At 37.5% G+C, this 72,089-nt stretch overlaps 2 protein-coding genes and 2 non-coding genes across 6 annotated transcripts; 3 read left to right on the top strand and 1 right to left on the bottom strand.

Annotated features, from left to right (window-relative positions):
- The first annotated feature begins 25,448 nt into the window (after window positions 1-25,448).
- LOC141724159 (uncharacterized) lies at window positions 25,449-28,028 on the top strand. 2 transcript variants are annotated; one of them, XM_074526169.1, is made up of 4 exons: window positions 25,449-25,631; window positions 25,884-26,178; window positions 26,805-26,914; window positions 27,016-28,028. In XM_074526169.1, exons 2-4 carry the CDS (start codon window positions 25,896-25,898, stop codon window positions 27,742-27,744), a joined length of 1,122 nt encoding a protein of 373 aa, XP_074382270.1. In that variant the 5' UTR covers window positions 25,449-25,631; window positions 25,884-25,895; the 3' UTR covers window positions 27,745-28,028. The 2 variants fall into 2 exon arrangements, with proteins under 2 accessions (XP_074382270.1, XP_074382269.1); XM_074526168.1 differs by having other exon boundaries at window positions 25,450-25,631; window positions 25,824-26,178; window positions 27,016-28,022.
- Window positions 28,029-31,867: 3,839 nt separating this feature from the next.
- LOC141724158 (uncharacterized) lies at window positions 31,868-34,610 on the top strand. 2 transcript variants are annotated; one of them, XM_074526167.1, is made up of 4 exons: window positions 31,868-32,014; window positions 32,608-32,911; window positions 33,446-33,528; window positions 33,631-34,610. In XM_074526167.1, exons 2-4 carry the CDS (start codon window positions 32,638-32,640, stop codon window positions 34,231-34,233), a joined length of 960 nt encoding a protein of 319 aa, XP_074382268.1. In that variant the 5' UTR covers window positions 31,868-32,014; window positions 32,608-32,637; the 3' UTR covers window positions 34,234-34,610. The 2 variants fall into 2 exon arrangements, with proteins under 2 accessions (XP_074382268.1, XP_074382267.1); XM_074526166.1 differs by having other exon boundaries at window positions 31,869-32,014; window positions 33,440-33,528.
- Window positions 34,611-42,124: 7,514 nt separating this feature from the next.
- On the bottom strand, window positions 42,125-42,231 carry LOC141662634 (small nucleolar RNA R71). Its single transcript, XR_012550740.1, has one exon. It is a non-coding gene; the product is annotated as a small nucleolar RNA R71 (small nucleolar RNA).
- A 12,095-nt stretch (window positions 42,232-54,326) lies between these two features.
- Window positions 54,327-54,433, top strand: LOC141662527 (small nucleolar RNA R71). Its single transcript, XR_012550638.1, has one exon. It is a non-coding gene; the product is annotated as a small nucleolar RNA R71 (small nucleolar RNA).
- The last annotated feature ends 17,656 nt before the right edge of the window (window positions 54,434-72,089 follow it).

Below are 72,089 nucleotides of genomic sequence, written 5' to 3'. Positions count from 1 at the left end.
ATGCGCAACACACCCCCCGCCCCGCGTGCGCTGCACGCGCCTGCAGCATCCGATAGCAGGTTTTCAAATTTTTTTTTTTACTTCCTGCCGTGACTGTTTGCTTCCTGCTGCTGTTACAATTTAGGAGAGGTAACCCCCTTTCCTTTACTCCCTTATTAATAACTCTTTATTAATAATACTATTATTTTAATTTTATTATTAATAAATTAATTAACATTTAATTAATAAATTAATAAAAAATCAAAATAATATGATTTCTCAAATCAGGGAGTAGCAGAAAAATACCAAATCAACCATGGGTCCTTGTGCAAATTTTAATCATAATTATTCACATGCATAATTATTTTATGAATTTTAATTAAAACAATTTTTAAAAATTCATAACAAATAATCTACACATCACAAAATTATGAAAAAAAATATCTAGATGATCTAGAACACTTGTAGAACCCAGATCAGTAGTCAAAATCTCATGCAAAAATTATTTCGAATTAATTCATAATTAAATCCAAATAAACTTGCAAAAATCATAATAAATCCATACATGCATTAAAAAATCTGAAATTTTTTATATGAATCTCTATATGCAGAACCTAGCTCTGATGCCAATGAAGGAATTTACGGATGAGCGGAAGCGTGAAATAACAATTATTCCGTAAAAACTATATACCGCACATATAGAAAAAAACATATAAAAGGGAAAAACTGAGGAATCGAAATCATACCTCGTGAATCGAAGCTTTATAATGATTGGAGTGCTAGCAGTTGCTCCTCAGTGTGTGAAGCACTCTACCGGTATCAACCAAGAACGATCATCTTCGATGAACCTTTTTATAAAACTAAGCTTTTCATCTTCTTCTTCTCTCTCTCTCTCCCAAAACTCCATTTTTATAAAAGCTTAGTTTTATAAAAAGGTTCATTGAAGAGGATCGTTCTTGGTGGATACCGGTAGAGTGCTTCACACACTGAGAAGCAACTGCTAGCACTCCAATTTTATAAAGCTTCGATTCACGAGGTATGGTTTCGATTCCTCAGTTTTTCCCTTTTATATGTTTTTTCTATATGTGCGGTATATGGTTTTTACGGAATAATAGTTATTTCACGCTTCCGCTCATCCGTAAATTCGTTCATTGGCATCAGAGCTAGGTTCTGCATATAGAGATTCATATAAAAAATTTCAGATTTTTTAATGCATGTATGGATTTATTATGATTTTTGCAAGTTTATTTGGATTTAATTATAAATTAATTTAAAATAATTTTTGCATGAGATTTTGACTACTGATCTGGGTTCTACAAGTGTTGTAGATCATCTAGATATTTTTTTTCATAATTTTGTGATGTGTAGATTATTTGTTATGAATTTTTTAAAATTGTTTTAATTAAAATTCATAAAATAATTATGCATATGAATAATAATGATTAAAATTTGCACAAGGACCAATGGCTGATCTGGTATTTTTCTGCTACTCCCTGATTTGAGAAATCATATTATTTTGATTTTTATTAATTTATTAATTAAATGTTAATTAATTTATTAATAATAAAATTAAAATAATAAATTAATAAGGGGTTATTAAGTGACGCCTCTTGACAATACTCCACCCGATCTGGGAATCGTCTGATTATCGATTATTGATTTGTAATATTTAATTTAAAAGGAAGAATCTCTTTATAATATGATTATGATTGTAACGTAATATAATCCCTCTAAAATTAAATAATATCAAGTAGTAATTGGCCAATGACACAACGGGCTTGTGTCGGTCATAGCCTTCCAACATGATAGAAAGTGGTTCTTATATTTTAAATCATTGTCGTTTCGTGCTACAGCCGAGGGCTTTGATTTCGAAATAAGAAATACTTGTATATTACATAGAGATGTGTACATTGAATTAGAATCTAAAGGTCGGTACGTGCCACAGCCGTGGGCCGTTGGAGACTGATTCAATTGTACGGAATGTTGGGTTAGACTTGACTTAGAATATTGAGTTTGTCGTGCCACAGCCGTGACTCAAGTATTCAAGAGGCTAAAGTTTGATTAGGGAATAACATAAGATGTTATTAACAAGAGTTGTCTGCCTATTGAACATTACATGACGGTTCGTGCCACAGCCGAGGTTGTGTGATGGAATGTAGGATCCCTATTCCCACTAGCATTATGAATGCTTAATTTTTCACGTAGGGGGTTGAATAAATTAGATGAACTAGTGGGAGCCACTTATGAATAAAGACCCGATTCATATAGTGTTTTGAAATGAAATTGAATATTTGCTAAGTGTTGTTATGTGTTTATCATTCACAGATTTACTATATTATGTCTTCTGCACTATCACTCAGGAGCATACTAGATGCTCACAAGTTGACTGGTCCTAATTTTGTTGATTGGCTTCAAAACTTGAGAATTGTTCTCAGGGTTGAGAAGCTGGAATATGTGCTTGACTCACCTAAGCCTACTGAACCTGCTAACGATGCACATAATGATGAACATGTTGTGTATCGTAAGTGGATAGATGATGCAAATGTTGCTCAATGCATCATGCTAGCTTCCATGAACATTGAGCTACAGAAGTAGCATGAGCATATGGATGCTCACACTATCCTTATGCATCTACAAGAGTTGTATGATGTGGCGGGGAGGACAGCTCGATATGAGATATCGAAGGAGCTGTTCGGTTGTAGGATGTCTGAGGGATCATCCGTGAATGACCATGTACTTAAGATGATCAATTTGATTGAACGTCTTGGACAACTTGGTTTTGCCATGGATGGGGAGCTGAGCCAAGACTTGGTCTTGCAATCACTTCCGGATTCGTTTTCGTAGTTTGTTGTGAACTTTCACATGAATAAGCTGGATGTCATCCTGGCTGAACTCCACAACATGTTGAAGACTGCGGAATCGAATTTTCTCCTAAGAAGAGTTCTATTCTTCCAATTGGTGAAGGTTCCAATCCTAAGAAAAGGAAGAGGAACTCTTCCAAGAAGAAGAAAGTAGGTGAAGAAAAGCCTATTCCACTAAAAGCTGAAGACCCCAAGAGCAAAGTTATTTGCTTTCACTGTAACAAGGTGGGGCACTGGAAGAGGAACTGCAAGGTTTACCTTGCAGAATTGAAGAAGAGGAAGGGTAGTAAGACTACCGATTCTGATTCAGGCATGTTCATGATCGAAGTTAATATGTCACTAGGTCAAATTTCTACTTGGGTATTAGATACCGCCTGTGGTTCTCATATTTGCAATTCGTTGCAAGGACTAAAGGGAAGTAGGAATCTTGAAAAAGATGAGGTGATTCTACGTATGGGAAATGGAGCAAGGGTTGCGGCCATATCTGTAGGATCATTTAGTTTACATATGCCTACGGGCAAGACTATTATTTTGAATAATTGTTATTACGTTCCCTCTATTGTAAGGAATATTGTTTCTATCCCTATGTTGGATTTGGATGGTTTTTCATTTATTATTAAGAATAATGAATGTTCTATTCTTAGAGATAATGTTCTTTATGGACGTGGATTTTTAAATAATGGTTTGTATGTATGTGACGTAGAGCATGATTTACTTCAGATTGAACAAACTAATAAAAGAAAAGGGATGATGAAGATCTCACTTCATTGTGGCACTGCAGTCTCTATTTAGTGGGCATGGAGAGAGGGCTGCAGATTTGCTAGGATTGGTACACACAGATGTATGTGGACCAATGTCTACGCAAGCCATAGGTGGATTTTCATACTTCATTACTTTCATAGATGATAGATCTAGATTCGGATATGTGTTTGATGAAACACAAGTCTGATGCCTTTGAAAAGTTCAAAGAGTATAAGTATGAAGTGGAGAAACAAACCAAACACAGTATTATAACTCTTCGATCAGATCGAGGTGATGAATACTTGAATAGAGAGTTTCTGGATTATCTCTAAGAAAAGGGTATAGTCTCTCAGTGGACTCCTCCAAATTGGTATCTGAAAGGAGAAATCGAACTTTGTTAGACATGGTTCGGTCCATGATGAGCTATGCAAATCTTCCAGTATTCCTATGGGGTTACGCATTGGAAACCTCAATATATTTACTGAATAAGGTGCCTTCCAAATCTATTCCTCAAACTCCATATGAGATATGGAAAGAAAGGAAACCGAGTCTTAAACACGTTAAGATTTGGGGATGTCCAGCTTATGTCAAGAAAGTTGACCCAGATAAGTTAGAATCTCGATCCGTAAAATGTAGTTTTGTGGGATATCCTAAAGAGACTTTAGGGTATTACTTTTACACCGATCATCGGGTGTTTGTCTCCAGACATGCTACCTTCTTGGAAAAGGAGTTTATCCTTGAAGGAAACAGTGGGAGCAAAATTGAACTTGATGAAGTTCAAGAAGCACAAACTACTACGAATCAAGTGGAAACACATGTTCAGACTGAACAACCTTCTGTGGAACAGCCCATTCGTAGGTCAGGGAGAGTGTCTCGCCAACCTGAGAGGTATTATGGCCTTGTCATTGAGAATGACAATGAGTTGTCAATCATTGATGATGACAACCCTGTGACCTATAATGAGGCTATGAGTAGTGTTGACTCAGAGAAATGGCAAAGTGCCATGAAATCTAAAATAGAATCTATGTATACGGTATACAAAAGATAGATTAGAGCAGATGGCCAGGTGGAGACCTTTAAAGCCAGGCTTGTGGCAAAAGGATTCAAACAAAGGCAATGGATTGACTTTGATGAAACCTTTTACCTGTAGCCCTGTTAAAATCAGTTCGGATTTTGCTTGTGATTGCTGCTTACTACGACTATGAGATCTGGCAGATGGCCAGATGGTTTTCTTTCCAAGGGAAATGAAAAACCTAGTGTGTAAGCTGCTGTGAACCATATGTGGTTTAAAGCAAGCTTCTCGTAGATGGAATATCCGTTTTGATGAGACAATCAAAGAGTTTGGTTTTATCAAAAACGTAGATGAACCATGTGTCTACAAAAGGGTTAGTGGGAGCGCGGTAACATTTCTTGTATTGTATTGAAAGAGAGTTGACACACATAACAACATAGCATACCCACTCACAAAGCCACTTTCTGAAAGTCACTTTGATCGTCATAAAGACAAGATGGGTATTAGATACCAGAGTGATTGGCTTTAGTACAAGTGAGAGATTGAAAGAGATATGTCCTAAGTCCAATCACGTATGAGGATTTAGGAATAACTTTTATGTAATCTGTTTTGATTTCATTGATATTAATAAAAGACTTGTTTTGTTTTTTATCACGGGCTCTATCTATTTAAGTGTTTAAATAAGATATACCATAGTTTAGAGTAAAGCTTTTTATGGATTATGATGAGATCATAATAGTGAGACCTAAAAGATGATAACTCTAAACTTAAATAGTTCCTGGTCATAGGATTACTAACTGGTAATTAATAATCCGCAAAGATTGGTACATACTATGCTTGCTCCCTTCAGGAGGATGTCTGTTCTCATAGGCATTTGTGTGGTGACACTATAGCTAGTATGTAGGTTCTTATTATAGAATAAGTTCACTGAACATGACTCGCACAGCTGAACAACTGATGGAGTTCACTCACGTGTCAGCAGTTGTTCACATAGTGATAGTTGTACAAGTATCCTTAGACTTGAGGTCATCATAGTCATCTTGTGTACACTGAACTATGCTTTGGTTTAGTTCTTAGTCTCCAGGGACAATTATTAGGGCTCTACTGGGTATAGGAATTTGTACACGAAGATAGTGTATGATCAATAAAGGATCTACCCCTTCCAGTGAAGGAAGAGAATGTTCTTAGCTGATCCACTTATGCTAGTTCAGGAATCTCTGGCCAGAGTGAATGAAATTAGAAAGGAGTTTCTAATTTACATAGAACTGAGCATAGTGAATGGAAAAGCAAATGATTAAATTAGATAGGCTTGACACAAGATCCATGCCTTGTATTTAATCAGGACATTGGTGGGTAGAAGGAGTTAATTGTACGGTAACTATTCACTGACAGGTTCTTGGTATTCTAAGCAGTGAATTCATATTATCCGGATAGTCGCGATATGTTGAGAAGCATCACTCACGATGTAGAATAAATATAATTAATCAGTTAATTATATTTAGTGAATTTTAATATTCATATAAATAATTAATAAAATGTTTATTATTATTTATTTCTACTACTGGCATAATATTGAACCTATAGGGTCACACCATAAAAGAATATTTCCTTTGATGAATAATGAGAGAGAGAATTATTTTTCTAAATAGTTAAGAAAAAGGAATAATGATTAAAATAGTTTTAATTATTATTAAAGCATTTTATGAAGATAAAATGTGGGGGTTAAAATATATAAAGATATATTATAAAACCCTAGGAGAGTCCTATTAATCGAATGAGATGGATGGCTCATTTGACAAGACACACAATTTTGGTTTTGTGAAAACCCTAGCCTCCATCTTCTTCTTCTCTCTCTCTCTCTCCCAAAACTCCATTTTTATAAAAGCTTAGTTTTATAAAAAGGTTCATCGAAGAGGATCGTTCTTGGTGGATACCGGTAGAGTGCTTCACACACTGAGGAGCAACTGCTAGCACTCCAATTTTATAAAGCTTCGATTCACGAGGTATGGTTTCGATTCCTCAGTTTTTCCCTTTTAAATGTTTTTTCTATATGTGCGGTATATGATTTTTACGGAATAATTGTTATTTCACGCTTCCGCTCATCCGTAAATTCCTTCATGTTTTTTATTACGGGCTCTATCTATTTAAGTGTTTAAATAAGATATACCATAGTTTAGAGTAAAGCTTTTTATGGATTATGATGAGATCATAATAGTGAGACCTAAAAGATGATAACTCTAAACTTAAATAGTTCCTGGTCATAGGATTACTTACTGGTAATTAATAATCCGCAAAGATTGGTACATACTATGCTTGCTCCCTCCAGGAGGATGTCTGTTCTCATAGGCATTTGTGTGGTGACACTATAGCTAGTATGTAGGTGCTTATTATAGAATAAGTTCACTGAACATGACTCGCACAGCTGAACAACTGATGGAGTTCACTCACGTGTCAGCAGTTGTTCACATAGTGATAGTTGTACAAGTATCCTTAGACTTGAGGTCATCATAGTCATCTTGTGTACACTGAACTATGCTTTGGTTTAGTTCTTAGTCTCCAGGGACAATTATTAGGGCTCTACTGGGTATAGGAATTTGTACACGAAGATAGTGTATGATCAATAAAGGATCTACCCCTTCCAGTGAAGGAAGAGAATGTTCTAAGCTGATCCACTTATGCTAGTTCAGGAATCTCTGGCCAGAGTGAATGAAATTAGAAAGGAGTTTCTAATTTACATAGAACTGAGCATAGTGAATGGAAAAGCAAATGATTAAATTAGATAGGCTTGACACAAGATCCATGCCTTGTATTTAATCAGGACATTGGTGGGTAGAAGGAGTTAATTGTACGGTAACTATTCACTGACAGGTTCTTGGTATTCTAAGCAGTGAATTCATATTATCCGGATAGTCGCAATATGTTGAGAAGCATCACTCACGATGTAGAATAAATATAATTAATCAGTTAATTATATTTAGTGAATTTTAATATTCATATAAATAATTAATAAAAAGTTTATTATTATTTATTTCTACTACCGGCATAATATTGAACCTACAGGGTCACACCATAAAAGAATATTTCCTTTGATGAATAATGAGAGAGAGAATTATTTTTCTAAATAGTTAAGAAAAAGGAATAATGATTAAAATAGTTTTAATTATTATTAAAGCATTTTATGAAGATAAAATATGGGGGTTAAAATATATAAAGATATATTATAAAACCCTAGGAGAGTCTTATAAATAGAATGAGATGGATGGCTCATTTGACAAGACACACAATTTTGGTTTTGTGAAAACCCTAGCCTCCATCTTCTTCTTCTCTCTCTCTCTCCCAAAACTCCATTTTTATAAAAGCTTAGTTTTATAAAAAGGTTCATCGAAGAGGATCGTTCTTGGTGGATACCGGTAGAGTCCTTCACACACTGAGGAGCAACTGTTAGCACTGCAATCATTATAAAGCTTCGATTCACGAGGTATGATTTCGATTCCTCAGTTTTTCCCTTTTATATGTTTTTTCTATATGTGCGGTATATGGTTTTTACGGAATAATTGTTATTTCACGCTTCCGCTCATCCGTAAATTCCTTCAGCTATGCATTGCTATGGATTCATGCAGCCCAGGAATATCTTTTGGGCTCCAGGAAAATATATCACTGTACCTTCGGAGAAATAAGACCAGCTCTTCTCTAAAAATAGTTCCAAGTCTGGATCCTATCTTTACCTTCTTAGAAGGATTGCTCTCATTGATCAGAATTATTTCTGTTTCTATTGCAGCCTCTACCTTTGCTTGATCCTGGTTTGATACTAATTGATGGATCCGGGCTTCTGCATTCTTTTTCATGTAGATTTGACCCTGAGTTGTTACCTTTTTTGTAGATTTGACCCTGAGCTGTTGCCTTTTTTTGGTTGTTTTCCCTTACTTTATTTATTTTAGGGATGGTTTCTTGCATAGTAGTATCCACCTGACTTAGACCTGGTTTTACTTCAATCTCTACCATGACTTGGTTGCTTTCTAGCTCTTTCGAGTCTGGCTTGGTTGCTTTTGGATCCAGGTTGGATTCTATAACTTGGACTTCTCTTCTCACGACATCCCTTGAGTGGGTGAGATGTTTTTTGGTGCTCTGCTTTTTTTGAAGGACTGTGGCCTTTCTTTTGTTATCTTGATGTGTCTCTGCCATGACCAGGGCCTAGCTGTAACATCTTTCAGCGACTTCATAGTCTCCTTTAACTTCTCTTATCCTTGTTGGAGTTGGGAATTTGATTTTTAGGTGTGATATAGAGGTGATTGCTTGTATCCTAGTTAGAGCTGAGTAACCAATTATTCCATTGTAGGATGAGGGAGTGTTGATCACATAGAATTTTATCACATGGGTGACTTGGTTTGGAGCTGATCCAAATATGACTGGCAGGTATAAGGTTCCCTGGATCGGTACCAAGTTATTCCCGAATCCATAGAAGGGATCCTCCTGGCATTCATTTGAGCGCACACTCCCTAGTTTCATCTGATCCACAGTTTGCTTGAATAGGATGTTAAGTGAGGAGCCATTATCTATCAGCATCCTCCTCACTTCATTATCAAAAATATCAATTATTACTACCAAAGCTTCATTGTGATTGGGATTGACTCCTTCGTAATCCTTACTGCTGAAAGAAATTATCATCTCTAGGAAGAATTGGATAGAAAATACCTCATCTCCTGAGTCTGGGGTACATTCACTATATTCTTCCCTTTTCTTGATCTTTCTTCTTTCTGATTGGTATCCTGAGATACATACTGGTTTAGTTTACTTTCTTGACTTGTTCTTCGATGAAGTATTTGAGAGATAGACAATTCTCTATTTTGTGGCCATGCATTTCATTGTAATCACATTGTCTATTTTAAGGCTGGCTCTCCAGGGGAGTCTGCATAGGCTTCGGCGGGTAGTAGAATGGCTTATCTTTGATCTCTTTCAGTATTTTCTCCCTGGTCCTGTTCAGGTGAATCCAATATGGCTTCTGCCTAGGCTCCCTGGTTTGCCTAGTTGGTCCTGGGTCACTTTTAGATTCTATCTTAGGACCTAGTTTCTGAAATATTGGAGTGTTATGCACCATATTGGTCTGTTGGCTTTGTTGGCTTTTCTTGAACTTTTTGTCCTGATGGTAACCCCCTTTCGGTTGGTCATCAGAGTTCTTGCTCCTGGATCCCCCATTCCGGGTCATCTTCATAGTCTGGAGCACGTCCATTTCTTTTATAATCTTGGTGCCATGGAATAGGGAGCGGCTAGGCTTTTTGGTTCCTTGTTGATCAACTCTACAATATGCCTTTCAATTTGTTCGAGGTCCAGGTTCCTCCGGAATATGCTTAGTGCCTCCCGCTCATCTAAGTTTGAGATCTTGTTGATTGTTTCCTGGAAATGCCTCATATAGGCAGAGAGAGTTTCGTTGTCATATTGGCGTATAGTTTTGAGATGGCACATGTGCAGCTCATTTGTCTTGTTTGCTCGGAACCTCCTGCGAAAGGCCCCGCGGAAATCTCTCCAGCTGTGGATGCTTCGGGAAGGGATCCTACTAAACCACCTCTGAGCCGCCGCCCTTTGAGAGTCGAGGCGAAGAATCTGGAATTTGTTAAGTCGTTGTAGTAGTATATCTGTGCAATTTGCTTGAAATAATTCAAGTGTTCTTCTGGATCCCCCAATCCGTCAAATGAATCAAAGTTGTAATGCTTGAGGTTTTTTTGACGGAGGATGACCTCTAATGAATGGCTAAAGGGTGTTAGAGTCTCCCCAATCTCCATTACAGAGTCTTTCTCCATATTTCTATGAAGTTCGTAGATCATATCTTTCAGGTCCTTCTGCCCCTCCTCATCATCATCAGAAATGACCTCGGGGGTGGGGTCCCTCCGGGTTCTCTTTCCCTTAGCCTTTGCTAGTAGCCTCTCCTCTCTAGCTGCATTATTTTTTGAATCTTTAGCTCGAGCTTTGCTTCTTCTTCTCTCCTTATTTGTTCCCTCATCTCCTCCAACCTCTTCTTCCTAGTTGCTTCTATCTTTTTCTTACTTTGCTTCTTTTGATTTTTCTTCCCCTTTGCTCCGATTCGGTCAAAGACGGATCTCCTAGATTTCTGAGAGTCCCCAAACTCTTCTTGGTCATACTCCTGTTCATATTCTAGCTGAGCCCGGGCTTGTTCCTCTCTTTATAGCCTAATTACTTCGGCCTATTCATTGCTTGTTAGGTTGGTCATATGCTCCTCGGCCATTGGAACATTGGTATACTTATACTGATTCAGCTCGATGAGGTTTCTGGTATCCCGGGGTGTTACTACCCTTTCCATGACTGGGGTATGTTGTGTCAATGGTTTCTCCTGGAAGGTCTCTCGATCGCCCCTAGGGTCTTGTGCCTGAGAATGGTCCTGGTCCTGGGTACTTGTGGAAGGTCTCTCAACCGTACTCTTTCCTACTCTTGCCATTATCTCAAGTGTACAAACAACAATTGACCAAGATTTGAAGCTACAAATATAGATCTAAGGTTGCATTTTGTAGATAGCAAAAAAAAATTCAGAACAATACCATACAAACTTTATGGGTTTTGCTAACAATATTGTTGAACAAGTATAGCGGGGTCTACAGCATGAAGACAATATGCAAGCTAAAGCAGATCGGGGTTTGAATATAACTAAAACTATCTATAGTACACACAAACGTGGATTAAAAACAAGCGAAACTGATCTCATACAAATGTGGCCTAAAATAATGAGCACACACAAACGTGGCTTAAATAAACAACATTCATAGTTATGAGAGAGGATGGTTACTTGGTTTCTTACAGGTTAAAGAAATTGACTCTTTCAAGAGTTTGCCAATGAAGGTGAATCCAGGGGCACCGAGACCCAAGGATGGAGGGCCCCTCATTCTAGAGCCAAAAAATAACTCCGGTGAGCAGGGCGGCTCTTTTTGACTCCGTGCATGGACCTTCTTGCGGTGGATGAGGTGTAGCTGATCTGGGGTATCTGCAAAACAACACCGGAGGGGGGTTTGAGCCCCGCGGCGCCTCCGGTGTGAGAGTAAGAATTCTCTTAGGGAAGAGGGTAAAGATAGATAGGAAAGGAAGGTGGTTGTGTGTGTATATATCTGTGTAAGAGAAAGTGTGTGTAAAATGTGTCTAACCTCTAAATCATTTCTCTTTGGGGTATTTATAGCCCAAAGGTAGGGTTTATGGGTTTGTACCTTTAGATCAGGGTTGTTCGTTGTTAGTGGCGGAGGATGCCTGGCTTGGGTGGATTGCATACACGTGTCTAGGTAAGGACCACCTTTAGGATGCACCAAAGGTATGCTGACACATGTCATGCTTATCTCAGATGTTACTTGTTGATAGCTGTCATCGTCACGTGCCCACGTGCCCTTCCTTGGCGGGTTGTGGGGTATGTCTGTGCTTGGGGGGATCCCCTCGGGTCTGCTCTTGTTGGGTCGGATCCTGGCTGAGAGGTGATATTGGTTCTGGGTTGGATCCTAGCTGGGTGGTGATCCTGGTCCTAGATTAGCCCTCAGCCTGGGTCTCTCCACTTAACTACTTTGGGTGAGGGGGTCTTGGTCCTTCAACTGAGTCAGTCTCATCCTGGATCTGGGTTGGGCTCTAGCCGGGTTGCTTATACCATATCAAAGTGAGACTACAGTATTATCAATTTGTAAGCAAGTATTTGATATTTTATAATATTTTATGAATAATCATTTAAATTAATTTCCTTAAAATTAATTATATAAATAATATCGTAATTATGTTTAAAGTGAAAGATAAAATATCTTAATAATTACAACACTCACATATTATGTGTATGATTAACAATGCATGATTATATTGTGTAGTGATATAAACATGTACATATGAATGAATAAACTCGAGTTCAGTTTCCACTGCCAAATTTTGTTTTGATAAATATTAAAAAATAGGGATAAGTTAGTCATTACAAAAATGTGTCACAAATTTTATACCCGTGTTCGAGATACATTGATTTCTAAACTTAACTAACGAATAATCTAATAAATATGTTTGAAGTGAAAAATAAAGTGTCTTACTATTTACTACACTCATATATTATATGTTTTTATTAAAAACATATATGCCAATATGGTGTATTGGTATGGATATCTATATTTGAACGTATAGTCTCGAGTTTGAATTCATTCAACAATAAATATTTTAAACAAATATCAAATATAGGGGCAAATTAGACATTTCAATTCATAAATAAAATGTCTCACTAATTTTATGCCCATGTTGGTGTATTATATAGATAAAGGAAGGAAGGAAGGAAGGATGAATCAAAAAAAACTTTCTATACCTTTGTTTATATTACATGTTCTGATTTAACTCATTCAAGCTGGGTTCTTAAATCTTACAAAATGGGGTAAAAAAGAATGGCTAATAGTACGAGATATACTAATTTTAGCTTAAATTTTCAAATGTTTCAAGAACATGTGTCAAGAACAGGGGTGTAAATTGTAATCGAGTCAAGCTGAGTCGACATTGCTCGGCACAGCTCGAGCTAAATTAAAAATATTCAGGGTCGAGCTCAAGCTCGAGAGCGACCGAGCCTTTAACTTTAAGTTCGAAGTTCGGTTTTTAAAAAGTTCAATAGGCCCGAGTTCTTCTCGAAAACTTGAATTAATTTCACTAGATATTAAAAAAACTCAAAATATTACCGGTTCGGCTGAAGTTCTAATAAAAATATATTTTTAATGAAAAATATTAAAAATAATAAACGCTCGATAACGCTGGCGAACTTTACAAACCGAGTAATAGCTCAGCTCGATTAAAAATATGAAAAATCGAGCTCGAGTTTGGCTTGATTATTTCTGAGTTGAATTCGAATTTTTTACTGGCCGATCTCGAGTAGCTCATGAACAATATGTCTCGTTTACACCCCTAGTCAAAATGTAGTCTCCCAAAGGGTCACAACCTACTATTTTCTATTGTATTATAAACTGTTTAATTTTTTCAGTTGCATGTTTTTCTTCTTTTTTTTCATGGTAGCCATATGATCAATGTTTCGCTGATAATTTCCACTGCCTCAAAAGCCGGGGTGACCCGATTTGGTGCTTGCAACCCCAGCTAATCTTTTTGTGACACATACTTCTCAAATTTCAGGGGTTTTATGAAGTTTTTTTGTAAGGATCAATTGCGAACATGTAAATGATGAATGTGGTCAACAAGACTAGCCAGTACCTTAGCAACTAATAACAGTGAACGGGCCAAATAGAATAGCACCAACTATCTAAAGTGACTAAAGAAAATACATGATACAAGTAGCCAAATAGAATAGCACTAACTATCTAGAGTGACTAAAGAAAATACATGATACAAGTAGACTTTATAAGGTTAATAGATGATAATGTTGTTCCTTGAGAATTGTGATATTTCATGCTATGAAATTTATTGTAGAATGAGTTATACAATTCATAAAATGTTAAAATTACTGGATCCTGCTAAAAGATTTTTTTTAATGGAAAATTATATCGTCCCAATGCTATTTTTTGGAACAACTTTTGAAAATTGATCACTCGAGTTGAGAAATATGTTTTGAGGCTGTTTAAGGTGTTCTGCTACATTAGTGCTGTAGAATATTTTGAGAAGTTGTATAGGGTCTTTGTTTGGCTCTTTGTTATCTAAACTAGACCGAAAGTGTTCAACATGGGTACGTGTTCAAGTATCGAACTTGACAGCATTTTGAAAATTTTACATGCATATTTTAGGCATAAATTAAGTGTCCAAGTGTCCTTAACCATGACTGAGTGTCGAGTGTCCGATGTCAATACTCGAGGCAAAATGAATAGTCCGGTTAACAGAGGCATGATTTACTTCCCCAGGACTCGTTCATCATCAATTAGTCAATTATACTCATATTGTCAACTTCATGGGGGAACTTTCCCCGAGAATTATAAACATGTGTCTGATGTTGCATACTTGTGCTTGTTTACATTTTGGTTGCTTCACTTTTATCTCCTCGTTTGTTGCTGTCTTTTTTTTTTGCAGTATCAGGTAGGAAGCTTAATTTATACAAGATTGGCATGGAAACTGAAAAGACTAATGCTAGACAGGCTCAAAAGCAGATGCATCAAGTAAATAACATCACCTCTTTGGTAGCGTTATATATATATATATATATATATATATATATATATACACACACTCATGCATATATCTCCTAATAGCTAACGCTATTGGCTTCAATTTTCGTATTGTACCAATGCTTAAACCTCAGTTCGCTGTTGTGGAGCTATGCACTAGTTGGTTTTGGTTGGAACTCTAATACACACTCTCGTCTCGGATTGATGACATTAATGTTATTATTATTTTTAATAATAATAATTATTTTATGGGCTACATATAAATATATCAATTATATTTGTTATTTATTATATTGGGTTAAATTAAGTGATCAAATAAGAAACCCAATTAGATTTTAATTTATTGTATGGACCTAATAAGTGGATACCTAATACCAGGCCCAATTAAATTATAATGGAAGATTTAATTAGGTGGTATATAAAAAGGGTTATAGTCCCCAATATATCAAGTACGCGTACGGCTTATCTTCTACCCATCAGAGAGAGTCATTGAGAAACCCTAAGGAGTACTTGGTTGAGGAAGACAATAATCAAGGACATTATACATATTCAAATATCGTTACGATTATCGCCTTATGGATTTAGGTACGCTTCCGCTTTCGGTTTAATCTCGATAATTATATATGATGACTACGGTCCTTGTCTCTATTTTAAAGAATTATGTGTTTATAGAATTATTAAATTCTATCAATTGGCATCAGAGCTTCTTCATATTTTGATTATCAAGATATTTTTTCATTTCGAGAATGTGCTATATAGTCTCTTATCTTTGATTAATTCGGTTATCGATTAACGAGATAAAACCTTTTGTGCGGCTTATGCAGAATTCTATGTTTTGGATTCAGGAGATAGTACTCACAGGATGAAGTTATGGTTTTATATGTCATATTGGTCATTAACTTTATATTTTAGGTTTGTTTTTTAAATCAATTTGTATTTAATTGATTTTGGTGACTATTTTCTTCGTGCTTTGTAAATTGGAAATTTGTTAAGTCACGATTATGTTCTTCTGCTCATGTCAATAACAACCTTAATGTAATTAGAATAGCATGACATAATGACTATTGTTGTGATGATTGAGTGTAGTATCTACTTAAATCTCTCTGAATTACAGTGTCTTCCTATTTGTTAAATATGGTAAGTACATATATTTGGGAAATAAATAAAGCTTGTAAAGAATATAATATATTTGTGAATTAATTTATTTATTATTGGCAAATTATTATTAACCTATTTATTTAGGTGGTCAAATAATTTTTATATTAGTTGATTGAAGCAATATATCGCCAAAGTGACCTCTTTTGTGTAGATTAATTAATTTAAAATTATTATTATGACGATAGAATATTTAATTTTATGCAAATTTTATCGGCCCAAAGGAAGGTAATATTTGGCCAAAATTAAAATATTCTTGTGATAATAAGTGTGTAGCAATATTAAGGTTTTCATGTGAATAATAAGTCGGTCCAAAGAAAGGCCTATTATTTGACAGAAATTAATTGCTAATACTTGATTATTGCATGGAGAGTACCAATTGTAAATTAAATTTTCTTTCCAAAGACTAAAATTTAATGTTGCGCTAGGTATCTTGTGATGGTGTTGCCAATATTTAAAATTTATCACATTATTGTATATAGTAGTTTTGAGCATATGTCGTATATTTGTTTTCTATTTCAGTTACTACTAGTGTTAATTCTGCTTCCGCTCAGTTGAGCATGATTCCAATGTTGAATGGGACAAACTATGTCACGTGGAAAGAGAATGTTGAAATCGTTCTTGGGTGTATGGATCTCGACCTTGCGCTAAGGAAAGAGCAACCAGTTCCCACTACGGATGATCCCAAAATGGATCAAATTGAGAAATAGGAACGCTTTAATCGCATGTGTCTAGCGATCATGAAGCGAACGATTCCAACTGGCTTTCGGGGCTCTATTGCTGAGAGCACAAGTGCCAAGAAGTTCCTCTCCGAGATTGAGCTATTTTGCTAAGAATGAGAAAGCGGAAATGAGTAATCTTCTGTCAAAACTCGTGACCATGAAGTATAAAGGAAAGGAGAACATAAGGGAGTACATCATTGGGATGTCTAATCTTGCTGGCAAACTCAAGGAACTCAAGTTAGAACTTTCGGATGAGTTACTTGTTCACTTGGTTCTTATTTCTCTGCCTCCTCAGTTCGGACACTTTGTGGTGAGTTATAATACTCAAAAGGAAAAATGGACTCTTAATGAGCTCATTTCACACTGTGTGCAAGAGGAAGAGAGGGTTTTGCGAGAGAAGACTGAGAGTGCTCACTTGGCATCAAGCTCTCATGATAAGAAGAGAAAGAGAGGTAAGGATATTGCAAGTGGAAAACCCAAGCATTAGTTGCAAGAGAAGCAGGATAAGGGAACAACCTGTTACTTTTGTAAGAAGGCTGGACATATGAAGAAAGAGTGTTCCAAATATGCTGCTTGGCGTGTGAAGAAGGGGTTGCCTGTGGAGCCGACCGCCAATGATGTCGAAAGATTCATCTATGTGGGCAACGACAATAAAGTTTCAGTTGAAGTTGTTGGAACATTTAGATTATTATTTAAAACTGGTATTTATTTGGATTTATTTGAGACATTTGTTGCACCGTCTTTTAGACGGAATCTTATTTCTATTTCCTGTTTGGACAAATATAGCTACACTTGTTCTTTTGGAAATAATAAAGTTTGTTTCTCTTTAAATTCAAATGTGGTTGCCACTGGTTCTTTGATTGATAATCTTTATATGCTTGATACTGTTGCTTTTAATAATGAAATTTTGCACTCAAGTGCAAAAGGTACAAAGCGTAAGTTAACTGAGAATTCTGCTATGTTGTGGCACAAGCGATTAGGTCATATCTCTAAACAGAGAATTTAGAGGCTTGTGAATGATAGAATTCTTGACCCTTAGATTTAAGTGACTTTCAAGTCTGTGTAGAATGTATTAAGGGAAAACAAACAAACTTGAGAAATTTAGGTGCCAATGGAGCTACGAGTGTCTTGGAACTGATTCATACCGATATATGTGGACCATTCCCTACGGCCTCTTGGAACGGTCAACGGTATTTTATCACGTTCATAGATGATTACTCTAGGTATGGTTACCTATACTTGATACATGAGAAGTCACAAGCTTTGGACGTGTTTAAAGAGTATAAAGCTGAAGTTGAACTTCAACTAAACAGTAGCATTAAAGCTGTCAGATTTGATCGTGGTGGTGAATACTACGGTAGATATGATGGATCAGGTGAGCAACGTCCAGGACCCTTTGCTAACTTCCTAAAGGAGTGTGGAATTATCCCTCAAACTATGCCAGGAAAACCAAATATGAATGGTGTTGCTGAGAGGCGAAACCGTACTCTTAAAGATATGGTGAGAAGTATGATAAGTCATTCTTCCTTGCCTAAATCACTTTGGGGAGATGCACTAAAGACTGCAATTTATATCCTTAACCGGGTTCCAACTAAAGCAGTGGCCAAAACTCCTTACAAACTTTGGACTAAGAAAACACTTAGTATTAAGCATTTACATGTTTGGGGTTGTCCAGCTGAGGCAAGGCCATATAGGCCGAATGAAAAGAAACTGGACTCTAGGACGGTTAGTTGCTATTTTGTTGGATATCCGGAACGTACTCGCGGATTTAAATTTTATGATCCCGCTACTAGATCCTTCTTTGAGACTGATAATGCAAGATTTTTTGAGGATGTTGATTTTGGGAGGGAAGATATAGGTAAAGGTATTGTCTTTGAAGAAGATAGTCATGGTCCTATTTATGACTCTGCCGAGAGCAATGATCAGATTATGATACCTATCATTGTTCAAGGCCCTCCGGTTCAAGACAACACTGAAATTCCCCATGAGGAACCAATTGAGCAAACTCAACAACCTCATGAATCACAAGAAGTGCCACTAAGGAGATCCGCTAGAGAGCGAAAGAGCGCAATTCTAGATGATTATGTTGTTTTTCTACAAGAACATGAAGATGGAGTTGGCATTGGGGAAGATGATCCTGTAAGTCTTCAACAAACCATGCAGAGTCCTAAATCTCAAAAGTGGATTGATTCCATGAATGAAGAGATGCAATCTATGAAAGATAATGACGTTTGGGATCTTGTCGAGTTGCCTAAAGGCTCAAAACCTATTGGTTGCAAATGGGTATTTAAAACCAAAAGGGATTCGAGTGGTAACATCGAAAGATATAAGGCTCGTCTAGGCGCTAAAGGATTCACTCAAAAGAAAGGTATCGACTACAATGAGACTTTCTCTCCGGTTTCCACGAAAGACTCATTTAGAATTTTTATGGCACTTGTGGCTCATTATGATCTAGAGCTACATCAGATGGACGTAAAGACGACGTTTCTCAATGGAAACATTGGCGAGATAATTTATATGGTACAGCCAGAAAACTTTGTCATTGGAGATCCAAAGACTATGGTTTGCAAATTAAAAAAGTCCATCTATGGTCTCAGGCAGGCTTCTGGTGAATGGTATCACAAATTTCATCATGTAATCACATCATATGGTTTCGAAGTGAACTTGGTGGAACATTGTGTATATCACAAGTTCAGTGGGAGCAAATTTATCTTTCTTCTCTTATACGTTGATGACATCTTACTTGCTACTAATGATATAGGCTTATTGCACGATACCAAGAAATTTCTCACTAATCAATTTGAGATGAAGGATCTTGGTAACGCCTCTTTTGTATTAGGAATTCAGATACATAGAGATCGCTCTCGAGGTATTCTTGGATTGTCACAAAAGAGCTATATCGAAAAGATCCTGGAAAGGTATGGCATGAAAGATTGTGCACCAATGGATACACCTGTGTCTAAGGGAGACAAATTTAGTCTCTAACAGTGTCCGAAGAATGAACCTGAGATAAGGGAAATGCAAAGGATACCATATGCATCGGCAGTGGGAAGCCTAATGTAAGCTCAAGTTTGTACTCATCCTGACATAGCATTCATTGTTGGAATGTTGGGAAGATATTTGAGTAATCCGGAAATGGAGCAATGGAAAGCAGTGAAATGAGTCTTACGGTATTTGAAGAAAAGAAAAGACTATATGCTCACATACAGGAAATCAGATCATCTAGAAATCATTGGATATTCAGATTCTGACTTTGGAGGATGCAAAGATGAAAGAAAATCTACTTCGGGCTATGTTTATCTACTGGCTGGTGGAGCGATTTCATGGAGGTCTGCCAAACAGACGCTCATAGCTTCATCCACCATGGCTGCAGAATATATAGCATGTTTTGTGGCATCCAATCAAGCTTTATGGCTGCGAAACTTTGTCACTGGTTTGCGTATCCTTGATGGTGTTGAAAGACCATTAAAGATATTTTGTGATAATAAATCAGCAGTGGAGTATTCAAACAATAATAGGAGCACTACAGATGCAAAACATATAGATGTTAAGTTCCTAGTTGTTAAAGAAAAGATTCAGAGTGGACAGATTTCGATAGAACACATTGGCACTAACTCCATGATTGTGGATCCGCTCACTAAGGCGTTAACACCTAAGTTCTTTCACGAGCATACTGCTCATATGGGTGTTACCTTATGTGATACTTTGGTTTAGTGGGAGTTTGTATTTTGGTGTTTTATGTAATAAACATTGAGTTGTTTATGTTCTGCAGAATACAGTTGATGGAATTTTATTAAATGTCACTCTATTTTTGTTCAATTTTCTTATTGTGGTTTAACATTGAGTTGGGAAAATTGGAATCAATCTCGTTAGAGATTGCCTAAGGACTAGTTGGAAATAGACATTATATAGATCACATTACATGTAATTTCCATGCCACTTATCCGTGCATTGATTCATATCGTTGAATATATTTGTGTGGTGACCCTAGAAGGTTTAGTCACGTAAAATTTGTGACAAATGCCGCCAGAAACTCATACATATATAGTAGACGGACAGAATTGTTTTGGTAAAATCTAAGGACGATAAATAACATAAAGTTGCGCACTAAAGTTTTGTATAATTGATTCTGGATTCATATGAAGCCCAAGTGAGAGATTGTTATTATTATTTTTAATAATAATAATTATTTTATGGGCTACATATAAATATATCAATTATATTTGCTATTTATTATATTGGGTTAAATTAAGTGATCAAATAAGAAACCCAATTATATTTTAATTTATTGTATGGACCTAATAAGTGGATACCTAATACCAGGCCCAATTAAATTATAATAGGAGATTTAATTAGGTGGTATATAAAAAGGGTTATAGTCCCCAATACATCAAGTATGCGTAACGGCTTATCTTCTACCCATCAGAGAGAGTCATTGAGAAACCCTAAGGAGTACTTGGTTGAGGAAGACAATAATCAAGGACACTATACATATTCAAATACTGTTACGATTATCGCCTTATGGATTCAGGTACGCTTCCGCTTTCGGTTTAATCTCGATAATTAGATATGATGACTACGGTCCTTGTCTCTATTTTAAAGAATTATGTGTTTATAGAATTATTAAATTCTATCAATTAACTCCTTGATAATATTTTTTTCTTTCTTTCACTCTCATCTTCCTTTCTTTTTCTCGTGTTGATGATGGAGTAGCCCTAGGCACATCTGTATACTTCTCCATTTTTTTGTTTTATTTTATCTGGTGCTCGGTCTCGGATTGATGATATTGACTCCTTGATAATATTTTTTTTCTTTCTTTCACTCTCATCTTCCTTTCTTTTTCTCGGGTTGATGATAGAGTAGCCCTAGGCATATATATATACTTCTCCATTTTTTTGTTTTATTTTATCTGGTGCTCTAGGCACATTGGCCTTTCGCGGGATTGGTGTAGGTTATTTGGTGTTCTAGGCATATTGGTTTAGTATATTTGGTGCTCTAGGCACATTGGCCCTGCGAGTGATTGTTTAGTTTATTTGGTACTCTAGGCACATTAGCTCTTTTTGAAGGATTGGTTTAGTTTATTTGGTACTCTAGGCATATTTGTTTAGTTTATCTAGAGCTCTAGGCACACTGGCCCTTCTCGGAATTTGATTAGCTTTGGATACAATTTAAATTGGGATACAGTTTAGTTGAGGATTGGATACAGTTTGTTGAATTGGATTCAGATATTTGAAGTTTGTATTGGGTTGATTACGGAGTTTGGTTTTGGATTAGGATTTAGTTTCGCATAAAAGTTTTGGTATTGTTTTCGATGGTTGCAGATTTGTTAATTTGATGATTTGATTGCTTTGTTTTCTCTTGAGTTGCTGCGTCTTGGGACGATTTCTTTTATTGTGTGTCTTTGGATTCGTTTGGAAGTTTATGGTTTGTTTGGATTCGTAACTCTATTTTTGGTTTTACTTGGATGCTCTTGAATCTGGTGTTGCAGTTTTTGGATTTGTTTGGTTACGTAGCTACGTCTCTGGGTTGGCAAACTCCCGATTAAATATCGTGACTTTGAAGGGGGATGTTAACATATATAATGATATTATATTATTGGATAGTTTTATTATTATAATAACTAGTTTAAATCCCGTGCGATGCACAGATTGCACATTTTTTTTATTATTATAATATTTTTTTAAAAATTTTGAATTCAATTCTTAATTTTGTTCGTTTAAAACTTTAAATGATATGACTTCATAATAATTATATTAGTAGACCTATATGTTCATAACTTTTTTAGAACATTTAAACTTATTTAAAATGATAGCATTGGTAAGGGGGAAATGTTATTATAACAAAATTATCATTTTTTGAGGGTAAAAATATAATGTCTCCGTTGTGTTCGGACCGTAAAAGATATTATTTTAGCATGGTGATTATTTAATCGATTAACTATAATTCTATAAAATATATTTGAAAAAGACAATATTACTGATTGAATGATATAGTTTTATTGATAATTCTATGTGTATTTTTATAAAAATAATATTTATGTTTTAATTAAAATTTGATTTTTTAGTTCACATCAATAGGATACGAATTATACTTAGTCTAATATTAATTTGATTTATCTCGGATCAGTGATTTACATTATTTTATTTTAGTCCGATGCTCAATACACCGACCAAATCAAACTAATTAGTTTTAGTTTAATTTTAACTTTTTTTAAAGTCCGAATTAATAAGATAACTTTGTTTTAGACTGAATAATTAGGATATATGATTTTATTTTTATTGGTCGAATTGTAATTTTATTTTAGTTTTATGTTAGTCTGAATCAATTGTATAATGTTTTTTTCCTGGATAAATAAAATATATTATTTTGTTTATCCGAGTTCATTAGTATAATCTTTTTAGGAGGATGGATATTATTATTAATTTATCTTAACCCGATTTATATGATATATCAACTAAATCTTAATAATTATAGTTTGCTTAAATTTAATTTAGTCCGAAGTAACAAATTAGAATAATAACAAACTCGAGATGAATTAAAATATAAATTGATAGAAGAAATTGAATTTAATATAAATTATAATGATATAGAGTTTGATATAAAATAGAATTGAAATTGGTAAAGCAATAGAGTAAGTTGACTTCAATATCAATTAAAATTAAATTGATCGACCCAATAATTAGAATTAGAATAATTAAGTGAGGGTAATTAAGTAATTTCAGCAAATACCGACCAACCAACTACCAGACTTTTAATATTTCGTCTATTAATAGCTTAAAACCCGTGCGATGCACGGATGCACAAATCTTTTTTAATAATATATAATTTTTTAAACAAAAATATTTTAAATTAATTTTTTTAAATTTGTTCATTATTTTTTTATTTCTACCTTTTTAAATGATATGACTTCGTGATAATTATATTAATACACGTATATGTTCATAGTTTTTTAAAAATATTATTACAACGATTTTATAGTTTTTTGAGAATAAAAATATAATGTTTCTATTATGTTGAAACTTTAACAAAAATATTATTTTAGAGATGTTATTACTTGATGGATAAACTATAATAGTTATTTGTGCCCGCAAGGGTTGACTATGCTGGTTAAAGAGGGGATAACTGTCTTTTTGGTCACATGTTTGAATCCCACGGGAGAAGAATTTATAATTTTACCTCCTAAGACAGAGCATGTCGCTTAAATGCGGTTTACCTTGGTTTACCCAGTGCGCACCCGAAGAGTAGCGGATGCGGGTTTCCTAAGATAAAAAAATAGCTATTTGAAAAAGATAAAAGTATTGATCGAATAATATAGTTTTATTGATCATTTTTGTGTGTTTTAAAAAAAATTATGTTTAGTTAAAATTTAATTTTTGGTTCATATCAATAGGATACTAATTTTGCTCAATCTGATATTAATTTGATTTATCCCGTATTAGCGGTTTGCTTAATTTTATTTTAGCCAGAGACCCATTACTATGACCAAATTCAACTAATTAAATTTAGTTTAAATTTAATTTTTATGCCCGGATCAATAAAATTGTTTTGTTTTAGCCCGAATAATTAATATATATGATTTTATTTTAGTTGGTTGAATTATATTTTAATTATCTTGAATGACTAATATATATTATTTTGTTTATCGTAGTTCAATAGTATAATTTTTAAGACGGGTTGATAGTATATATTATTTTTTCTTAACCCGATACACATTATATGAATTAAATTCAACTAATTATATTTAGTTTGCTTAAATTTATTTTAGTCAGTAAATATCAATTAGAATAATATAGAAGTAAATATGAATTAGAATTTAAAATTGGTAGAAGAAGTTGACTTTAATATCAATTAATAATAATATAGAGTTGTATATGAAATAGAATTTAAATTGATAGAGGAAGTTGATTCCAATATTAATAAGAATTGTAATTGACCGATCGACTAACTGACTAATTAGTTATAGAATAAATAATTACTAATTAGTTATAGAATAAATAATTAAAGATAATTAAGTAATTTTAGTAAGCACCGACCGACCGATTACCAAACTTTTAATATTTCGTTTATTATAATATATATAGATTTACTTGTTAGAATATTTTTTTATGATGTATAGTTGTTATTTGTAATCGAGAATAAGTCTTATTTTATTATCTTCTCTCCATACTTTATAGAGGAGAAACAGGAGAAGGCTTCCAGAGCGCCTTTTAAAAAGTCAATATATGAAGCTGTAGCATCAGAAGCTGTGAGTTGATTGTTTGATTTTGATGAGTTTGATTTTTTAGATGGACATTGTTTAAATTGCGGATTTTTTTTTGTTTTAAATTGTAACAGGATAAAGCTCCGTATGGAGCCAAGGCGGAGGAGCGGAAAGCTGATTATGAAAAGATGATCCTCGCGTACATCAGTTGCACCAGTTGTCAGCATCTTTTGTTAAACGCCTAATGGTAGTTTCCGAAGAAACATGTTGCACCATTTGAGCAAAACTCTCTTCTCCTATTTTACCTTCCTAAGTTCTTGTTTTTGTGAACAATGCTTCCACCTTCCGAATGGAAGAGGCGTCTTGAAACCCAAATTTGAGACATTTTCTCAATTTTTTGTGAAATTATTTAATGGCAGTATAACCAACTGAAATTTGATATTTGTGATTTATTTGGAAAACAAAGTTGGAAGTTTAGTTAACTTTTTTAGAAATATATATATATATATATAAAATAAAGCTACCAATTTTTTTGAAAGTGGTGAAAAGATATCAGTGGAGAGCAGCTTTCACTGTTATGTAAGTTAATTTTTCCACATCCCATTTTCTTTTTATTGTCATGGTGTACATGGAAATAAACATTTTCCGGGTTTTATATATTGCTGCTGCATGAAGGACATTTGGCACAACCAGATGGAACTTGGAGTGGTGACTCACCAATATAGATGTGAATTCTATCTAGTCAAAACAGAGAGCCGGAGAGAACAATAATAACCAAAAACAAAACAAGGAGAGGGGACACAAATCTTTCCAGAGCAAGGCTTATATGCAAATTAGTTTAAACTTTTAGCCCCTGAGGTATGAACTTTAATCTGGTTTTGACTCTTAGATCTATTCTTGTAAATTGTTTGGAACTATCATGGTCTTTAATGCCAAAATCCTGCTTCAAGATTTCTAGTCAGAATGTAATTGTTGTGTTTACTTGTGTTGATTAATTCATCTTGTTCTTACAAAAACCTTTTCCTCGGTATTAAATTTCTGAATTTACAGATTTCCTTGTGATTTCCGTTTACTTCTTATCCGGACCATTTGTCCTCTGATTACTACTAGATACCGAAAAGAATGGACTCGGTAGATAATGGGAAGGGAGTCACGGATGTGGGAGTTACAGATGGCAGCTGGAGGGAAAAAAGAAAGAGAGGCAGACCAAGAAAATATGGACTTAATGCACCGATTATACACTCAGTGTCACCGTTGCCGATTGCTGATCAGTCACCCCCAGCCGGGTTTTCCTCCAAATTTCTTGTCTTCCCTGTTAAAAATCGGACTTTAGTTCCAACAGGATCAGTCTCAGCTGGTGGTTCACAGAGTAAAGCACTGAACGGTGCCATTCCAGAAAGTTTAGGTATGACTATGGATTTATGTTGGCAGTTTTCCTTTTCATATTCCACTGCATTTCAAGGTTTATAGTTATAATTGCGAGGTGGTTCCTTCGCGTGTCCTCTATGATATTTTTAAAAAAAATGAGTTATAGAATTGTTAGAGTATTCAGCTGATTCCTGGAAACCATATCATGAATGTAAGATTATAATATTTTAATGCCCTCTTGTAAATGAAAATGTATAGATTGATAGCTTCAGAAGTTTCTTTTAAGTGGTAGTTTATTTTGTTCTGCTATTTTGGTGAGGGGAAAGTTTACAGTGAGCAGTACTAGAACATCGTTTCTAGTTTGCAACAAAGTTATATGGTTTGTATATGAAGTACGAACACATTTCTTTCATCAGGATTATCAGAGTATCACTGACTTAGAGCTCAACAGAATTGCGTAAAGTCTTTTGACCGACTTTCCAAAATGGAGCCCAATGAGTTTCAAAAATCATCAAAAATATATGGAAGCAGTCAAATATAATGATGTGATAACCCTTGAAATCATGGACTTTGAGTCATCGTGCCCTTCTTTCTGTGTAAATTAGTTATTCTATATACTTGTGTTTTTTTACTTCTCGCCTCACTTTTCACTGCCTGTTCCAGCATCAGGTGCGGTGCATAAATTACCGGTCCGCCGTCCTGAACCTGAGTACAGGAGTAACATGGAAACTGTGGAAATTACTGGTACACAGGCTCAAATGCAGGCTCACAGGGTAAATTGCCACTGGCCTCTTAGAGTGCAGTTACGTTTATGTCTTGATAAACTACGTTATTGACTTCTACTTTTGTATTCAATTAATACCCTGTCTTTCAGATCGCCTCAACTGTTGCTGAGCTGAACACTAGCTTTGAGACTGCTAAAAAGAAAATAAAAGAGTTGGGGAAGCAAGTACCTGACCTTATTCAGATCGAGAAGTGGAATGATCAGATAGCCAGCTGGGATGAGAAGAAGAAAAAGTTTGAGAAGGAATGTAATGAAGCTAAACAAGCAGCACTTAAAGCTTATGGTGAGAAGCATGAAGCTCAACAAGCAGCACTTAAAGCTGTTAGTGAGAAGCAAGATCTAGAGAAGAAGTTAGAGAAGGCTATCAAAGAGGCAGATGATGCCAAGGCCTTTGCCAAGAGGGCAATAAATGAGGCTGCACTCAAATTTGTTAATGAGAGGCGTGACCTCGAGGAGAAGTTGAAAAGGGCTGTCAAGCAGGTAGAAGGTGATATCGAGGAGAAGTTGGAAAGGGCTGTCAAGCAGGTAGAAGATGCCCAAGCTTCGGGTAAAAAGGCAATATACGAAACTTCAAATAGTTACAAGATTTGCTTGGACAATTTTGTTGCATCCCTAGGCAATTGTGAGGGCAAATCTTTGGAGGACCATGTAAATGAGCTTGCTAAGACAATGCACCATGATTATGTTTCCCGAGCTGATGTGGTAGTTGAAGTGACAGGACATGAAGGTGATGGGGATAAAAAAGATGATGCGGCAATGCAACTTAGATTGTCTCAACGGGCAACTAAGCCAAATCCCAAGTATGTGCAACGTGAATAGTGCATGATGAATGTTTTGTTTGTTCGACAATGCAATGCACTTCTGAGTCTATGCTTTGTAATTCTGTTACCAAAGTACTATGTATGTAGATGTATGTCTTTCGACAATGCAATGTCAGAACTCAGAATGCTTATAAAAATCGATGCTGCAGAAACTGTGAAATGCTCTGAACTTGGGTGTCAGTAATTTCAACGTTGGATAAATGTAAAAAAAATTAAAGGAGTCTGTAGCTCCCCTACCAGCTCCGGTACTATTCGAGTTTTAGGTACACTTAAACTCTCAAAGCAATTGCAGGATGTTGTGCTACTGGGAGACTGGTATACACAAGTTCCTCTTGCAAAAGACGAATGAAGAAATGATTGTGAGATTATGAGATAACAAAAGTAATGGCCACACAAAACAATTGCTACTTCTGTTAAAAATTTGTTATATGAGCTGTTTGTATTGTTGATTTAAACGAAAATGAATGCAATCTGCTACTACTGGTATAAAGAAGGGATGGAAATGGGAAAGCAAACAAAATTCAATTCCATTTCCATATTGGTAAAATCTGTTTTCCATCCCAATCAGTTATATTTGTTTATGTTTCCATTAAATGAGAATGAGTAATGAGATTGCTACTCGAATGGCAAATAATACCAATTTTTCAAACTACATAATACCAATTTTTCAAAGTTTCAAGGCAAATAATACTAATTTTTCACATATTTTAATAGGGATTTGAAGTTTGGGTATTTTTAAACACATTTGAAGCACCAAGGAGAAAAAAATTAATTAAAATTTGGTATCTCATGTCTAAAACGCCTATCACCCTAGACAAGCTTATCATAAATTCACAATATGAAACTTATTATTTTATATTTTCATAATTTTTGTTATTCGAATGTGTATTAGTAATATTAATTTTAAGATATGTATTATAGTATTATATCGCTTAATCTAAAAGTTGATGTTTTTGCATTTCTTTAATTATGACCTATAATTGACGAGATACCCTTTTGATGGGTATCCGAAAATAAAATCTTTTTCCTTCATAAAATAAGGTTTTTTTTAACAAAGAGTAAAAATAAAAAATTGTAATAAAATGAGTGTTCTAAAATTCGCTAATCGGCATCGTTCGGGGAAATTTCAGTGATTAATTGGATAATCGGTAATTAATCTGATTGATTAATCGGAAGCAGTTTAATTAATTAAATGATTATAATACATTATTCTATATAAATTTCGTTAACCTTTCATAAAATTTACAAAAATAATATCACAAATCACTAATTCATATTTATTATTTATGTGTTATATTCATATTTTTTTATAGTTGATTTATACATAATAATTATTTTTTTGTTAATTATTTATACATAATATTTAATAGGAAATTTGTCAAATATACCAACTTTTGGATATTTATTTGCAAATCTACTACCTTACTTAAAAATTTTCAAATTTACTATCTTTTTAAACATACAAACAATTAAATTGCAAAAAAATACCATCCCTTAGCCCTCTTTATCATCTTATCCTTCCTCGGCTCATCTTCCTCCGCCACAACCTCCTCCTCAACCCTCTACCCTTCCTTCATAACCACAACCTCCCTCTGCCGCCGACACCACCACCGCCATCTCTGCCGACGGCACCGGCGCTGGAGCTTCACTCATCGGCGTATAGGTCTGATCCGACGTGAAGAGAAAATTATGTCTTATCCGACTTACATTTCGTATTATTATGCGAAGGTGAATATGAATCTGAGATTGCCTCGGCATTTGTTATCGAAAGAGGATGGTAGGTTTGCGCAACGTATGAATGGGAGTGGAGCTGCTATAGGTGATAGGAGGAAAATTGGGAGAGAGGAGGGAGGTGATGGGAGTCGGTCGTTGTTTGCGGTGCAGATGGAGAAAGGACAGAGTAATGGAGAGTGGAGCGGCGATGGATTGATTGGATTGTCTGGTTTAGGATTAGGTGGTAGACAGAAGAGTATGGCCCTGCAGGCGCACTCATTTTTCGCAATTTGTAATCACGTGAGCATCTTATTTTGCAACTAAATGTAATTTTTAATAGATTTTTTTCAAATTTGCATTTGTGGTTGCATATATGATTGCTAGCAGTTGCTGATATGGTTGCAAATGCAAACTCCGTATTTTTAGAAATATTTTTTGAAAGATAGTATTTTTGCAATTTATTTTAAAAATTTATAGCATTTTTACAAAAAAAAATTTTGACTTGGGTATTTATGAAAAAAGCCCTTTAATATCATTGCTTAATAGTTCGAAAGTTTGACCGGGGTTATTTGGTTCGCCAAATTCTGCAATCAGGTATGAGTTTCAGTCATTTCAACCCTGATGTTTGGTTCAAAAAAATAAAATTTTATATCCATTACTCGAACCCCCAAGATATGGGTTTTCATATCCAAGTAGGGAGGTGGCTATGAGTAGAGATACACAAAAACTGGATCGGGCCGAATTCGGGTTGGGTTTTGAAAAATCCGGATTTTTTAAAATCGGGCTGGGACGTGTTTTTTTTTAAAATCAGGTCGGATTTCATTCAAAATAACTAGGCCCGTTTAGGCCCGCGGATCGGGACGGGTCGGGCCACCGGATTTTTTTTAAATAAATTCTTATTAATAATATTTTTTTTGTAATAATAAATATTTATTTGCATTTTTTAGATTGTATTTGCAAGGTTAGGCTTTTATTTATATGTACACACTTTTAACTAGAATTTGGAATAATTTCTTCATGTTATAACTTAGATTAGTTTAAAATATAAAATTTACATCTCGGTAATTCGATATTAATATATTCAATTTATGATTTTGAATTAAAATTATATTAGAAATTTAGATCTTTTATTCAAAATTATATTCAACTATAAAATAAAGTTGGATAAAACATAATTTCTTTAAAGTTTTATTCGAATATTTATTAATAATCATCATAAAATCTGGGCTTTTATAAGACCGGGTCGGGCCGTACCGAGCTTTGGACCGGGTTGGCCCTAAATCCAGATCGGGGCTTAAATCCGGGCTTTTATAAGACCGGGTCGGGCCGTACCGAGCTTTGGACCGGGTTGGCCCTAAATCCAGATCGGGGCTTAAATCCGGACTTTTCTCGGATCGAGCCGGACTGGATTTTTACAAAAAATATGTGGCCCGTTAAGGTCAGCGGGCCGGATCGGCCCGAGCCGGGTTTTTTTGGATCGAATTTTTATGCGATATTTTTCGGATCAGATCGGACGGGTGTTTCAGATTCAGATTTTTTGTGCATCTGAGGGAGGGGTATGGGTATCAAATTTTATTAATTATTTTAATTTCTATTTAAGAAATTATATAAATTTGTTTAATATTAAAAATTATCTATGAGCCTAAAATATTTTGTGATCTTCTTGATCCGTTAAAAATAGTTACATAAAAAATTGAAGGAGAAATATGAGTAATTTAATTGAAAAAAATTATTCAATTATTAGAGATTATGATTTAAGGGAATATGATAATCAATACAAGAAAATATTTAATTATTAAATATTATCTATTATTTTAAGTTTTAGTTTTTCCTTAAAAAATATTTGTTTTATTAATTTCGCCATTTGACCAAATTGACCCATTTTTTTTCCCAAAATATCAATTTTGACTAAATCAGCCAACTTTTAACTGATTTTAGAAAAAAACAAGTTTTGACCCAATTTTTTTATTAATTCCGTCTTATATCTGATTAATCGATTAATTAGTCAATTTTTAGAATAATTTCCAGTTTGTTATTTATTTTTTCCAAAATTAGGATTTTTTTGTCATAGAACAATCATGGTACAAAAAAAGTGGGGAAATGACCAAATATACCTTTTTAAAAAAAATTGTAACAAAAATACTACTTTTTCATGGATATGGTCAAAAGTACGCATCTAATACGTATCATCAAGATACGTATTCGAGAAATGCGTATCATCAAAAGTTAAAGGTTATATTTTTTTTTAAATTTTTTACATAAATTACCCGTTTGTTAAATGCGTATTAGTGATACTCAACTTAGAAATGCGTATTAGAGAGGTATTTTTGGTCAAAATTTTCAAAAAAGATATATTTGTCACAAATTAAAAAAAAAAGGTATTTTTGTCATTTAAAAAAAAAGTGCGATCTTAGGAATTCTGAAACTGTGAAATACATGAAAGGCGGTGATTTTAACCGTAATTTAAGTCGACCGGCAGTTTTAAATATAAAATTCCTAACAACACGGCTTCTGGGTGATTGGCGAAGGAGATTTCAGCGGATCAACTCTCCAAGGTATTGCTTGTCAGTTCATCTTTTTTACTTTCTTTTTAGCATCAACTCATAATGTACTTTTAAAATTGCTTCTTGAATTTACTTATGTTTTTAGGGTTTAATGTTTCTTTAAGTTCTTTATACTCATCTGAGCTTTTCTTGAAATTTATTGCACGGACTGTATTATAAATTACATGTTTAATTTAACATTAGATTGTGTTTGAAAACAGGGGAATACATGAATGGAGTTATCATATGTATTTCCATTTTTTCTGAAGTGTTCTTGTTATAGTTTTACTTGAGTTGAAGTTGAGATATGTCGTTTGAACCAAACCCATCATTTGAATTGAAATTCTTGTATCGAAACATATGTATTTTTATTTTTACTGGAGTGTTGTTATTTCGCTAATTGTTTCGGAAAAATTCTTGGTATGTAATATATTTGATGTGACAAGTTAGAAATAAACATGTTCCACTGTATTTACAAATTGTTCTTATGATGTGATTATCTATTTTATGTTCAGTCGAGGAATGTTTTTTTCATTGTTTCTAGCGCCTTAAGTTGTTTCGCGTTTGATTAATTATGTGTTCGCATGGTATTCTACCGTTTGCAGTGCTCTCACTTTTTCGAGTATTCTGAGAGGATGGTAATGGATAAGGACTCGTTGCCGAGTTCTTGGATGGATGTTTCTATGAGAACAGCCAATAAAGGAGCAGCTAGTCAGGTTGCCCAACCAATTGTTGCTAAAGAATTGAAAAGGAAGCCCGAGCCCTTCGTGGATACTGATGAGGTGGACGATCAGCCATTATCTTTAAGGAAGGCTTGGGCTAGAACGGTTGCTAAGCCCGTGGTCCGCAGGGCCTCCACTTCTTCAACTGCTGGTGTTGCTGCCGCAGAAGCTGGGGTGACTGGATCTGGTGAGTTGTACCCCCAACTAATCCTTTCGTGACATTTCTTTTCTCATTTCAGAATGTTTTTATGGTTTATAGTTATGCACTTGTGCTCACAAGTTGTTTTTTTTTAATTTGATATATTCGTCTATTGTTGAAGATCGAGTTATAGAATTGTTGAAGTTCTTAAGTGTCTGAATCCTGCCAAAAGTTTCTTCTTTTATGTAGGATTATTTTGTCATGGTTATAGATTAATAGCTCGAGAAGCTTCTTTCACAAAGACTGTTAATGTTTTTCTTGTACTGAAATGCTGGAGAATATTTTCTTAGAGCCGTACAGGGTCTTTGTTTGACATAATATCCTGAGGAGCTCGATGGGTTTCAACATTAAATCACAAATGTACTCGTGAGAGTCAAATTTCATGATGAGGCTTTCATTGATAATCATGGAGCCCATGAGATTTTTTCATTTTTTCTGAATTTGTATATACTTGTTCTTATTTACTTCTTTGTTTGCGTCATATTTAACCCCTTGTTTTTTCCTGTTTTTTGGCAGTTTCAGGTGACAAGCGCAAGTTGCTTAATAGTCGTCCTGCGCCAACTAAAGGAACTATTGCTAGACAGGCAGAAAAGCAGTTGCGTCAGGTAAATTACCTTATTTCTGTCACAGCTTACTGATATTTATATTTTAATAAACTAACTTTATTGGCTTCACTTTTTTTATTATTCCGACGCTGTATCTTTCAGGCTGCCTTAAGTGTTTCAGAGCTGTGCTCTGGTTTTGAGACATCAAAGATGAAAAATGAGGAGCTGAGGAAGCAGGTAACTGATCTTGAGGTTCAGATCCAAAAGTGGAAGTGTCAAAAAACCAGCTGGGATGAGAAGAAGAAAGAGCTTGAGAGAGAACGTGATGAAGGTCGGGAAGAAATACTCAAAGCTGTTGGCGAGAAGCGTAATCTCGAATTGAAGCTAGAGGAGGCTATCCGAATGGCTGAAGATGCCAAAGCCTCTTCTAAGGCAATATATGAGGTTGCACTTAAAGCTGTTGGTGAGAAGCACAATCTCGAGGAGAAATTGGAGAAGGCTGTCAAACAGGCAGAAGATGCGAAGGCCTCCGCGAAGAAGGCAATCTACGAAGCTGTCACCTCAACCAAGAAACATTACATGACTGGCTTAGGAAATTTTGTTGCACACCTGGCCAATGGTGAAGGCATATCGTTGGTGGACTATGTAAATGAGCTTGTTAAAGAGATGCCCTGTCATGATATGCCCCCAGTTGATGGGGCAGTTGACATGGCAGGACATAAAGGTGACAGGGCTATAAAAGTTGAATGCCCTTGTTTTCCCTAGCCACCACTCAGCTGAGTAAGCAGAGAATGCTGCGTTGACGAGTAACTCTTGTTGATGAGTACTTAAAACATAAGAGCTCTCTTAGTAGGTGTTTGATACATTGGGCCACATGTGGGCATCTTTTCTTAGTGGCGCCTTTTGTTAGCTGTCTCGGTTAGTTTCTTTATACTGTGAAGGCCAACTGATGTCTGTTCTAGAAGAAAACTATTTCACCACCCCTCCCTATATCTTCTCCGTCTCTCTCTTTCTCTCCATCTATCTCTCTGCCTATGTGTAAATGAAAATATGAAATAATAGATTACAGTGGTATTATAAATGTAATTTCATTTTATACTTGTATAGTTTGTTCCGGAATATATATTGTTGATATGTTCTTAGTGATATGCTTTCAGGTTATACTGTTGGATTGCTAGTCTATATCTGTGACATAATTTTTGTAAAGAACTGAATCTGTTGGATAATTACTTGTGGACTTGCAGTGAAAATTCTTAACATGTTTATGTTTACAAATAACAAGCAAATGTTTACTTGATTTGGTTCATATTTTGAGTGCTTAACTTTCCTGTAATGGTCATATAAATTATCTGTGGGTTATTTCTGTTAGTTGTTGCTGTCAATATATTTTCTACAGATTTATTTTGCCAAGTATAGTAATGTTGAGTGTTTCTGGACTCTGGGAAACTATTTGTGCCCTTTTGAAATTTTATTAACCTGCTGCATAGGTTGCATTCAGGTTCACAAATAACTTAGAGGTAACATCAGTTTTATTTTCTAAAATGTGTGCTTAATTTGCAATATTGTCATTTTCTAGAATGTGTGCTTAATTTGCCATATTGTGCTGTTGGCGGAGAACATGGAGAAAATAGGCATCCAGCGTGATTCTCTTGTTTTTTTTACCTAATCAGTAATCAGTTATTATTTTGGTTTATTAAAATTAATTAGGCATAGACATGATTTGTTTACATAATTTATTATATTTTTAAGGTAATTATCCAAAATACCTATATTTTTAAATTTATTTTCGAAAATACTATCATTTTTAAAATTATTTTTAAAAATACAATTTTTTTAAATTTTATTTTCAAAATATAATTTGTAACTTTTACAATTTGTTATTCAACTTAATTTCAAATTTTGAAAAGTTAGATTTTAAGATTGCAATATTCCCTAAAATAAAATAAAGTTGCATTTCAGGTTGCAAAAGTTGCAAAACGTATTTTTGAAAATGTAACTTAAAAAAATGTATTTTTGAAAATTGTTTCACAAAGAGACGTATTTTAAAAATATGTTTTAAAAAATATAGTATTCTTGAAAATATCCCTTTTCGTTTATAATTAGTGTATCTTCCTTAATTTAATCCTTAAAGATTTGTAAAAAGTACTTATATAATTAACATTTAAGTTTAAACTTAATACTTCTATATACTAACTGTACACAGAGTTTTTTAATGTCAAGTATTATTACAACTGCGAAAATTATTTAAAAATTTACAACTATGCGATTAAAAATATATTTATTTAGCAAAAAAAAAATATACTATGATACACTATGTACTCAAATAAGTCCTGTAAATATGTAGGGGAATTTTTTTTCTTTAAATTTTATAATTTTTAAATAAAAATTTATCTTTTATTTCATTCAAAAAAAATTGAAGTTTAAGTGTTGTAACCAGATTTTGTATCATTTATGGGTGTTCCCTAATGATGGTGTACATTTTGAACCGTTCTAAGAATTGGCTTGATTAACTAATTAATTAAAATTGGGACGGATTTCGTCTTGATTAATTGAAAATTCCAATCGGGTCAAAATGGTTTCTTCTTAAAAATCGGCCAGTTCGGGTCAAAAATTGGTCAGTTAGGTCAAAAGATGAAAATTAATAATAATAAAATATTTTTATAGAAAAACTGAAATTCAAAATAATAGTTAATATTTAATAGTAATATGTTAGACTTATATTGACTATTATATGCACCTAAATCCTAATTTCTAATAATTGAATTATTTTTTTAATTAAATTACTTTTATTTCTCCTTGAGAATTTACTCGATCGATTCATTTATATCACAATCTCATGTACTTGATTTTCAATGTAATAATTTTAGCATATCACGAATTTATATATAATTTGTATATAATAGTTATTAACTTTCTAACTAATAAGTAGTTAGTATTAATTATTATTTATAAAATAATTATAGAAAAAATATGTATAAATCACTTAAATATCCGATATGAGGGTATATTTTTTGTAAATCTTATGAACCGTAGGGGTTTACCCGGTGCGCATCGAAGGGTAGCGGCTGCGGGTTACCTACGATAAAAAAACTTAATGAAATTTAAATAAAAATATATTATTATTTAATTAATTAAATTGCTTCTATTATTATTTCTATTAATCACCGATTATCCTATTAATCACTAAAAGGTATCTACACCGAACAATACCGATTTATGAATTTTAGAACATAGCCTTTGAGAGCTAATCATGTGCGATTTTGATGACTCGAATATTCATTATGTCATATGTTAGGATTTAAATATATCATGTGTTAATTTAATCAATTTATTTTTCAAAATCGCGTGAACCAAGATAAACCGTACTTAAACGATAAGTTTTGGTTCAGGATACATAATCATAAATTCTTCTCCCGTTGAATTCGAAACTGTGATCAAGAGGATATGTATTCCCTACTTAACCAACTGAGCCAACCATTGCGGCTATTTTTTTGTGAGGAAAAGCTAGGAATTTTATTCATGCGATAAATCCAACTCAATACAATGTTTAACTGAGTAGGGGATTGACTCCCTATCAAAACTACGACCTGGATAATTATAAGATTCCCTAACAAGCTGATGGGTATCCATATTTGCAGATCGTTTAACATGATACAATTCAATATAGTTCAAACATCGGATATAGCTCCGACAAGCTTCAATGATGCTCCCAAACTATGATCTCATCGGTGTTTTGCTTCTGATTGCTTGAATAACTACTAGACCATCTGGGACCAAGATAACATGAGGCCACTTCATTGCATCTATCCAACTGAGCGCTTCCTTCACCGCCAAAGCTTCTGCTAGAACTGGAGCTACTAATCCCTTGTGCACCATCGATTTTGCTTGAATCACCATACCAGTATCTTCTCTAGCTATCAAACCAAAGCTTGCTGCATCGAGATCTTCAAAATCAGCCGCATCAACTGATACCTTAACTGTGTTATATTAAGGTTTAACCCAAATACACTCTCCATCTCCCACATGAGAAGGTTGAAGAAGATCCATAGGTGACCTACTTTGAGCTATCGTCCATTGTGTAAGTTACTGCTTCGCTGCTACTGTTTTGTTCACTGATGATATTCTTTGGTTCCAGACTAGATCATTTCGGTTTCTCCGTAACGACCAACAAAGAGTGACAACCTCTGCCTGCATTTGTAACGTTGTACACTAAAAGATACCCTCCAACCATGCGCCAAAGCTTGAAATATCCATACTCTGAATATCAATTTTAAGAAGTTTCCAACATTGCTGGGCAAATGGACATGTAACTTGTGCATAATTGTTTCAGCATTTTCGTGACATGATTTATACGAGTACAAGTTACATATGCTTAAAATTATTATTCAATAACTACTATCTCTTTAATTTGATTAACTTATTTTAGTTTTAAGCCAAAACGTTTTGTTTTAATGTCCTTAAAATTACCTAACTATATTGTTATGTGCCTCACTGGATTTGGTTAAATCTTTAAATTACTTTACAAATTATTACTTTATTTAGTTAACTTTGTATTAAGTATGGACTATATAATAATCATTTTAGTTAAATTTTATAATTATATTATAACTTTATCAATTTTACCTTTTTAACATATTTTGCGTTCGATATCGAATAAAGAAGCGGAACCGGAGGTAAATGACCGTCATTTGACAGAATTTGGGTTTGGGATTTTTTTCTTTTTTCAGTAAAACTTATTTTTGAGAATATTTAATTGAAAGTAACAAATTTTTCCACGAAACATTTTCTCGAGAAAACCTTTTTCCCCAATACTTATTTTAAGAAAAAAAATTCCGAGAAACCTTTTTCGAAAATATGTTTTGTGGAAGTGATTTTATGAGAAATATTTTTGAGAATTTTTTTGTAATTTTTTTTTCAATTTGTTTTCATTTTCATTCTATTCCGTTGAAAAAATATTGAGAAGTGAACAATGATCAATTCATTATATTTTCATTTTATTCTATTCTCATTTTATTTATTTATCATTTTATTTCAATCTCATTTCATTCGTGTGAAGAGGCCGCATCTAAAAGAATAAACGGTTTTTCTGTTATGTGCCATAAGTATACATTAACCACAAACTTCTATAAATTTAGCTTGTTGTGATTGGCCAATACTTCTTAATAATGGTGGACCCCATGCATTTACAACAAATGCACCAATCAAAACATTCCAAATTTTATAAGTTTTAGTGCTTAGCATGTGGCCATGGGCACATACTAGAAAAACCCAACAATAAAACGGTATGTGTGATGGATCGTTGAGGCATTCAAGCTAAGGAATAAGTTACTAGTTGTCCTTCTAATTGAAACTTCGAACAGCCTGCATGTAATAGCTAGCTAGCTGGCGTGCATGGACATGATTATGGGGGTTCTAACTTCCGAGTTTATTCTTTTTTTTTCGTAATTTAATTACGCACTTGATAACTCCTGGTGGCGAGGCCGCTCCTTCGATGCCGTGCTTGGATCCTTAACCACTGTGGAGGTGTAGCTATGGTGGGGTTCCTACAAAATAACACCGGAAGGGGAGTTTGGGTCTCGCGGTACCTCCGGTGTGAGAGTAAGAACTCATTTTTGGAGAAGATGAAGATAAATAGGAATGCAGGGTGGCTGTGTGTGTATATGAGTGTAAGAGAATGATTAACCCCAAAACCTTACCTTCTTGGGCTATTTATAGCCCAAGGACAGGGTTTTGGGGTTGGTACCTTTAAATCATAGCCCTTGGTTCTGGGAGCGGAGGACACCTGGTTGGAGTGGATGCTTTACACGTGTTAGTGCGGGACTGGTCGAGGAATGTTCTGAGGATCCTCTGACACGTGCCTTGATTATTTCCATGATTGATGTGTGACAGTTGTCCCTATCATGTGCTTGGGCCAATATCTCACGTGCTGGGATCCCTCAAGGTTGTCCTTGCGGGACTAGGTCAGCTAGGACTGGCGGTGTCCAAGAGTAGACTGATTTAGGATGTAGGACTAGTCCTTTCCGGAGTTGTATGGAGTTAGGAGTTCAGGACTAGTCCTTCCAGGAGCTGTATTCCAGGACTAGTCCTTCCAGGAGCTGTATGGAGTTAGGAGTCTGGGACCAGACCTCTCAGGAGCTATATGTATTATCATGTGCCCCCCACTCCCTTATGCAGATTTTCTGGATGGGGGAGTAAATTTTGGCTTGTTTGAAGAACATGAGCTTTTGGTTGTTGTCTTTAGTAAAATTTGAGCTTTTCTTGCCTCCCAGTCCGGATTGCGTTGAGTTTAGCCAATCAGGAATAAAGTTGGGTGTCCTTGGAAGAATTTGAGCTTTTCTCGCCCCTCAGTCCGGATTACGTTGAGTTCAGCGAATCCGGACTAAAGTGGTTGTCTTTAGAAGAATTTAAGCTTTTCATGCCCCCAGTCCGGATTGATTTGAGTTCAGCGAATCCGGACTAAAATGGTTGTCTTTAGAAGAATTTGAGCTTTTCTTGCCCCCCAGTTGATAAGTGGCATTTTATACCACTTAGAACATCTTAAAATGGCTTAAACCGGTGCCTTGAAATCAAGTATTTTGTGTATTTGATGCGTTTTTCTAGTGTTTATGCATTTCAGGGTATTAGTTGCATTTCGGAGGAGTAATCATCAAGAATAATCCTTGACATGTGTTCACCATTGCGAGAGGAAAGGAAGGGGCAGATTACGGCGAAGAAACGGAGCAAACTCAGGATTTTTCCAGTAGGGTCCTGAGCGCCCGCTCAGTAATGCTGAGCGGCCGCGCAGAAAGCTGAGCGCCCGCTCAGCTATGCTGAGCGGCCGCGCAGAAAGCTGAGCACCCGCTCAGCTATGCTGAGCGGCCGCGCAGGGTTGGGAAAAAAGATAATTTATTTTAGGACTTCTACTTCTGTTTGGCTTCCACTTCTATGTAATCTGAGTTTTTTGGGACTAGTATATAAGTAGATTTGGAGACGTTTTCACGAGAGAGGATCGTGGTATTAAGCAAGGAGCGAAGGAGATAAGGAAGAAGACCGTTTTAGCACACAACAACGAAGAGGAAGTATATTTTCTTGTGATTCTTGTTTGGTTGTAACGTTGGATGCTAGTTTTCTTACTTTGAACCTATTTACTCTTGTGATGTACTCTGGTTTAATATAATTAGTTTAGTTATTATTTTCTTGTGTTTGTTTATCATGATTTCATATGAACCCATGATGACGATAAGTGCTATTATGGGCTAATCGTGATCATGGGGTCGCAACGGATTTACTATGAAATTCTTTAGTTAATTGTTTAATACTTTAGTGTGTGATGATTGTATGATATCTAGTATTGGTTGTGCATATTCGTCTTATGTGCGTCGCGAACATATAAGATAAGGTGTTAATCTCTTGTGAAGCGACGGTGGATCTTGAGATTTAGAACTTGCCATGCTAGCATAGGTTCATGTATGATGTGCATGATTAGTGGGTAACTCTAACAGTTTTATTTGCCCTGTGTAATCAAAAGGAATAACTTGTGCTTAAATCGTTATGTTGTCAATTTCTGTAGACATATAGGAACTCAACATAATTGATGACTATTCAACTTCTATCTTAATTGTGGATGCTTGGTAGAATGGTATTAGTACAATGAAAGTTGGCTTTTATCAGTTTCTTGTTATTCGATTAATATCATCACTGTCACATGCTAAAGGTAATAACAATAACTATTGAAGGAAGTAGTAATGAAGTTGTGATCTCATGAGTGTTTTAATATTGTTAATTTGAATTGCTAATTTGAAGTGATTAATTAAGTAATTAATTGTAGTTAATATTTAGTCAACAATTCTAAGTGTTAGTGTCTTAACATTGAGAAGTAATCATACATTGGTGCGTGAGTTTAATTAAACAATAATTAGTCTGAGTCTCTGTAGGAACGAACTAGAAAGTATTCTATATTACTTGCGAACGCGTATACTTGCGTGAATATTAGCGCGTGTTTTCGTCCTAACAAGTTTTTGGCGCCGCTGTCGGGGACTCGGCGTATTTGTTTAGTTTATTGACTTACCATCATTGGTCATTAGGACTCAGTGATTAGGACGTAGTAGTTACTTATTGTTTCCGGTTGTGTTTCGGGTACTTTAGTGAGCGTTTATGCAAACTCGTTCTCGTACTCGCAAGAGGACTTTAGATACAGCTGAGGAGACAGACGAAGTTCTTGATATTCCGGAGAAGATAGATTTTGAAGATTCGGATTCAGGAACTGAGTAGAAAGAACCAGTAAACATGGGTGATCGTATTGTTCAGGATGATCCAGCTCTTATGGATTTTTCTCGGCCAAAAATTGATGACATTCAGTCAAGCATTCTTCATCCGGCTATTCAAGCTAACACCTTTGAAATCAAGCCGGACACTATTCAGATGGTGCAGAATTCTGTTTTTTTGGAGGGCTGCGACTGAAGACCCCAACATGCACATAAAGGATTTTGTCGAGATCTGCAGCACTTTTAAGTATAATGGCATAACTGATGAGGCTATCAAGCTGAGGCTTTTCCCATTCTCACTGAGGGACAAAGCTAAGGACTGGTTACATTCTGAACCAGCTGGGTCCATCACGACTTGGCAAGATCTTGCGCAAAAGTTTCTGGTGAAGTTTTATCCGATGGCAAAGACTGCTGCTATGAGGAGTGCTCTTACTCAGTTTGCGCAGCAACCTATAGAATCTATGTGCGAAGCTTGGGAACGCTACAAGGAAATGTTGAGGAAGTGTCCACATCATGGAATACCCGATTGGATGGTGATCACTGGTTTCTATAATGGTTTGGGGGCCCAATCTAGGCCCATGCTCGATGCAGCAGCTGGAGGCGCCTTATGGGCTAAAAGCTATACTGAGGCTTATAATCTTATCGAGACTATGGCTGCAAATGAGCATCAAAACCCAACTCAGAGGATGATGCCTGGGAAGGTAGCAGGTATTCTGGAAGTCGATGCAGCCACCGCTATTGCAGCGCAGCTTCAACCGCTGTCGATGAAGGTTGATTCTCTGGCTACATATGGAGTTAATCAAATAGCTATGGTTTGTGAGCTTTGTGCAGGTTCTCATGCTACGGATCAGTGTTCTCTTGTCAACGAATCTGTTCAGTACGTGAATAATTATCAGCGACAACAGCAGCCTGTGCCAGCTACTTATCATCCTAATAACAGAAGTCATCCAAATTTCAGTTGGGGTAATAATCAGAATGCTATTCAGCCACCATATCAGCAAGGTGTGAGTAAACAGTTTAATCCACCTGGATTCCAGCAACCATAACAGTATGCTCAAAGGAAATCATATCCCTAACAAGGAAGTACAGCTGCACCTACTAGTGCGGATTTTGAGGAACTTAAGCTGTTATGCAAGAGTCAGGCGGTTTCGATCAAAACCTTGGAAAATCAAATCGGTCAAATAGCCAATGCAGTGCTCAATCGTCAACCTGGCACTCTTCTCAGTGACACGGAAGTACCAGGCAGGAAGGAAGCTAAAGAGCAAGTCAAGGCTATTACCTTAAGGTCTGGGAAAGTTGCTGATGCTGAAAAACCAAAAGAAGCAGAAGCTGAATTTAGAGATGAAGAAGCTAAGCAAAAGGAGATAGCGGTGGAACCAAGGAAGACTACTGTTGAACACACTCTGCCTGAGGGTAATACAGGGGAAAAATAGCTCTATCCTCCACCACCTTTTCCTAAGAGATTGCAGCAACAAAAGCTGGATAGACATTTCGTTAAGTTTCTGGAGGTGTTCAAGAAAATTCACATCAATATACCTTTCGCTGAGGCTCTGGAGCAAATGCCTAGTTATGCTAAGTTTATGAAGAGTATTCTTTCAAGGAAGGTGAAACTGGATGACCTTGAGACCGTTGCTCTCACGGAAGAATGCAGCGCTGTTCTGCAGCAAAAGTTACCTCCAAAGTTGAAAGATCCAGGTAGCTTCACCATTCCTTGCACCATTAGCAAGTTGACTTTTGACAAGTGCCTTTGTGATTTGGGAGCAAGCATCAATCTGATGCCGTTGTCGATCTTTAAAAAGTTGGATTTGCCTGATCCAAAACCCACATACATGTCTCTACAATTGGCTGATCGTTCTATTACTTACCCAAGGGGCATAGTGGAGGATGTGCTAGTCAAGGTGGATAAGCTCAACTTTCCTGCGGATTTTGTTATTCTGGATTTTGAGGAAGATAAGAAGATTCCCATAATCTTGGGAAGACCTTTCTTGGCTACTGGCCGTACCTTGTTAGATGTGCAGAAAGGTGAACTTACTATGCGGGTACAAGATCAGGATATGACCTTCAACGTATTCAAGGCAATGAAATTCCCTACAGAAGATGAGGAGTGCTTAAAAGTGGATGTGATTGATTCTGCGGTTACTTCGGAACTCGATCGCATGCTAATGTCTGATGCATTGGAAAAGGCCTTAGTGGGGGATTTTGACAGTGATGATGAAGATGGCAATGAGCAATTACAATATCTGAATGCTTCTCCCTGGAAGTGAAAGCTGGACATGCCGTTTGAATCTCTTGGTGCTTCTGACCTCAAGAATGCTGAAGGAAAGCTCAAACCATCAATAGAGGAAGCACCTACTTTGGAGCTCAAGCCATTACCTGAACACTTGAGGTATGCTTTTTTAGGAGATGCATCTACTTTACCTGTTATTATTGCATCTGACCTTTCAGGTAGTGAGGAAGACAAGCTCTTAAGGATTTTGAGAGAATTCAAATCGGCTATTGGATGGACCATAGCAGATATCAAGGGGATCATCCCTTCCTATTGTATGCATAAAATTCTGCTAGAAGAAGGTAGTAAGCCGACTGTTGAACAACAGCGCAGACTTAATCCTATCATGAAGGAGGCGGTGAAGAAAGAAATTCTGAAATGGCTAGATGCAGGCATCATTTATCCTATTTCTGACAGTTCTTGGGTGAGCCCCGTACAATGTGTACCTAAGAAAGGAGGTATCACTGTGGTGGCAAATGAGAAGAATGAGCTCATCCCCACTCTAACAGTTACATGATGGAGAGTATGTATGGATTATCGAAAGTTGAACAAAGCCACGAGTAAGGATCACTTCCCTCTTCCATTCATTGATCAGATGCTTGACAGGTTGGCTGGTCATGAGTATTATTGTCTTCTAGATGGCTATTCAGGGTATAATCAGATTTGTATTGCACCAGAGGATCAGGAAAAGACTACCTTCACTTGTCCATTTGGCACGTTTGCTTTTCGCAGAGTTTCGTTTGGGTTATGTGGCGCCCCGGCCACTTTTCAGAGATGTATGATGGCTATATTCTCTGACGTGATTGGAAATAATGTCGAGGTGTTCATGGACGACTTCTCCGTCTTTGGACATTCGTATGATGAATGTTTGAATAATCTTCGTGCCGTACTCAAAAGGTGCGTGGAAACTAATTTGGTGCTCAATTGGGAGAAATGTCATTTTATGGTGCGTGAAGGCATTATTCTTGGGCATAAGGTCTCTAGCAAGGGTCTGGAGGTGGACAAGGCCAAGGTGGGAGTCATTGAAAATCTTTCACCACCTATTTCTGTGAAAGGAATCCGTAGTTTTCTTGGTCATGTGGGTTTTTATCGGCGATTCATCAAGGTCTTTTCGAAGATATCTAAGCCGTTGTGCAATTTGCTTGAGAAAGATGTGCCTTTCAAATTTGATGATGAATGTTTGGCGAATGTTTGGCGGCATTCGAGACTCTCAAGAAGAGTTTAATCACTGCACCAGTTATTACAGCACCAGATTGGACAGAGCCGTTTGAGATGATGTGTGATGCGAGTGATTATGCGGTAGGTGCAGTTCTGGGACAACGCAAGAATAATCTCTTTCATGTGGTCTACTGTTAGGGCAAAAACATGCACTAATATTCACGCAAGTATACGCGTTCGCAAGTAATATAGAATACTTTCTAGTTCGTTCCCTCAGAGACTCAGACTAAGTTATTGTCTAATTAAACTCACTCACCAATGTATGATTACTTCTCAATGTTAAGATAACACTTAAAATTGTTGATTAAATATTAATTATAATTAACTACTTAATTAACCACTTAACTAACACTTCAATTTATCAATAATAAAATACTCATGAGATCACAACTTCATTATTACTTCCTTCTATAGCCATTGTTATTACCTTTAGCATGTGATAGTAATGATATTAATCGAATAACACGGAACTGATAAGAGCCAACTTTCATTGTACTAATATCATTCTACCAAACATCCACAATTAAGATAGAAGTTGAATAGTCATCAATCATGTTGAGTTCCTATATGTCTACAGAAATTGACAACACAACGATTTAAGCACAAGTTATTCCTTTTGATTACATAGGGCAAATAAAACTGTTAGAGTTACCCACTAATCATGCACAACGTACATGAACCTATGCTAGCATGGCAAGTTCTAAATCTCAAGATCCACCGTCGCTTCACAAGAGATTAACACCCTATCTTATATGTTCGCGACGCACATAAGACGAATACGCACAACCAATACTAGATATCATGCAATCATCACACACTAAAGTATTAAACAATTAACTAAAGAATTCCATAATAAATCCGTTGCAACCCCATGATCACGATTAGCCCATAATAGATCTTATCGCCATCATGAGTTCATATGAAATCATGATAAACAACACAAGAAAATAATAACTAAACTAATTATATTAAAACAGAGTACGTCACAAGAGTAAATAAGTCAAAGCAAGAAAACTAGCATCCAACGTTACAACGAAACAAGAATCACAAGAAAATATGCTTCCTCTTCGTTGCAGTGTGCTAAATCGGTCTTCTTCCTTATCTCCTTCGCTTCTTGCGCAAAACACAATCTAAAACATAATCTCCTTCATATATTCTATGAAAACGTCTCAAATCTACTTATATAATAGCTCCATAAAACTCAGATTACATAGAAGTTGGAAGCCAAACAGAAGTAGAAGTCTAAAATAATTCAGCTTTTTCCCCGACCCTGCGCGGCCGCTCAGCATTTCTGCGCGGGCGCGTAAGGCTGCTACGCGGCCGCTCAGCATTGCTGCGCGGGCGCGCAGGACCCTACTGGAAAAAATCCAGGTTTGCTCCGTTTCTTCGCCGTAATCTGCCCGTTCTTTTCCTCTCGCAATGGTGAACACATGCCAAGGCTTATTCTTGATGATTCCTCCTCCGAAATGCAACTAATACCCTGAAATGCATAAACACTAGAAAAACGCATCAAATACACAAAATACTTGATTTCAAGACACCAATTTAAGCCATTTTAAGACGTTCTAAGTGGTATAAAATGCCACTTATCACACCCCCAAACTTAAATCGATGCTTGTCCTCAAGCGTCACAGACTCAAAACAAATAAAAATATGCATGAATGCAATCTATATGAAAATGCAACGATCCCCCTTACTACAATTAACCAACCAAATTGTCACGTCTCAACGAATGCAGTTAGACACTAAAGATCAATAAACTCATGCAAACGGACATACAGCCAGAAATGTGGTGTGTGCAAATGCTTAACAAATATGCTTCGGAACTAGACCAATTACTATGACTAGACTATCCTCAAGGCAATCCTACGATTATACAAAAAATAAAAATTCTAGGCACAAAGTGATATACAACACTACAAGAACTCTGGAGCTTACTACGGAATCGTGCTTTTCATTTACAACTCAAATGCTTATTTGACCGTGCAATGAGTGAGGTCCACAAAAGACTTATACAATGGTATCCATGTAACGAGCGTTAGGTTAGCGGATCCCAGACTCTAAAAGCCTTAGGTCACTAGGCACAAAGTCCCCTAAGAACTTAATAACTCGAATACCAAAGAGCCCACTCTTGATCAATTATGCAATTTTTTTTTCTTCTGAGCAAGTGCGTTTCGCTCCATCTTGCGCAACCCTAGACTACTCACATAACATGCGAGCCGGCTACTAGCCATTTGACGCCTAGCCACAACTAGCAACAAATTCCATTTTTACTCCATTTTTTTTTTCTTTTTCATGCCTTTACCACTAAGAACCTATTATCAAATTCTAAGCATAATAAATAGATTATCCTCGAAAATAATCAGATCATAACAACAATCTTGCCCTTAAGCATTCTCTAAGACTTAGTGAAAATACAAGTGCTTCTAGCATGCATATCAACCTACACAACTTAATATCACTTTAATGTTATCACTACATTTGCATCAATATCACAATTCAGTCGATAAATCATTGCAAAAGGGATCATGGTATATGCATGAGCTATATGATATGACAAACAAATAAAGCTATATAAAAAAAACTATATGGCAAAAATTATGCAACTATATGAACTAACTATCATGAATATGCAGCTATATGACACACACAAAATATTCCTTAACTACCACCCCCAAACTTAAAATCTTCACTGTCCCCAGTGAAGGTAGTAGAAAGGAACACAGGGTATACCTACTCGGAGTCATCATCATCATCACCCTCAGTGGGTGGAGTATCAGGCGGCGGGTATGCAGAGTCCTCACCAAAAACTGGCCACTGGATATCAGCTCCAAGGCCTCGAAAAGCAGTCCCTAACGCAAGAGTGAGCTCCTGAGCAAACCTGCTCTGCGTCTCATACATGGCATCCATCCGCCGTGAAAGCCTCTTATACTGGGCATCACCCATCCCAGCACCCTCCTGAGCTCTCGAAGAACCAGCCTCACCACGCCCTGGCCTAGCCATAGTAGCACCTCGTGCTGGACGTCCTCCTGGAAGACGATAACCCAGCCCATGCTCCTCAGGCTCACCACCGGTCCACTCCTGCATCCCATTCAGAGTGCCAGAATCTATCGGAGCTGCTGGCAACTGCAATTGCTCATGAGCCGGCCAGTTCACTCCTACTGCTCGGCATAGCTTCGTAACCGTGGATGCATAAGGGATGTTCATATGCTTTGATCCCCTCAAAAACTTCAGAATTCCTTGGTAGATAAACTCACCAAGGTCCACATAGTATTCCTCATTCAGAATTCCCCACAACAACTGTGCTCTCTCAACTGTGACCTCGTGTGCATGTGAAGAAGGCAAAATATTAGCACATATAAATGCATTCCATGCACGGGCATACCTGTTCATGGCGATCGCCGGAAAGTGACGATACTCATTATTGGCTGGACTGCGGTTCCAAACTGTGCCCGGTCGACAAAGAGTCGCACAAATCAAATCCAAGTCAAAATCCTCAGCAGTCTTTTCATTCCAGTTCTCCTCCTCGGGCTTCCTCTCTCGCTGTCCAATCACACGGCGAATTGTCGCAGGATGATAATCAACCGTCAGCCCACGAACTACAGAAAACCCATTCTTTTCAGCCTTCGCGTAGAACTCGCGAACAACACTCATCGGTACTGCTTCGGGTGACTCACAAAAAGCTATCCACCCCTTCTCTGCAATCATGGGCAACAACTCACCATCCCTTCCTGATGGTAAAAACCCCCTCTCCTTCAGAATCGGCTTCCCCAACAGCCTAGTGTACTCCTCCTCCGCAGCTCTGTCAGTTAACCGAGGCCTTGCAGCAGTACCCCTTGATGAATCAGCAGTAGGAACTGTGCTGCTGCTGTCAATAGTGCGTGCTCTCTTGGGTGCCATTGATTTGTGAATAAAAGTGTGTAAGAACTGATTTTTGATGTTTATGAGAGGGTTTAAGTGTAGGAAGTTTATGGGAGATATGTGGGATAGGTGTATGTATATATAGGGTGTGGAGTAGGTTAAATTAGATTAGGGGTGGGGTTGAGGGATAAAATCATGGGGTAATGGGAAAAGAATTCGTGGGTTTATGGGCTGTGATGGGTTTTTGTGTTTTGTTTTTTTTTTTTTTTTCTGAACTGTAAAAAATTTTCTGGAACTCGACCCCTGCGCGGCCGCTCAGCATTTCTGCGCGGGCGCGCAGCAAGCTGCGCGGCCGCTCAGAATAGCTGCGCGGGCGCGCAGAGGGTCTCTGTAAATTTTTTTTTTCAGCCCCTGTTTTCTGATTTTTTTGTGTTTTTGGATATGTTATTAACTTCTAAGGGTTCCTGTAACAACAATTCATGGGTTGCCTCCCAAGCAACGCTTCTTTTTCGTCATTAGCTTGACGTTCCGTACCTTTCTCAAGTAGTCAACAAAATGGTACTAACCACCTCTCGGTTTGCCATGTCCCCATAGTAGTGCTTCAACCGCTGACCGTTAACCTTGAATGCTTGGTCCGAATCATTCTCAAAAATTTCCACCGCTCCATGTGGAAACACAGTTTTGACAATAAAAGGTCCAGACCACCTTGATTTCAACTTCCCAGGAAAAAGTCGGAGCCGAGAGTTGAATAACAGAACTTGTTGCCCTGGCACAAATAACTTAGAATGTAGCTTCCTATCGTGCCACCTCTTCACCTTTTCCTTATACATTTTGTTATTCTCGTACGCTTGAAGTCGAAATTCATCAAGTTCATTAAGCTGAAGCATTCTTTTCTTACCAGCTGCATCTAAATCCAGGTTCAATTTCTTCAATGCCCAGTAGGCCTTATGCTCAAGCTCCGCCGGCAGATGACATCCCTTACCGTACACCAACTGAAACGGTGACATCCCAAGTGGAGTTTTGTATGCTGTTCTGTAAGCCCAAACAGCTTCATCGAGCTTTAAAGACCAATCCTTCCTTGACGGACAAACAACCTTCTCTAGAATGCGCTTTATCTCTCTGTTAGACACTTCCGCTTGACCATTTGTTTGCGGATGATAGGCAGTAGCTACTCGATGATTCACATTATAACGCTGCATCATAGAAGTGAACTTACGGTTGCAAAAATGCGATCCTTCATCACTTATGATTACCCGAGGCGTTCCAAACCTTGTGAAAATTTGCTTATGAAGAAAATTTAGCACTGCCTTTGCATCATTTGTCGGTAAAGCTTTAACTTCGACCCATTTTGAGACATAATCGACTGCCAGCAAGATGTACTGATTATTGCAAGACGGGATAAAAGGCCCCATGAAATCGATTCCCCATACATCAAAGACCTCGACTTCAAGCATCACATTTAATGGCATCTCATCCTTCCTTGACAAATTTCCCACTCTTTGGCAACGATCACACCTTAAAACAAACTGATGAGCATCCTTGAACAAAGTAGGCCAGAAAAAACCTGCTTGCAGAATACGAGCTGCCGTCTTCTCACCTCCATAGTGTCCACCATAAACCGTGGAATGGCAGTCTCGTAATATCCCCTCCGTCTCACAGAACGGGATACATCTCCTGATGATCTGATCAGCTCCCTGTCTAAACAAATATGGTTCATCCCACATATACCACTTCACCTCATGCAGAAACTTCTTCTTTTGAGCGGATGTCAAATTAAGCGGCATTATATTGCTGACAAGATAGTTTACAATATCTGCAAACCATGGTTCTTCCTCCTGAATTGCAAACAACTGCTCATCCGGAAAAGATTCATTGATTAACGTCCTATCTTGTGAAGTAGAATCGGGATTCTCCAACTTAGAGAGATAGTCAGCTACTTGATTCTCAGTACCTTTTCTATCATCTCTAACTCAAATTCCTGAAGTAAAAGCACCCAACGAATGAGTCTCGGCTTCGAATCCTTCTTAGAAACCAGATAGCGAATAGCTGCATGATCAGTGAATACTGTTACTTTCGTACCAAGCAGATAAGATCGAAATTTCTCAAAGCCAAAGACTATAGCCAAAAGCTCCTTCTCAGTAGTGGTGTAGTTCAATTGGGCCCCATTTAAAGTCTTACTCGCATAGTAGACCACATGGAAGAGATTTTTCTTGCGCTGTCCCAGAACTGCACCTATCGCATAGTCACTCGCATCACACATCATCTCAAACGGTTCTGTCCAATCTGGTGCTGTAATAACTGGTGCCGTGATCAAACTCTCCTTGAGAGTCTCGAATGCTACCAAACATTCATCATAAAATTTGAAAGGCACATCTTTCTCAAGTAAATTGCACAACGGCTTAGATATCTTTGAAAAGTCCTTGATGAATCGCCGATAAAAACCCGCATGACCGAGAAAACTACGGATTCCTTTCACCGAATTAGGTGGGGGAAGATTTTCAATGACTCCCACCTTGGCCTTGTCCACCTCCAGACCTTTGCTAGAGACCTTATGCCCAAGGATAATGCCTTCACGCACCATAAAATGACATTTCTCCCAATTAAGCACCAAATTAGTTTCCACGCATCTTTTGAGTACGGCGCGCAGATTATTCAAACATTCATCATATGAGTGTCCAAAGACGGAGAAGTCATCCATGAACACTTCGACGTTATTTCCAATCATGTCAGAGAATATAGCCATCATACATCTCTGAAAGGTGGTCGGGGTGCCACATAACCCAAACGAAACTCTACGAAAAGCAAATGTGCCAAATGGACAAGTGAAGGTAGTCTTTTCCTGATCCTCTGGTGCAATACAAATCTGATTATACCCGGAATAACCATCCAGAAGACAAAAATACTAATGTCCCGCCAATCTGTCAAGCATTTGATCAATGAATGGGAGAGGGAAGTGATCCTTCCTTGTGGCTTTGTTCAATTTTCTATAATCCATGCATACTCTCCATCCTGTAACTGTTCGAGTAGGGATGAGCTCATTCTTTTCATTTGCGACCACAGTGATACCTCCTTTCTTAGGTACACATTGCACGGGGCTCACCCACGAGCTGTCAGAAATAGGATAAATGATGCCTGCATCTAGCCATTTCAGAATTTCTTTCTTCACCACCTCCTTCATGATCGGGTTCAGTCTTCGCTGCTGTTCCACAGTTGGCTTACTACCTTCCTCTAACAGAATTTTATGCATACAATATGAAGGACTTATCCCCTTGATGTCTGCTATGGTCCATCCTATAGCCGATTTGAATTCTCTCAAAATCCTTAAGAGCTTGTCTTCCTCACTACCTGAAAGGTCAGCTGAAATAATAACAGGTAACGTAGATGAATCACCTAAAAAAGCATACCTCAAGTGTTCAGGTAATGGTTTGAGCTCCAAGGTAGGTGCTTCCTCTATTGATGGTTTGAGCTTCCCTTCAGCATTCTTAAGGTCAGAAGTACCAAGAGATTCAAATGGTATGTCGAGCTTTCGCTTCCATGGAGAAGCGTTCAGATATTGTAATTACTCGTTGCTATCTTCATCATCACTGTCAAAATCCCCCACTAAGGCCTTTTCCAATGCATCAGACATTAGCATGTGATCGAGTTCCGAAGTAACTGCGGAATCAATCACATCCACTTTTAAACACTCCTCATCTTCTGTAGGGAATTTCATTGCCTTGAATACGTTGAAGGTCACATCCTGATCTTGGACCCGCATAGTAAGTTCCCCTTTTTGCACATCTATCAAGGTACGACCAGTAGCCAAGAAAGGCCTCCCCAAGATTATGGGAATCTTCTTATCTTCCTCAAAATCCAGAATAACAAAATCAGCAGGAAATAAGAGCTTATCCACCTTGACGAGCACATCCTCAACTATGCCCCTTGGGTAAGTAATGGAACGGTCCGCCAATTGTAGCGACATGTATGTGGGTTTTGGATCAGGCAGATCCAGCTTTTTAAAGATTGACAACGGCATCAGATTAATGCTTGCTCCCAAATCACAAAGGCACTTGTCAAAAGTTAGATTGCCAATGGTGCAAGGAATGGTGAAGCATCCTGGATCTTTCAGTTTTGGTGGTAACTTTTGTTGCAGAACCGCGCTGCATTCTTCCGTGAGAGCAACGGTTTCAAGGTCATCCAGTTTCACCTTCCTTGAAAGAATAGTCTTCATAAACTTCGCATAACTAGGCATTTGTTCCAGCGCCTCAGCGAAAGGTATATTGATGTGAAGTTTCTCGAACACCTCTAAAAACTTCCCGAACTGTCTATCCAGCTTTTGTTGCTGCAATCTCTTAGGAAAAGGTGGTGGAGGATAGAGCTGTTTCTCCCCTATATTAGCCTCAGGCAGAGTGTGTTCAACAGTAGTCTTCTTTGGTTCCGCCACTTTCTCCTTTTGCTTAGATTCTTCATCTCTAACTTCAGCTTCGACTTCTTTTGCCTTTTCAGCATCAGCTACTTTTTCAGACCTTAAGGTAATAGCCTTGACTTGCTCTTTAGCTTCCTTCCTGCCTGGTACTTCCGTGTCACTGGGAAGAGTGCCAGGTTGACGATTGAGCCCTGCATTGGCTAATTGACCGATTTGATTTTCCAAGGTCTTGATAGAAACCGCCTGACTCTTGCACAACAGCTTAAGTTCCTCAAAATCAGCACTAGTAGGTGCAGCTGCACTTCCCTGTTGAGGATATGATTGCCTTGTAGCATACTGCTGTGGTTGCTGGAATCCAGGTGGGTTAAACTGTTTACTTACTCCTTGCTGATATGTTGGCTGAATAGCATTCTGATTATTCCCCCAGCTGAAATTTGGATGATTTCTGTTGTTAGGATGATAGGTCGCTGGCACAGGCTGCTGTTGTCGCTGATAATTATTCACATACTGAACAGATTCGTTGACAAGAGAACACTGATCCGTATAATGAGAACCTGCACAAAGCTCACAAACCATAGCTATTTGATTAACTCCATACGTAGCCAAAGAATCAACCTTCATTGATAGCGCTTGGAGCTGGGCTGCAATAGCGGTGGCTGCATCAACTTCCAGAATACCTGCTACCTTGCCTGATGTCATCCTCTGAGTTGGGTTTTGATGCTCGTTTGCAGCCATCGTCTCGATAAGATTATACGCCTCAGTATAGCTTTTAGCCCATAAGGCGCCTCCAGCTGCTGCATCTAGCATGGGCCGAGATTGGGCCCCCAAACCATTATAAAAACCAGTGATTACCATCCAATCCGGCATTCCATGATGTGGACATTTTCTCAACATTTCCTTGTAGCGTTCCCAAGCCTCGCACATAGATTCTGTAGGTTGCTGCGCAAACTGAGTAAGAGCACTCCTCATAGCAGCAGTCTTTGCCATTGGATAAAACTTCACCAGAAACTTTTGCGCAAGATCTTGCCACGTAGTGATTGACCCAGCTGGTTCAGAATGTAACCAGTCTTTAGCTTTATCCCTCAGTGAGAATGGGAAAAGCCTCAACTTGATAGCCTCATCAGTCACGCCATTATACTTAAAAGTGTTGCAGATCTCGACAAAATTCCTTATGTACATGTTGGGGTCTTCAGTTGCCGCTCCTCCAAAAGAAACAGAATTCTGCACCATCTGAATAGTGCCCGGCTTGATTTCAAAGGTGTTAGCTTGAATAGCCGGATGAAGGATGCTTGACTGAATGTCATCAATTTTAGGCCGAGAAAAATCCATAAGAGCTGGATCAGCTTGAACAATACGATCTCCCATGTTTACTGGTTCTTTCTGCTCAGTTCCTGAATCCGAATCCTCAAAATCTAACTTCTCCGGAGTATCAAGAACTTTGTCTTTCTCCTCAGCTGTATCTAAGGTCCTCTTGCGAGCACGAGAACGAGTTTGCATAAATGCTTGCTAAAGTACCTGAAACACAACCGAAAAGAGTAATTAACTACTACGTCCTAATCACTGAGTCCTAATGACCAATGATGGTAAGTACATAAACTAAACAAATACGCCGAGTCCCCGGCAGCGGCGCCAAAAACTTGTTAGGGCAAAAACATGCAGTAATATTCATGCAAGTATACGCGTTCGCAAGTAATATAGAATACTTTTTAGTTCGTTCCCTCAGAGACTCAGACTAAGTTATTGTCTAATTAAACTCACTCACCAATGTATGATTACTTCTCAATGTTAAGATAACACTTAAAATTGTTGATTAAATATTAATTATAATTAACTACTTAATTAACCACTTAACTAACACTTCAATTTATCAATAATAAAATACTCATGAGATCACAACTTCATTATTACTTCCTTCTATAGCCATTGTTATTACCTTTAGCATGTGACAGTGATGATATTAATCGAATAACACGGAATTGATAAGAGCCAACTTTCATTGTACTAATACCATTCTACCAAACATCCACAATTAAGATAGAAGTTGAATAGTCATCAATCATGTTGAGTTCCTATATGTCTACAGAAATTGACAACACAACGATTTAAGCACAAGTTATTCCTTTTGATTACATAGGGCAAATAAAACTGTTAGAGTTACCCACTAATCATGCACAACGTACATGAACCTATGCTAGCATGGCAAGTTCTAAATCTCAAGATCCACCGTCGCTTCACAAGAGATTAACACCCTATCTTATATGTTCGCGACGCACATAAGACGAATACGCACAACCAATACTAGATATCATGCAATCATCACACACTAAAGTATTAAACAATTAACTAAAGAATTCCATAATAAATCAGTTGCAACCCCATGATCACGATTAGCCCATAATAGATCTTATCGCCATCATGAGTTCATATGAAATCATGATAAACAACACAAGAAAATAATAACTAAACTAATTATATTAAAACAGAGTACGTCACAAGAGTAAATAAGTCAAAGCAAGAAAACTAGCATCCAACGTTACAACGAAACAAGAATCACAAGAAAATATGCTTCCTCTTCGTTGCAGTGTGCTAAATCGGTCTTCTTCCTTATCTCCTTCGCTTCTTGCGCAAAAAACAATCTAAAACATAATCTCCTTCATATATTCTATGAAAACGTCTCAAATCTACTTATATAATAGCTCCATAAAACTCAGATTACATAGAAGTTGGAAGCCAAACAGAAGTAGAAGTCTAAAATAATTCAGCTTTTTCCCCGACCCTGCGCGGCCGCTCAGCATTTCTGCGCGGGCGCGCAAGGCTGCTGCGCGGCCGCTCAGCATTGCTGCGCGGGCGCGCAGGACCCTACTGGAAAAAATCCAGGTTTGCTCCGTTTCTTCGCCGTAATCTTCCCGTTCTTTTCCTCTCGCAATGGTGAACACATGCCAAGGCTTATTCTTGATGATTCCTCCTCCAAAATGCAACTAATACCCTGAAATGCATAAACACTAGAAAAACGCATCAAATACACAAAATACTTGATTTCAAAACACCAATTTAAGCCATTTTAAGACGTTCTAAGTGGTATAAAATGCCACTTATCATCTACTATGCGAGTAAGACCTTAAATGGGGCCCAAATGAACTACACCACTACGGAGAAGGAGCTCTTGGCTATAGTCTTTGGTTTCGAGAAATTTCGATCTTATCTGCTTGGGACTAAAGTAACAGTATTCACTGATCATGCGGCCATTCGCTATTTGGTTTCCAAGAAGGATTCGAAGCCGAGACTCATTCGTTGGGTGCTCTTACTTCAGGAATTTGAGTTAGAGATCAAGGATCGAAAAGATACTGAGAATCAAGTAGCTGACCATCTCTCTAGGTTGGAGAATCCCGAGTCTGCTTCACAAGATAGGACATTAATCAATGAATCTTTTCCGGATGAGCAGTTGTTCGCAGTTCAGGAGGAAGAGCCATGGTTTGCAGATATTGTAAACTATCTTGTCAGCAATATAATGCCTCCTAATTTGACCTCAGCTCAAAAGAAGAAGTTTCTGCATGAGGTGAAGTGGTATATGTGGGATGAACCATATTTGTTTAGACAGGGAGCTTACCAGATCATCAGGAGATGTATCCCGTTCTGTGAGACGGAGGGGATATTACGAGACTTCCACTCCACGGTTTATGGTGGACACTATGGTGGTGAAAAGACGGTAGCTCGTATTCTGTAAGCAGGTTTTTTCTGGCCTACTTTATTTATGGATACTCATCAGTTTGTTTTAAGGTGTGATCGTTGCCAAAGAGTGGGAAATTTGACGAGAAAGGATGAGATGCCGTTAAATGTGATGCTTGAAGTCGAGGTCTTTGATGTTTGGGGAATCGATTTCATGGGGCCTTTTGTCTCGTCCTGCAATAATCAGTACATCTTGCTGGCAGTCGATTATGTCTCAAAATGGGTAGAAGTCAAAGCTTTACCGAAAAATGATGCAAAGGCAGTGCTGAATTTTCTTCATAAGCAGATTTTCACAAGGTTTGGAACACCTTGGGTAATCATAAGTGATGAAGGGTCGTATTTCTGCAACCGTAAGTTCACTTCTATGATGTAGCGTTATAATGTGAATCATCGAGTTGCTACTGCCTATCATCCGTAAACAAATGGTCAAGCGGAAGTGTTTAACAGAGAGATCAAGCGCATTCTAGAGAAGGTTGTTTTTCCGTCAAGGAAGGATTGGTCTTTAAAGCTCGATGAAGCTGTTTGGGCTTACAGAACAACATACAAAACTCCACTTGATATGTCCCCGTTTCAGTTGGTATACGGTAAGGGATATCATTTACCTGTGGAGCTTGAGCATAAGGCCTACTGGGCGTTGAAAAAGTTGAACCTGGATTTAGATGCAGCTGGTAAGAAAAGAATGCTTCAGCTTAATGAACTTGATGAATTTCGACTTCAAGCATACGAGAATAACAAAATGTACAAGGAAAAGGTGAAGAGGTGGCACGATAGGAAGCTACATCCTAAGTTATTCGTGTCGGGGCAACAAGTTCTCTTATTTAACTCTCGTCTCCGACTTTTTCCTGGGAAGTTGAAATCAAGGTGGTCTGGACCTTTTATTGTCAAAACTGTGTTTCCACATGGAGCGGTGGAAATTTTTGAGAATGATCCGGACCAAGCATTCAAGGTTAATGGTCTGCGTTTGAAGCACTACTATGGGGACATGGCAAACCGAGAAGTGGTTAGTGCTATTTTATTGACTACTTGAGAAAGGTACGCAACATCAAGCTAATGATGAAAAAGAAGCGCTGTGTGGGAGGAAACCCATGATTTGTTGTTACAGGAACCCTTATAAGTTAATAACCTATCCAAAAACACAAAAAAATCAGAAAATCGGGACTGAATTTTTTTTTTCCAGTGACCCCCTGAGAGCCCGCTCAGCTCTGCTGAGCGACCGCTCAGCAAGCTGAGTGCCCGCTCAGGGGTCGACTGCCAGAATTTTTTTTTACAGTTCATAAAAAAAATTCAGAAAATTAAAAAAACCCAACGCAGCCCATAAACCCACAAACTCTTTTCCTATTACTCCATGATTTTTATCCCTCAAACCCACTCCTAATCTAACTTAACCTAATCCACACCCTATATATACATACACCTATCCTACATATCTCCCGCAAACTTTCTACACTTAAACTCTCTCCCAAACACAAAAACTCAGTTCTTAAACACTTTTATTCAAGATTCAATGGCACCCAAGAGAGCATGAACTATTGATAGCAGCAGCATAGTCCCTACTGCTGATTCATCGAGGGGTACTGCCGCAAGGCCTCGGTTGAATGACAGAGCTGCGGAGGAGGAGTACACTAGGCTTTTGGGGAAGCCGATTCTGAAGGAGAGAGGGTTTTTACCATCGGGGAGGGATGGTGAGTTGCTACCCATGATTGCAGAGAAGGGGTGGATAGCTTTTTGTGAGTCACCCGAAGCAGTGCCGATGAGCGTGGTTCGCGAGTTCTATGCGAACGCGAAGGCCGAAAAGAATTGGTTTTCTGTGGTCCGAGGGCTGACGGTTGATTATCACCCAACGGCGATTCGCCGTGTGATTGGGCAGCGAGAGAGGAAGCCCGAGGAGGAGAACTGGAATGAGAAGACTGCTGAGGATTTCGACTTGGATTTGATTTGTGCTACTCTTTGTAGGCTGGGCATAATTTGGACCTTCAAGACCGGCACTAATGAATATCGTCACTTCCCGGCGATCGCTATGGACAGGTATGCCCGTGCATGGAATGTATTTATTTGTGCTAATATTTTGCCTTCTTCGCATGCACACGAGGTCACAGTTGAGAGAGCACATTTGTTGTGGGGAATTCTTAATGAGGAGTACTATATGGACCTTGGTGAGTTTATCTACTAAGGAATTCTGAAGTTTTTGAGGGGAGCTAAGCATATGAACATCCCTTATGCATCCACGGTTACGAAGCTTTGCCGAGCAGTGGGAGTGAACTGGTCGGCTCATGATTGCCGGCCGCTCCGATTGATTCTGGGACTCTGAATGGGATGCAGGAGTGGACCGGTGGTGAGCCCGAGGAGCATGGGCTGGGTTATCATCTTCCAGGAGGGAGTCCAGCACGAGGTGCTACTATGGCTAGGCCTAGGCGTGATGAGGCTGGTTCTTCGAGAGCTCAGGAGGGTGCTGGGATGGCTGATACCCAGTATAGGAGGCTTTCACGGTGGATGGATGCCATGTACGAGACGCAGAGCAGGTTTGCTCAAGAGCTCACCCTTGCATTAGGGACTGCTTTTCGGGGCCTTGAAGCTGATATCCCAGTGGCCAGTTTTTGGTGAGGACTCTGCATACCCGCCGTCTGATACTCCACCCACTGAGGGTGATGATGATGATGACTCTGAGTAGGTATACCCTGAGTTCCTTTCTACTACCTTCACTGGGGTCAGTGAAGATTTTAAGTTTGGGGGTGGTAGTTAAGGAATATTTTGTGTGTGTCATATAACTGCATATTCATGATAGTTTAGTTCATATAGTTGTATAACTTTTACTATATAGTTTTTTTTATTTTATAGCTTTATTTGTTTATCATATCATGTAGCTCATGCATATACCATGATCCCTTTTGTGATGATTTATCGACTGAATTGTGATATTGATGCGAGTGTAGTGATAGCATTAAAGTGATATTGAGTCGTGTAGGTTGATATACATGCTAGAAGCACTTATAGTTTCACTAAGTCTTAGAGAATGCTTAAGGGCTAGATTGTTGTTATGATCTGATTGTTTTCGAGGTTAATCTATTTATTATGCTTAGAATTCGATAATAGGTTCTTAGTGATAAAGGCATGAAAAAGAAAAAAAATAGAGTAAAAATGGAATTTGTTGCTAGTTGTGGCTAGGCGTCAAATGGCTAGTAGCCGGCTCGCATGTTATGCGAGTAGTCTAGGGTTGAGCAAGATGGAGCGAAACGCACTTGCTCAGAAATTAAAAAAAAAAAGAGAAAAAAAAATTTCTGGTGTTTATGCATAATTGATCACGAGTGGGCTCTTTGGTATTCGAGTTATTAAGTTCTTAGGGGACTTTGTGCCTAGTGACCTAAGGCTTTTAGAGTCTGGGATCCGCTATCCTAACGCTCGTTACACGGATACCATTGTATAAGTCTTTTGTGGACCTCACTCATTGCACGGTCAAATAAGCATTATTGTAGTAAATAAAAAGCATGATTCCATAATAAGCTCCAGAATTCTTGAATTTGCAATTTGGTTGGTTTGTTCGTAGTAAGGGGGATCGCTGCATTTTTATATAGATTGCATTCATGCATGTTTTATTTGTTTTTGAGTCTGTGACGCTTGAGGACAAGCATCGATTGAAGTTTGGGGGTGTGATAAGTGGCATTTTATACCACTTAGAACATCTTAAAATGGCTTAAACTGGTGCCTTGAAATCAAGTATTTTGTGTATTTGATGCGTTTTTCTAGTGTTTATGCATTTCAGGGTATTAGTTGCATTTCGGAGGAGTAATCATCAAGAATAAGCCTTGACATGTGTTCACCATTGCGAGAGGAAAGGAAGGGGCAGATTACGGCGAAGAAACGGAGCAAACTCAGGATTTTTCCAGTAGGGTCCTGAGCGCCCGCTCAGTAATGCTGAGCGGCCGCGCAGAAAGCTGAGCGCCCGCTCAGCTATGCTGAGCGGCCGCGCAGAAAGCTGAGCACCCGCTCAGCTATGCTGAGCGGCCGCGCAGGGTTGGGAAAAAAGATAATTTATTTTAGGACTTCTACTTCTGTTTGGCTTCCACTTCTATGTAATCTGAGTTTTTTGGGACTAGTATATAAGTAGATTTGGAGACGTTTTCACGAGAGAGGATCGTGGTATTAAGCAAGGAGCGAAGGAGATAAGGAAGAAGACCGTTTTAGCACACAACAACGAAGAGGAAGTATATTTTCTTGTGATTCTTGTTTCGTTGTAACGTTGGATGCTAGTTTTCTTACTTTGAACCTATTTACTCTTGTGACGTACTCTGATTTAATATAATTAATTTAGTTATTATTTTCTTGTGTTTGTTTATCATGATTTCATATGAACCCATGATGACGATAAGTGCTATTATGGGCTAATCGTGATCATGGGGTCACAACGGATTTACTATAGAATTCTTTAGTTAATTGTTTAATACTTTAGTGTGTGATGATTGTATGATATCTAGTATTGGTTGTGCGTATTCGTCTTATGTGCGTCACGAACATATAAGATATGGTGTTAATCTCTGGTGAAGCGACGGTGGATCTTGTGATTTAGAACTTACCATGCTAGCATAGGTTCATGTATGATGTGCATGATTAGTGGGTAACTTTAACAGTTTTATTCGCCCTGTGTAATCAAAAGGAATAACTTGTGCTTAAATCGTTGTGTTGTCAATTTCTGTAGACATATAGGAACTCAGCATAATTGATGACTATTCAACTTCTATCTTAATTATGGATGTTTGGTAGAATGGTATTAGTACAATGAAAGTTGGCTTTTATCAGTTTCGTGTTATTCGATTAATATCATCACTGTCACATGCTAAAGGTAATAACAATAACTATTGAAGGAAGTAGTAATGAAGTTATGATCTCATGAGTGTTTTAATATTGTTAATTTGAATTGTTAATTTGAAGTGATTAATTAAGTAATTAATTGTAGTTAATATTTAGTCAACAATTCTAAGTGTTAGTGTCTTAACATTGAGAAGTAATCATACATTGGTGCGTGAGTTTAATTAAACAATAATTAGTCTGAGTCTCTGTGGGAACGAACTAGAAAGTATTCTATATTACTTGCGAACGCGTATACTTGCGTGAATATTAGCGCGTGTTTTCGCCCTAACACCAGTCCAGATTGATTTGAGTTCAGCCAATCAGGACTAAAGTTGGGTGTCCTTGGAAGAATTTGAGCTTTTCTGGCCCCCCAGTCCAGATTGCGTTAAGTTCGACAAATCAGGACTAGAGTGGTTGTCTTTAGAAGAATTTGAGCTTTTCTCGCCCCCTAGTCCGAATTGCTTTGAGTTCAGCCAATCAGGACTAAAGTTGGGTGTCCTTGGAAGAATTTGAGCTTTTCTCGCCCCCAATCCGGATTGCGTTAGGTTCGGCGAATCTGGACTAGAGTGGTTGTCTTTAGAAGAATTTGAGCTTTTCTCGCCCTCAGTCCGAATTATGTCGAGTTGATTAGTCCGGTCCTGGAAGTTGAAACGATTTTTGGGGTTTTCCCCCCTTAATGATTTGAATTTTAACAGCTGTAAGAATTGTGGATAGACGTGCCTCATCATTATTTGTATTAATTACGATTGTGATGGGTCGTCCAGATCTTGCCACGTGGCGAAGGGGTCATGGTTTCACCGTGCCTATAAAAGGCACCCCTGAATCTTCCTTTTTCTTTTTATTGCTTCTCTAATTTTCTTCTCTCTTTCTTTCTTTTCTCCGGTGCTTTTCCGGTGTTTGTCGCAGAGATCTTAAAGTTTTTCCATCTTGCTCTCATCGGTCGTCCCCAACTTCTCTATATTTTCTAAACCTGTAAGCTCCTCTGTCATTTCTTGTAACTTTATTTTGTGTTTATTTCAAGACCTTGTTGTTTGGTTGTTTTGCCTCTTTGGTTTCATGATGCTTTGGTGTTTATGTGTTTATTTGTTTGAATATGCATGTATGTATATGTTTTTGTGTTATGTTTTGGTGTTTGATTTTGGTTAATAGTGTTTCTGGAATTAGGGTTTTTTGTTTGGGTTCGGACTTGGTTGCTCAGTCCGGATTGATATATTTTTGTTATCCGGTTTTTGGTGTTTTGTGTTATTATGACATTTGGGTCCGGAGTAATAGGCTAGTTTTAAGATTTTATAGTTTGGAGTGGTTGATTTGTTTGTGTTTTAGGTTTTTAAGTTTTGGGTATCCGGGTCGTTTGCTCTTGACTTAATATAAAATTGAACATAGGGTAGTCCGAACCATGTAGCTTTCAAGATAAATAAACTGTAGGGATTTAGACTAACCTTTATCACTTGTTTTAGGTTTATGGTCCGGACTAAAACTCGTGCCAAGGCCTACATAACTTGCTATCCGGGGCCGTCTGGTTCAGATTTGGAGTCTTCAAGTGATTCTGAGCGGATTGAAATGGTAAGAAGGCTACGACCTCTGATTCCGAAGCTATAACTAAGCTATCTGTAGCTAGGATTTCCTCTAGGAAGGTGCCTTCCACTCCGGAGGGCTTATGGGTTGATACGCCCGGTTACTTCATCACCAAGAGTGATGAGATAGAGAACATCTTCTACTACAAAAGTATTAGGTCCGGGTATGCGAGGCAGCCTAATGCCGGTCCGGGGCCTTACAAAAGGAAGAACTCGACAGAAAGTTTGTGGATAATATAGTGGCCAAGGAACATTATAAGCTGAAGGATGAGTATGCTGTTCAAGATCATGCGTCGCATGACTCGTCAGTCCGGGCTGCTTTTCAGTTGGACCCGTGACACTTTTATGATTCACAGGACTATACATAGGCTAGGCTGTAAGCTACACTGTTTTTTGTTCGGACTACTAATATGTTTTGTATCCGGACTGCTTATGTTCTTTCTTTTGTTGTGGTTCTTTGTAGTTTTTTGACTTGTGTTTTTTGCTTTCTTTTCTGGCAGGCTTACCTCATTATAATCCGGATATGTCTTCTTCGGGATATAGTGAAGCACTTAAGGGTTTGGGAAAAGCTTTCAAGCTGCCGAAGAAAGCTGCTGTTGGTGGGTCTGGGTCCAATAGTTTTGTGGAGGAGGGATCCCGGAGCAATGTTGTGTCAAGGCCGGAGGTTGATGTGACCGAGAAGGCTCCAGAGCAGGTTGTTGAGGCAGAAGTTGGTGATGAGTTTGAGAATCTTGAAGATCTCGAGCCTCTCGGGGAGGTCCCTGATGTTGAATCCGGACGGAAGAAGAAGAGGCTCCGGACTCTGGGGTGGAAACCTCCCTGGAGTCAAAATTTTGATGCTGGTGCTGGGTCCCGGGTGGATAAGGGGAAAGGAATAGATGCTGAGAGTCCGGAGGCCGGGAGTCCGGAGCTGGAAGTTAAAGTTGCATGTTTTATGGCTGGGATTCCCATTGAGAATGAGTGAAAGAAGATGAACTAGTTCGGATTCGATGCAACTATGAAGGAATGTTCCCGGATCTGGGGTCAGGTACATTGTTTTTATGTTCTTGTTTTTCTTCTATTCCTTTGCCTTAGAGTAATTCTCTAAGTATCTTTATTTATTGCAGCTTGGTGGTTATATGGTCGGATCTGCTTCTCTGGCCTATAATGAGCTTAAGGATGCCCGAACTGCTATTTCTGATAAGGATGCTGAGATCAGTGATTTGAGGGATCAAATTATTGTGAAGGATACTTCTCTGTCCGGACTGAACAAGCACCTTACTGATGTCACTACCCGGGCTGAGAATGCTGAAAAGGAGGTTTCAGATCTAAAATCCGAACTAGCTGAGCTCTGGAGGCAGATGTCTACTGTGAGGTCGGAAGCTGAAATTATTTAAGAGTTCAAGAGATCCGATGATTACGATAAGGCCATTGCCAAGGCTAGTGCTCCGGAGATTGGTCGTTGCTGGTTGGTTGCGGAGAGACACATTAAGACCAATTCGGAGGCCGATTGGGATAACTTTGTTCAAGAATTTATAAAGGCGAAGGAGGATATAGAGCTTGGATTGGGGAGTCGGAGCCTTTCGATGGTCTTTGCCCCAGTTTTCTTCCTCCTAATGCTCCGGAGTCTTGATTTTCTTTGAACTGTAATTTGATTTTTGCTTTAAGACCTTTGGTACTTTGCTGTCTGTAATATTAGTACGCTGTTCCAGGCTTATTGTAGTTCGGTTACTTTTTTTAATGTTTGTTTTTGTTGCTGCTATTTTGCTTTGCTATTGTTGTTTGTTTTTGCCTTAGGAAAAACTTTTTTTAAGTTGTAGTTTTGTTCTAATTCTGGACTCATATCTAGTCCGGACTAGTGGTTGTTTATTTAGCTTAGAAATTTAATTCTAATTAAAAATGGTTACTCTAGTCCTGACTAATGGATTTGTCCGAACTAGTGGTTAGCTTCTTTACTTAAAAAATTGGTTCTAAGTAAAAATGGTTGCTCTAGTCCTGAGTAATTGCTTGTCCGGACTAGTGTTTAGCTTTTTTACTTGGATAATTGGTTCTAAGTAAAAATGCTTGCTCTAGTCCTGACTAATTGCTTGTCCGGACTAGTGGTTAGCTTTTTATTTAGAAAATTAATTCTAAGAATGGTTGCTCTAGTCCTGACTACTTGCTTGTCCGGACTAGTGGTTAGCTTTTTTACTTAGAAAATTGGTTCTAAGTACAAATCAATTGCTTGTCCGGACTAGTATTTAGCTTTTTTACTTAGATAATTGGTTCTAAGTAAAAATGGTTGCTCTAGTCTTGACTAGTTACTTGTCCGGACTAGTGGTTAGCTTTTTATTTAGAAAATTAATTCTAAGAATGGTTGCTCTAGTCCTGACTAATTGCTTGTCCGGACTAGTGGTTAGCTTTTTTTACTTAGAAAATTGGTTCTAAGTAAAAATCAATTGCTTGTCCGGACTGGTGTTTAGCTTTTTTACTTAGATAATTGGTTCTATGTAAAAATGGTTGCTCTAGTCCTGACTTATTGCTTGTCCGGACTAGTGTTTAGCTTTTTTACTTAGATAATTGGTTTTAAGTAAAAATGGTTGCTCTAGTCCTGACTAATTGCTTGTCCAGACTAGTGTTTAGCTTTTTTACTTAGATAACTGGTTCCAAGTAAAATGGTTGCTCTAGTCCTGACTAATTGCTTTTCCGGACTAGTGGTTAGCTTTTTATTTAGAAAATTAATTCTAAAAATGGTTGCTCTAGTCCTGACTAATTGCTTGTCCGGACTAGTGGTTAGCTTTACTTAAAAAGTTGGTTCTAAGTAAAAATGGTTGCTCTAGTCCTGACTAATTGCTTGTCCGGACTAGTGTTTATCTTTTATAAAAGTAAAGAGGAAATGCTTTTTCATTAATCATTCATACAAAATGTAAGGAGAAACATATTGGTTGCTTGCCATATTGGCTACAAGATTTTGGTTGCTTTGTTTGTTCTCCTACTGGTAGAATTTTCTTAGCCTTAGTCTATGCCAAGTATTTGGGACTTCTGAGCCATCCATGTTCAGGAGTTTGTAGGTTCTTGGCCTCAGGACTTCTTTGACCTTGTATGGTCCTTCCCATATGGGCATTAGCTTTCCAGTGTTTGTGGGATCTAATGCTTTTATGTCTCGAAGGACTAAGTCTCCAACTTGGAAGTTTTTGACTCTGGACTTCTTACTGAAGTGCTCTCTTATTTTTTCCTTGTATTTTTCATCCTTTATACAGCTTGGTCTCAGACCTCATCAATTAGCTCCATGTTTGTTCTGAGTCCTTTCTTCATTTTCTTCTTCCTCAAAGTTTATTGCTCTGTGAGAAGGAGATCCCATTTTAATAGGAAGCATTGCTTCTGTTCCATAAGCTAGTTTGAATGGAGTTTCTCCTGTGCTTGTCCTGGGGCTTATCCTGTAGGACCATAGTACGCTTGGTAGTTCTTCTGGCCATTTGCTTTTGTGTTTTTGAGTCTCTTTTCAATACCTCAGAGCAGGATTCTGTTGGTGACTTCTACCTGGCTGTTTCCTTGGGGATATGCTACTAATGATTTTTTGTGTTTAATCCCACGCTCTTGAAGGTAGGACTTGAATTCATATCTGATGAACTATGGTCCGTTTTCCGATACTAGGACTCGCGGTATCCTGAACCTCATCAAAATATTGTCCATAAACTTTATGCAGTCTTGCTGATTGATTATTCTCATTGCTTTCGCTTCAACCCACTTGGTCATGTAATCAATTGACACTAATAAGTACCTGAGATCTCTCTTGGCCCGGGGAAAGGGTCCCATTATGTCAATGCCCCAGACAGCAAAGGGAATAGGTGAAAGGACTAAGGATAGTAGGACTGGGCTGATCCGGGACACATTGCTGAAGAGTTGGCATTCCTTGCACTTTTTCACGAATTTTTTGCATCCTGATGAATGGTTGGCCAGTAGTAGCCTTGTCTTATGATCTTATGATCTAGGGCCTTTGCGGATATGTGATATCCGCATATCCCTTCATGCACTTCCGCCAAACAGTACTTTGCTTCCTCTGGGCCGACACATTTCGGGATAGGAGATGAAAAAGTCCTGCGGTAGAGTAGTCCTTCTTCGAGGAAGAACTTGGCTGCTTTTGTTTTTAACCTTTGGGCTTTTCCTTTATATTCAGGGAGCTCTCCTTTCTCCAAGTAGTTGATGAAGGGAGTCATCCAATTTTGGTTGCTTTCGATCTCCAAGATCTCTCCAGATTCAATAGATGATTTGTGGAGTTCTTCGAAGTAAACTGAGCAGTCCAAATCTGATGAGTTCCAGACTCATTTGGATAGAATATCCGCTTCTTTATTTTCTTTTCGACATATCTGAAGGACTTGGTTGTTTGGTATTGAGGCTAAGTAACTTTGAACCAGTGTTTGGTACTTCGCCATAATAGGGTCCTTTTCTATGTATTCTCTATTTGTTTGCTTGACCACTATCTAGGAGTCGCTATAAATTTTAAATCTTGGACCCACAGAGTCCTGGAGAGCTTTAGTCTTGCAATCAATGCCTCATATTCTGCCTGATTGTTTGTTGTCGGGAAGCCGAAAGATATAGCTGTTTGAATCGTAAATCCTTCAGGACTTTTGAGTATGAGTCTGGCTCCCGACCTTTCGCTTGTTGAAGAACCGTCTACTTTCAAGGTCCAGGCTCCCAGATTTGCTTCTTTGTTTGTCTCCGGATCTGTGTTCATTGGTTTCGACACTTCTTCTGGGAAGTTGCATTCGATTTTGAAATCTGCAAGTGCTTGAGCTTTAATTGCAGTCCTGGGAATGAAGCTTAAATTGAACTGGCTTAACTCCACAGCCCAATTGAATAGTATTCCCGAGACATCTGGCTTGTGAATTATCTTCCTTAGGGGCTAATTTGTCACCACTCTGATTTCTCTTTCTTGGAAGTAGTGCCTGAGTTCTCTTGAAGTTGTGACCAATGCAAAGGCAAACTTCTCCAATCTTGGGTATCTTGTTTCTGCATCTTTGAGTACTTGGCTTACATAGTAAACTGGTTTCTATTTTCCATTCTCTTCCCTAATTAGGGTAGCTCCTACGTCTTGTGCTCCTGTTGACAAGTATAAGTAGAGAAGCTCTCCTGGCTGAGCTTTAGTTAGGACTGGTGGCTGATAGAGGTAGGACTTGATTTCCTCAAATGCCTTTTGGCACTCCGGACTCCAGTTCACCTCTTTCTTGTTGCTTGCTCCTTTGAGTAAATCAAAGAATGGTAAGCACCTTTCTGCTAGCTTTGAGATAAATCTCCTGAGTGCTTCTAGGGATCCTGCTAGCTTATGCACATCTCTTTGGGTCCTAGGAGCCCTCATCTCCTGGATTACTTTTATTTTCTCCAAATTGGCTTCTATGCCTCTGTTGCTGATCATGAACCCTAGGAACTTGCCTGCTCCTATGCCGAAGGTACATTTCTCCGGGTTCAGTTTGAGTTGGTTCTTCCTTAGGTTATTAAAGCACTCCTTCAGATCTTCTACATGTCCTGGTATAGTTATTGATTTTGAAATCATATCATCGACATAGCACTCCAAGTTCCTCCCAATCTGGGACTTGAATACCTTGTTCATGGCTCTCTGGTAAGTTGATCCTGCGCTTGTCAGTCTGAAGGGTAGTATCACATAAACATAGACTACTCTGTGAGTTATGAATGCTGTATTAGTATGTCCCTTGGGTTCATTTTGATATGGTTGTATCCAGAGAAAGCGTCCATGAAACTTAGCATGATATGTCTGGAAGTGGTATCTATTAATTGATTAATATTGGGGAGAGGGTATGGATTCTTCGGGCATGCATCATTCAGATTAGTATAGTCCACACACATTCTCCATTTGCCGTTGGACTTCTTCACCATAACAATATTAGCTAGCCACTCCGGATATTTGATTTCTTTGATGATTCCTGCTTTGAGTAGCTTCTCCACTTCTTCGTTTATGGCCTTTGGCCTTTCTGGGGCAAAATTCCTTCTCTTCTATTTGACTGGTTTTCCGTTGGGGTTGCATCCAAGCTGTGCATTGCTATGGACTTATGTAGTCCTGGCATATCTCTTGGGCTCCAGGCAAAAACATCTTTGTACTCCCGGAGTAGGGACACTAATCTTTCCTTGAAGGACTCTTCGAGTCCTGATCCAACTTTCACCTTTTTGTTTGGACTGCTTCCATTAACCTGGACTTCTTCTGTTTCTACTGCGGCTTCGAGTTTTTCTTGTTCTTTGTTTGAAACCATTTGATGAATTCGGGCTTCAGAGTTCTTCTTCAAATAGGAGTTTACTTATTCATATTCTTTGGTTGCTTGCATGGTAGGACTGGTGTAATATCCCGACTCTATTTTTGATAATTTAAGATTTAATAATATAATTATTATAATATGTGATACTTCTATATGATATTAGTTGATTCATGTTAGTCACTATAGAAAATTTATTTACTTAACTTTTGGGTTCGATATATATTAAGCACTATAAATTTTAAACTAGTAATAGACCGAATTAAAGAATAGATGAAAATCTTATATTGTCTAAAGTCAAAGAAATATAGGCGAGCTAATACGCATCAAAGCCAATTTACTAGGCCATTAGGCAGATCATGTAGTAAGTCCAATTAAACTCACAAACTTGAAACTTGTTAAAGGACAAGTTAATTAAAAATATATATGAGTAAAAAGATACTTGAGCTCACACCATTTTGATGTGGGACAAGTTGTCCTTGAGTTGTATACGTTTCAGATGTCTATATATATAGAGAAAGGAGGGTATCAAGTTCTTTACTTGATCGATGTGGGACAAATATTCCCTAACCTTGCATATGAACCTAAGTCCCTATATAAAGGGGAAGGAAATCAATTGACTTATTTTATTATCAATGCGGGACTTAGCACCCATACTTTCAAGTTTTTATATCCAATACTTGGATTTTTAAAGGTTTTCTCATGCATTGGCTTATAATTCAAAATTTTAAACTTTAAGTTATTGTTAGTCCCTTGACAATATAACAAGAATTACGGAAGGGGGGTTGAATGGAATTCTTGAAACTTTTTCTTGAATAAAAAATGTTCTAACTCAAATATATCTATAGTGTTAATTGATTAGCAGAATGCGGAATAAAGACTTAAGTGAATCAAAACACAAGTAATTAAAAACAAGAGTCTTTAAAAAACTTTCTGGTGGATTTGAATGATTCCACCAGAGATATATATTATGTATCGAGAGAACCCTGTGTGCAAAATGCTCACAGCTGCTTACAACAATTGAACAACTAAGACTATAGAGAAATGGTAAGAATTCTGCTTACAAATGTTTCTCTGTTTTCTTTTCTTAAATCGATAGTTTCTTAGTTGCTACTTCTTGGTTTATATATCACCAAGACTACAAAGTAATGAGATAGGATAATAAAACAAATACTATCTAGTCTATTACAATGCTACTTCATTACTCTATTTCAGCATCTTTGAATATCTTCATAATAGCATGAAAATGGCAATGCTTCTTTATTCTCGAAAACCCAGTTGAATAGGCTACCACATTCCATTTGCATCCACTCGACGCATGTGACTGTGTTGTCACTGTCAACAGATGTTTGAATTCTTTATCCGTCGGGTTCATGATCATCCGTCGAGTTATTGATCATCCGTCGGGTTGTCTAGTTGATCATCCGTCGACTTCATTGTAGTTTATCCGTCGGGTAGCAATCTGGCACTTGACTTCATTTCATTTATACAGAATTACAAGACATCATCTATGTACAATTAATCAACCTATTCTGCATATCTAGTTAAAGTCAACATGACTTGAATACTACTTACAGAATCTATACAATGGTGTATGCAGAAATGTGCTACAGACTTATTGTTACATAAGCTACTCACTCGATGGATAATAAGTCATCATCCGTCGGGACTATAACGAGTCATCCGTCGGGACTATAAATCTTATCCGTCGAGTGCTACATAATTTCACTAAGTAAAATCTACCAAGGTGTTTTATTCATGAAATCATCAAGTACACAACATATACACAATAATCTCCCCCAATTTATGTCTATTGGAATTCTAGCCATAAATTAAGAGATACTTGATGATAACAAAACACCCTAAAAATACAACTTTAAAAAGAAAGTAGATATTACTGAAAAGTGCTTCAAATAACCAAATATACAAAGTTTTGCTCATAGTCATTTTCAAGATGCTCCTCTAGCCTGAGCAGATTTATCTAGTTCCTTAAAGGTCTGGATCTCTTTCCAAGCTTTCTGTTGTATTCTTCAATCAGATTTTGGAGCTGCCTGTGGAATTCCAGTTCATCAGATTCTGAGAGATTTATCTTTCCTTGCATTTCCAAAAGAGTCTCATTGCTGGAGATGCTCAATTGGTCTTCTAATCTGAAAAATCTTCTCACACCTTTGTCATCCATGAACTCCATCAGCCAGTAGGGCCTTAGATGCACTCTTCTCCCTCTATAAGGGATAATTAGAGTGTTTGGAAGTGCATCTTTAGCTC

The sequence above is a fragment of the Apium graveolens genome, chromosome 5, assembly GCF_009905375.1.
Source record: "Apium graveolens cultivar Ventura chromosome 5, ASM990537v1, whole genome shotgun sequence".
Classification (NCBI taxonomy): Eukaryota; Viridiplantae; Streptophyta; class Magnoliopsida; order Apiales; family Apiaceae; genus Apium; species Apium graveolens.
This window is presented reverse-complemented; position numbering and strand designations above follow the sequence as displayed.

What these genes read in the sequence shown, in the direction of transcription:
- LOC141724159 (XM_074526169.1), top strand. Translation starts at nt 25,896, where the DNA reads ATGGACTCGGTAGATAATGGGAAGGGAGTCACGGATGTGGGAGTTACA. An exon ending in TGCCATTCCAGAAAGTTTAG is followed by an intron (nt 26,179 to 26,804) that starts GTATGACTATGG and finishes TGCCTGTTCCAG; the next exon opens with CATCAGGTGCGGTGCATAAA. An exon ending in CTCAAATGCAGGCTCACAGG is followed by an intron (nt 26,915 to 27,015) that starts GTAAATTGCCAC and finishes CCTGTCTTTCAG; the next exon opens with ATCGCCTCAACTGTTGCTGA.
- LOC141724158 (XM_074526166.1), top strand. Translation starts at nt 32,638, where the DNA reads ATGGTAATGGATAAGGACTCGTTGCCGAGTTCTTGGATGGATGTTTCT. An exon ending in AGCTGGGGTGACTGGATCTG is followed by an intron (nt 32,912 to 33,439) that starts GTGAGTTGTACC and finishes GTTTTTTGGCAG; the next exon opens with TTTCAGGTGACAAGCGCAAG. An exon ending in CAGAAAAGCAGTTGCGTCAG is followed by an intron (nt 33,529 to 33,630) that starts GTAAATTACCTT and finishes TGTATCTTTCAG; the next exon opens with GCTGCCTTAAGTGTTTCAGA.